The 62,410-nt window shown below is 36.1% G+C and overlaps 1 protein-coding gene and 2 long non-coding RNA genes across 3 annotated transcripts; all 3 read right to left on the bottom strand.

Annotated features, from left to right (window-relative positions):
- Positions 1 to 2,320: 2,320 nt before the first annotated feature.
- On the bottom strand, positions 2,321 to 36,477 carry LOC131030894 (uncharacterized). The gene is made up of 25 exons (XM_059212265.1): positions 36,410 to 36,477; positions 36,183 to 36,296; positions 35,919 to 36,065; positions 35,192 to 35,802; positions 34,740 to 34,861; positions 34,543 to 34,634; positions 34,192 to 34,255; positions 33,924 to 33,990; positions 33,443 to 33,591; positions 33,279 to 33,349; positions 32,944 to 33,117; positions 32,774 to 32,842; positions 32,375 to 32,455; positions 32,197 to 32,286; positions 31,923 to 31,998; positions 31,239 to 31,335; positions 31,051 to 31,117; positions 30,776 to 30,955; positions 30,425 to 30,547; positions 30,248 to 30,352; positions 3,553 to 3,737; positions 3,223 to 3,361; positions 3,084 to 3,143; positions 2,542 to 2,646; positions 2,321 to 2,434 (listed from the first exon to the last, which is right to left on the bottom strand). The coding sequence occupies exons 1-25, from the start codon at positions 36,464 to 36,466 to the stop codon at positions 2,321 to 2,323; spliced, it is 3,159 nt and encodes a 1,052-aa protein (XP_059068248.1). The 5' UTR covers positions 36,467 to 36,477.
- On the bottom strand, positions 4,626 to 5,532 carry LOC131030871 (uncharacterized). The gene is made up of 3 exons (XR_009102953.1): positions 5,498 to 5,532; positions 4,814 to 4,910; positions 4,626 to 4,692 (listed from the first exon to the last, which is right to left on the bottom strand). It is a non-coding gene; the product is annotated as an uncharacterized LOC131030871 (long non-coding RNA).
- LOC131030910 (uncharacterized) lies at positions 33,274 to 34,245 on the bottom strand. Its single transcript, XR_009102956.2, has 4 exons — positions 34,111 to 34,245; positions 33,924 to 33,990; positions 33,443 to 33,591; positions 33,274 to 33,349 (listed from the first exon to the last, which is right to left on the bottom strand). It is a non-coding gene; the product is annotated as an uncharacterized LOC131030910 (long non-coding RNA).
- Positions 36,478 to 62,410: the final 25,933 nt, after the last annotated feature.

Here is a 62,410-nt window from a genome sequence, read left to right as displayed (position 1 = left end):
CGATAGGATAAATGATTGAATGAGAGACTTCATTTATCGCTCATTCAATCATTTATCTTACCATAGATACCATGCATTAACATGAGAAAATGATGCCCCTATTACCCAAGTCAAAATGGGAGGTGTATTAAAAATAGCTCCATGGTTTGGGGTTTTTCCCAAACTTGATCAACCCTCTCTCTTTAGTCTAATTCAACTTGAGGTTGAAATTTGTATCAATTGGTTATGGACTCCCTATTCCAATTTATGTTTGTTTTGTTTGAGTTTCCAAATCAATTTCAATCTTGGAGAATATTTAATGCCATTGCCATTATTGTCTATCTCTAATATCATCATAGATAGGGCTAAGAAAGAGACATTAAGAATACATGGGTAGAAGATAATGAATCTCTTAGACATAGCTTGTCCTACTCATTATGAGATAATTACCTAGAACATAAAACCTAAGACCCACTCAAAAATAATTTTATCATTGATTTGTGATGATAAAATTCTAGGAGCATGCTCTACTAAAAAGAAGTGTCTTGTCATATCATATGCAAATGATGGTACTATGGTCTACCTATCTCAAGAGTTCAATATAAGAATTGATATATTAAAAGAAATGCATGGGCTTCTATTGTTATATTTTGCTTAAGGTATGGTTCTTTTGGTTCCCATTATTAAATTGGTCTAGGATATTAATACCACAAACTACAATCTTTGGAGAGGTAAAACCATAAATCATCTTGATTATGTTTGTCCAATTATAATGACTCAAATTTTTAGTGGGCTATGGAAAATTATCAATGTTTGTATAGGTTGTGTTGTTACTTGATATACCCTTTTTGGTGATTACATGTAGTATGAAATGCTTTTCTCATTTTCACAATTGACTTTGGAATGAGATAAGGATGAACCCATAATGTAGTATGGGATGCACTTGTTTTCTTTTTAATGTTCTCATCTTATTATAAGGGCTTAGGATTTAGTTAAATGGGTTATGAGATGACACTTACAACAAAGACAAATCTGTTTTTTGTCCAAAAGATCACTATGTGTGCATGTGGTGTATGCATGAACTAGTCACTATGTGTATGTGTGATCTATGTTCGAGCTTATCATTGCATGTGCACGTAATTCACATATGCAATGGACATTATTGGGATTTATACTCCTACTTGTTATTGACTTGGTATATACGAATGTCTATCTAGGATACATGACATCATAGTATTATATATGGATTGAATTGGAAGCATAAGCTCAATTAATGATTGTGATTTAAAAGACAAGATAATGATCTTATTCTAGTTTTTCTATTTTATCCCATGAACTACAAGCATCTAATTTTCATAAAATGGAACATAGATAAGATCACACAAATGTGCGCTTAAGAAATAGATATAGGTCTAATGGTTGATATTGATATGTGAACTTACCCTATTTAGTTCAGATTGTATGATTGTAGCACAAAGTTCTTTTTATAGCAATTATTTGCAATATCATATTTATTTGATCATAATGTAATCTTCACACAAATATTTATAGTCAATTGTAAAATGGCCCATGGTAAAAGAAAAAGGTTTAATTGTATCTCAAAAGTATTTGATTATAATGTACCACTTCAAAGTGTAATTATATTTCTCTATAAAATCTCAAAAGAATTTAAGTCTAATAAAAAGCAAGCTCACACATACAAATTATATTTTTTGTTCATTATTGTTAGAAGTACTCAACAAATGATTGCCAACAGGTGCAACTATTGCTTTGGAAAATATCTACTCACCCAAATTTAAAAACTCATTTCTACAAATATGATATATTTTGGTTTCTTTGAGTCAATATCTCTAATAGATATTTTAAATATACTGGCTTTCTATAAGTTACATGCAGAATATCCCATCACAAAATTTATATTCAATATTATATAACTAAAAGAAAAAAAAAATTATATATATCAAACTATGAAAACATAAAAATTAAAATAAAAAATTATTATATCAAGCTACACAAAATAATTTATTTTTTACATCCATAGATGAATAGATATGAAATTATGTCCAAAGCTATGCATATTGGTATATAAATATTGCACTTGGAATTCAATTTAAATACTCGAAAATAAGTAAATATATAATACATTTTATATTAACAGTGATACATTTTACAATGAGAGGCTCTGCCAATAATGTAACAGGCATGGAAAAAATTGTGTGATATGAGATTAAAATCTCAAGATTGTTACAAGTGATATTTCCACAACAAATTAAATGTGCTTCATATCCTCCCCCAACATACAGAGTTCTACATGTACAATGGATTGAAGGTTGTACATATTCTATATAAAATAATTCAGTTCACTCTTTTGTCTTGAGCCTCCTTCACCGTAAAGCTCATTCCATCGATGTAGCTCAGTCATACTTGTTGAGTCTGAAGAAACACTAGCACATACCTGCAAAAAACTGAGCCTGTAAGGATGTTTTTTTTATGATGGGGGCATGATTTCAATAATTAATCTGGTTTTTTCAACAAAAATCTCTCTCCTCTTTGAAACCTTACCTGTTTATGGGCATATCGCATGTCATCCATATTTAAAGGACGAACATCAGCACTTCCGCTCAAATATGGCAACTCCTTCCCCTCTGCTATTGCTAGTGATTTTTCATGATAAATTTTTCAATGGTGATAAAATAATAAAATATGTGAAAAAACAAAATAATGACATGGGATTCTAACCACTAAACTAACAGGAAAAAAATCGCATTTCATTATATAATCAAACACGCTAATTTGAATGCAACAATTCACCATATGCGTAATGCACTCTCCTCTAGACTAGATCAAATCAAAGGGAAATGTTGAACACAAAGAAAAGTTACGCTTTAGATAATCTAGCTGCTAAATTTTTAGATCTTAATTTTCTCAAACATTCTGTTTCTATATTGGCAGAATGATGATGGCATGAAGTTTGAACCCACTATCCTTGTTTACAATTTGTAACAATATAGATGATAACCTCACAAGTGTAATATGCAAAACAACAAACAAGCATAACCTCTATCCCTTAATAATAATTCATCCATCCAGCAAAAGATAAATACCTTCTTTTCTTTTTCCAAAACTTCCCGGATTGGGCAGAATGTAGCTGTAATACATAAGTTCTACAACACAACCCATTGACATTACAAGACCAGTAAAATTTGAACATATGCTTAAAAAAATAAGCTAAAACGAACTCACCTTAATGTCAGATGCAGAAAATCCCTCAGTCATATTGGCAATTGCATCGAAATCAAAATCTGGGGTCAACTCTTCTTTGGCAAGCATAACCTGCAAGATTTTAGCTCTGTTTGATGCATCTGGCAAGTTTACAAATAACCTGTCCAGTAATGTAAAATTTGAAATTACTATTAAGGTCCACAAATATTCAGAAAGGATAATAGGACTAAAAATATATATTGAAATTGAAAATGAAAATAACATTAGTTGCGAAAAAATATGTAGCATGAGTATTTCTACCAAAAGAATATGTTATACTATAAAGAATATTAGAGAAAATCAAATGCTCACCTCCTTGGCATTCTTCGAATGACAGCATCATCAAGACCAAAAGGCCTATTAGTGGCGGCAAGAACTAATACTCTCTCTTTTTCTTTAGTGTGCAATCCATCCCAGTTTGTCATAAACTCATTCTTCATACTACGCGAAGCCTCATGCTCTCCAGAATTGTCCCTTCTTCCCAACAGACTATCAACCTACCAGGGGATCTGTACTAAGAACTTCTAATGCAAACTGAAAATTTTGAATGGAAGAGTAGACAAAAAATAGTTTCAGCTCTCCTCATCAATAAAGATCACACATGGGGATATTTTACTTGCTAAGGAGAAAATAGCTCTAATTGACTTCTCATTCTCCCCAAACATCTACAACGATAAAGTAATGATCTACATCAACTAAAATTCAAAATACCCACAGTTAAAAATAAATCAACTGTTATTGATCATATTAAACTATACCATTGATGTAATGCTTGGCATCGAAATATTTAGAAAATTTGCGCCAACTTCAGTTGCAACAGCTTTAGCAAGCATTGTTTTTCCGGTTCCTGGAGGACCAAAGAGCAGGACACCTTTATAGGGCTACAACAAAACATGACATCAATTTTTGAATCGTGCTAAAAGTTATAGCATTAGTTAAGACTGACATCCCATAAGATGAGCAAAATTAGCTGTAATCTTGACACTTGATACATATTTTAAAAACGTAAGGATTCTTTCATCGAATTTAGTAAATAAATTTAGTTTTTAAAATTGTGTAATGTGGTTCATCACATTTTTTAACTTGATAGAAGGAGAATTGAAGCCAACCTTTGTTAGTTGTCCTTTACAAAAAAAGCTCAGGCCTTTCTAATGGAAGCATGACTAGCTCTTTATGTGTATCCTTCACATTTTCCAAAGCTCCAACATCCTCAAAGGTCACCCCAATTTCACTTGGTGGAATTACATTGTCAAGAAGCTTCTTTTCATTGTGAATCTCTGTAGCAACATTATGAAAAAGTACATTGCATTTTATATTACAATATTGTAAAGTATATCACTATTTTATAATAGAAGCATAGCATTGCACTCAAATTTAAACTTCACCTTATGTGTCTTCTTTGAGCTCTCATTCTTTTTATTTTCTTCCAGTATGCTCAACCCATGCCCAACACTAAAATAACATGATGATATCAAGAAACTTTGGTAATAATTCCTTACATTGTAATTTGTATTATCAATGAAAATTACCTTCCTCTATTCAATATTGGTGAGAACAAAGACAATAAGTTTACCTTTCACTAGAGATAATTAGTTTTCCATCCTTAGTAATGGGCTCAAATTCATTCATAAGATGGTGGCTCAAAGCCCATCCAACAATATTCTCTGCACCTGAAAAGACAAATTAATATTATTATTCATATGATTATGAATCTGTGAGTCACATTTGAATGTTGCAAAATTTAAGAAAGATAAAACATTTGCTTAGGTGTTTGAATGCGATTTGTATACTTTCCATGTTCAATAGTTGGTATGGGGTTCATCACTAAAAACTTAAGTTGTTAATTTGGAGTTTTTAAATTTTGAATCATATTTTGAAAAACTCATATTTAACTTTTTCATGATTTATGCAATATGTAAAATTTATGGGCTTTAGACCTACAGCCTGAATTGCATCTACAAACAGTACAAGTGCTTATGATTGTTAGTGAGAGATTAGCAAACATAGATTTGCAAACACCTGTGCAAGCACTACATCGAAAATATGCTTATGGAATTTGTATCATGGTAAGACTGACAAGAAGTCAAATGCTTCATCTATTCAATAAATAACTTTTACCATCACAGGAATAAAATTTATGACAACATGTAACTATGATCATAGATACCATATTAAATACGAAATAAACATTGATCAACGTATGTCATATGAATCAAAATAAGTAGAAAACCTTGAGAAACAAACATATCGAACTTACATTTGTTTGTAAGTTTTTGGTCCTTTATGCAAATTCACAATCCAGGTTATTAACAAACATTTGACTACACTGTTAATAATGAATGCCTCAACCTCAAATACCTTGTACATTGAAAAAGAAAGAGAAACGTACCTATTTGAAAAAGTAAAATAATCTACGCATACTTTCTATAAGATATTTCTAAAAGAAATCTAACAAAAATGTCAACCATGGCATCTAAAACAAAAGCTCACAGTTTTAATATGTTGTAGATTCTTCTTCACTTTAAGCATTTCAACATCTCGTTCTAACTGAAGTTTCCAATTAACAAGAAGGGCTTCATCTTGTATTTATTAAAGAAAACTATCAACCATAACTTTTAAAATATTTAAATAATATAACTGTCTAATATGTTTTAACACTTTTCAATACCTGAGGCATCTCCACCATCACTTTGTTTGGAAAAAGATCCGAAAGCTGCTTCTCTGGGTCCTCTTTAAATTTTCTCCCATACTGTAGCATTCAAAAATAAAATTACATACTCAATTATTAAATTAATTGAAGGCATATGTTTAATCAAACATGTCCTAAAGAAATTTGTTGCAACAAGTGAGTAATAAACAAAAAGAAACAGCCTAATCCTTTCAACGCGATTTTATGGAGAAATGAAATTAACTTTTAAAGACTGAAAGGTAAAATGTATTAATGACTGAAATTTAAAAACTCCCCAGTATAGGTTGTCCTTATTTTCATTTTTATGTAAAACACTTTTAAATTGGCAAATTAAAGCTCGTAGATCACTTGTCCTTATTTTCATTTGAAATTAGCACGGATCGATTGATTGGTGTTCATGGATATGAGAGAGACTTGGGTGAGGAATAATCATCAAATACAATAGCTTGAAGTTTTTCTTAATGGTTTAATCTATAGGATAAATGATTGAATGAGAGACTTCATTTATCGCTCATTCAATCATTTATCTTACCATAGCTACCATGCATTAACATGAGAAAATGATACCCCTATTACCCAAGTCAAAAGGGGAGGTGTATTAAAAATAGCTCGATGGTTTGGGGTTTTTCCCAAACTTGATCAACCCTCTCTCTTTAGTCTAGTTCAACTTGAGGTTGAAATTTGTATCAATTGGTTATGGACTCCCTATTCCAATTTATGTTTGTTGTGTTTGGGTTTCCAAATCAATTTCAATCTTGGAGAATATTTAAAGTCATTGCCATTATTGTCTATCTCTAATATCATCATAGATAGGGCTAAGAAAGAGACATTAAGAATACATGGGTAGAAGATAATGAATCTCTTAGACATAGCTTGTCCTACTCATTATGAGGTGATTACCTAAAACATAAAACCTAAGACCCACTCAAAAATAAATTTATCATTGATTTGTCATGATAAAATTCTAGGAGCATGCTCTACTAAAAAGAAGTGTCTTGTCATATCATATGCAAATGATGGTACTATGGTCTACCTATCTCAAGATTTCAATATAAGAATTGATATATTAAAATAAATGCACAGACTTCTATTGTTATATTTTGCTTAAGGCATGGTTCTTTTGGTTCCCATTATTAAATTGGTCTAGGATATTAATACCACAAACTACAATCTTTGGAGAGGTAAAACCATAAATCATCTTGATTATGTTTGTCCAATTATAATGACTCAAATTTTTAGTGGGCTATGGAAAATTATCAATGTTTGTATAGGTTGTGTTGTTACTTGATATACCCTTTTTGGTGATTACATGTAGTATGAAATGCTTTTCTCATTTTCACAATTGACTTTGGAATGAGATAAGGATGAACCCATAATGTAGTATGGGATGCACTCGTTTTCATTTTCATGTTCTCATCTTATTATAAGGGCTTAGGTTTTAGTTAAATGGGTTATGAGATGACACTTACAACAAAGACAAATCTATTTTTTGTCCAAAAGATCACTATGTGTGCATGTGGTGTATGCATGAGCTAGTCACTATGTGTATGTGTGATCTATGTTTGAGCTTATCATTGCATGTACACGTAATTCACATATGCAATGGACATTATTGGGATTTATACTCCTACCAGGGATAACTTTAAGAAACCACCCCCTGGGCAACTGTGTAAAATCTTGGCGAATCGGACATTATTTTTGGGGGGGATTTTTCATAATTTATGCTGAAATTTTTTTTTTAAATAGGGAAAATAATTATTTCTTATTGGCGATTTTTTTCTAGGGTACGAAAATTCCATAAATTTCTGGCGAATAATACCTTGTTCTATGCGAAAAATATTTATTGTGGGAGGCGAATATTTTCTGTTAAAAGGAACAAATATATAATTGTTTGAGCGAAAATTTTTACTCCGAAGGAAAATTATTTAAATGTATTGGTGATTTTTATCCACCGCTTGAAAATTATTCAATTTGTTTTAGCGAATATTTTGTTATTTATTGAAAAATATATAATTTATTGGTGATTTAATGAATTCATTGCCATTAATAGACAAGGTACATCACATCAAATCGGTACATCACATCACATAAATTCATAATACATTGAGTCCAAACTCTACATGGTGTATCAATAGCCGCGGCCTCTTTGACACGTGAAGGTTGACACATACCTAAAATCTATCAATGATTTTAAACCGTTTGATGATCGTAGATCAATGGCTGAAGTTTTATATTGGCCCAATTGTTTGAAGAGAACATAGCTCACCAGAAAGTGCCCGGAATGGAATTGGATTTAATAGATGCGTATCAAATGTCATTAATCACGAACGATAATTTTGTTCATTTAATAAATAGCTTTTCTGTAATTGCAATCCACTCTATCCCCATGAGTTCCAATGTGATACTTGCCAACTTGGTACTAGTTTATAGCTATTTCCTTTTTCGCAAAATAGTGCATTTATGGGAAAAATTTGCAGAGATAAGAAAGATTTTTAAATTTTAAAGCAATTAATACGGTTAAAGAAGTAATTATTACAATCAAGAGCTTCAACTATTTATATACGATCTCTGCTTCTTTCATCTTAAATTAGCCTTTGCCATTTGGTAGATAAATTGTCGGAGCTGTATTTAAATTCTTCCTCTAGTTTAGGTTTATAGGCTCAAGTTGTTTAATTTGCTAATCTATTTTCTCAAGATGGACACTCCCATCCGCTTGAGAAGCACTTCTGCAGAGGACCAGATGGCCTTTCTAGGCTCCGTTAGAGACCCAATCCTCCAATCAGTCTGCAAGGAGGTTGGGTCATTCACCAATGAGGCTTCGCGGATGGTGTTGGGCAGAGAGTTTCTGCGAAATGAAAATAGGTATCGTGTTAACACAGACATTACATCCCGTTTCTTAGTGTCTCTTCTAGACCTCAGAGGCGAAAAGGTGGATATGTTGATGCTGTTGAGGAAGGTTTTTAAGTAAGACTCCCTTGGAGATGACATTATTGTTGTCATCCTTGCCCTAGTAGGGGTGGGGATACCTTGGGCGAGTGAATTATCCAAGCTTCTCCTCCCTGACCAAACAGTGCTAGTGGCCAGGCAACCGTTTCTTCTAATCTTGAATGTGGAGCAGTTGACGCGTCACAGGAAATGAGCGCAGATTGGCAGGGACTTCCTCCAGAAATGGTTGCTCCTGGATGATTTTCCAAACTACAATCGGCTTGAAGAATTCTCTCAGCTTATGTTGTCTAAAGAATTCTACATGGAAGGAGGGTTGGCTTCTTAGTGCAAAGTTGTAAACCATCCACTACATGTGACCTAGCCCCGCCCCCTAGGCCTCTAGTAGTTTTTTTTTTCCTATGTCCTCGAAACCTAATAGGCTCAGTGGCTCACTCAATTTGGCTTTTAAGTTTTTGAGGGTCTCAAACTTGAGACGAAAAAATTGTAAATTTCCAAAGCATAAATATTAATGATAATTTTTCAAATTCTAGTTTGTTTCAGTTTGCCTCTTACAGTCTTATGGATATAAAAATGCTTTCTATAATTCTATTTCATTTTTATTAATTAATTTCTTTCAAATGCTTTTTGTATATGAGCTACGTTATTTCAATTATTTGTTAAACAATGGAAATAAATTTAATACTATGATCTTTTTTATGTAATGCTATAAAAAAAATCCAGTTCATTCCATTAATTATTTGTACATTGATTTTGGTTGATTATAATTTTATAAATATATAGTCATTCAAAATATTAAATTTCAAAATTTTCAAGATACAAAAGTTTATCGGTAAAAGTATTTTCATTCTATTAGTTTAAAAGTTCCAAGATACAAAATTTGCAGTCATTCATGCATAAACGCAGACAGAGAGAAAACCATATTGCCCACAGCTTATAGCATGCAGACAAAAAAACCAGTTCATTGTTGGATATCCATAACAAATGTTCCAGCAGTAATAAATCATTTGGAAGCAAATTAAAAAACATTGGCCGATACGATAGGCCACTCACTCACTATCCCCCTGGGTCGCCTCCTCCTAGTCCCTTCCCTCCTTGGAGGTCGATGCTTTCCCTTTTTCCACTTCAGCTTTCATTTTTGGAATGCAGTTCAGGCACTCGAAGTCAGGCTCACCCTCCAAGATTGCCAGTAGCTATATGGCCCTTCCTTCTTCAGCCCTATCTCTCAATTCCCTACCAACCTCCATCCTTGCCACCATATGCAAAGCCTTCAAGACTTCATCCACCTTGGTTAATTTCACAAAGAGTTTCATCGCTTCCCACCCCACTCGGGCACGTTCACGACACTGGTATTTGATTTTATCCTTTGGGCCAGGAATAAAAGCAAGCACCTCCTCCTACTCATCCCCTTCCTTAATTCGAATGCCAACTCCCGACACAACCCACTCCAAGATTGAATCCAGGTTAATCAAAAAATCACCATCAATCAATTTGACCAATGTGAGTTTTACCTTTTCCACCTCCGGTTCGAATTCACAGGCCCACGCCAGAATCAGAGAGTAAACATCCATGTTAGTTCGATACCGGTGATTGATATGTGATACCTCCTCTGCAAGCATCAGTCAAGCTATTGCCCACAACTTCTCCTCCTTAAACCTAAGCAGTCCTTGCATTCATTTATTAGATACTTTGCCCAAAAAGGGCACCAACTTCTTGTTTGTTCCAGTGTGAAATTGGCCTCCATGGTCACCTGCAATTTCAAAAGCACTTCATGAAAAAAATGTCTTACAAAAGCTATGAACTACAGATTTGTTTTTCCTCAAAGAAAAAACTTGCACACAGATCAAAAGGTAATAAATTTTGCCTTTGTCGTATAGGCTGGGTAATGAATGTGTACGATAAGGCATTAATGCCATGAGATCAATAAAAAGATTTCATGCCATCCTCCCCTTCCTCCGTTCGTGCGACCTGCCGCAGACAACTCCTTCTGCAACAATTAATCGCCACCTTGGCATTTGTACTTTCCAAATTTGCTCGCCTTAACAGGTTGACGATTACACATTTTTTTAAATTAATACACTAAATTTATGTTGAACTTATATATATATATATATATATATATATATATATATTTATATTTATATATTTTTTAAAATTATATATCGTAAACATATTTTGAATGTTTTTTTTTTTTCATTAAACTTTGACCTTTCAAATTGTATATCAAAATTTATATTTTTATTTAGTAATTTGTTTTATTCTAGAAACTAAGTTTCATGTTTTATACTATTTTTGAATTTCAAATTTTTACAAATAATATTGACATTATATTTAATAGTTATCTCAAACTATAGTCTATTGCACATCTTTAAAATTTAAATGTCTCTTATTATGGGACTGGTGACATTTGACAACACTCAAGTTCTCGACAGGTATCATCATCCGTCGGATGAGCAAAGATCAACAACTTAGGGTGGATTTCGGCCCAAATGTGGGCAGTGAACACATTGGTGAGAAATTCGCTCTGAATTGAACATTTTCAATTTATTTAAATATAATTAAGTCTATAGTCTATAGACTATAAATAACCTTTTCGGGCAGAAGTTTAAAATGATTAAATAGACTTAAAAAAAAAACCCAAAAAGTGAGTCGTGACACGAGTATGGTGACATGCCAGAAAAATGGCAGAAGTCATGCGACCCACTACATCTGTAAACAGGTACCATCGTTTGGTCGATGAACAAAGATCAAAAGCTTAGGGTGGATTTCGGCCCGAATGTGGAAAGTGAACACATTGGTGAGAAATTCGCTTGGAATTGAACATTTTAAATTTAGTTAAATATGATTAAGTCTATAGTCTATAGACTATAAATCTCTTTTTCCGGTGAAAGTTTAAAATGATTAAATAGACTTAAAAAATAGACCCGAAAAGTTACACGAGTATGGTGACGTGCCAAAAAAATGGCCGAAGTCGTGGGACCCACTACATCTGTAAACAGGTACCATCGTCTGTTGGATGAACAAAGATCAATGGCTTAGGGTGGATTTCGGCCCGAATGTCGAAAAAGAACACATTAGTGAGAACTTCACCCAGAATTGTTATTGAACATTTTTAATTTAATTAAATATAATTAAGTCTATAAAGCTCTTTTTCGAGCGGAAGTTTAAAATGATTAAACAAACTTAAAAAAACAGACCCAAAAAGTGACACGAGTATGGTGACATGCTCAAAAACTGGCAAAAGTCATGGGACCCACGACAACTGACAATAGGTACCATCATCCGTTGGATAAGAAAAGATCAACGACTTAGGGTGGATTTCGGCACGAATGTGGGAAGTGAACACATTTGTGAGAACTTTTTCCACAATTGAAATATTTTTAATTTAATTAAATATAATTAAGTCTATAAATCTCTTTTCGGGTGGAAGTTTAAAATTATTAAACAGACTTAAAAAACAGACCCATAAAGTCACAACATCGACGACAAGTACAGAATTTGAGAGCATCAATGAGGATGCAGAGTTTAGCAAATTGTGGGATATGGAGCATGGCAGGACTGAAGGTGATGATGATGAGCATGAGGTTGCCATTGAGCCCCCTCCAACAACTACTACAGTCCCAAAAATATCAGGTGGAGTCAGTGAGTCCATGAAAGAAAAATATAGCAAAGGGGCAAACCTTGTGGAAAAAATGGGTTTTGAAGGTGGTGGTCTAGGTGCCAGAGGAGATGGCATTTGGTATCTGTATATGGTGAAAATGGATAAAAATAATAACGATATTGAAAGGCTAAATGAATTCAACCACAAAACCCTAGCCTAACAACAACAAAGATCCACCATAACATATGAAGATTACCTAAGACAATGCAAATCAAATGAAATCACAAAGATTATACCATCACATGTCCAATAGGGTTTGGATCTCCATTCTTTCTATCTCCATTGATCTTGTTTGATATATTTGCTCTCAGATTTTATGTGCACAAGAGCTCAACAAAGAACGGAATATGGTTGCAAGTAGGATCATAGTGTAGTCAAGTGCATAAAATTCATTAGGGTTTGATAATGAAGAAAGTATCCTCTTATATAGAAGACACTATATGAAATGGAGTGATAAGATTGAGAGGTGTAAAAGGAGGTCGGCTATGATTAGAGGGTAGGTAAAAGAAATAATAAAATAATGAAAGGGGTAGGTAGTGTATGAATTAAGAGATGAATGACATGTGTCATGGGTAGAAAAGGCTAATGAATTAATTAAATAAATAAAGATTTATTTAATTAATAGAAGAAGTGGGATCAATTAAATAAATATAATATTTATTTAATTCAAGAAAAGGATAATTTAAATAAATAAATGTATTTATTTAAATGAGAAATAAGGCTAGAAGAGGATAAATGAATTAATTAAATAAATAAAGATTTATTTAATTAATAGAAGAATTAAGCTAAGATAATTAAATAAATAAAATATTTATTTAATTAGACTGGACAATTTTGGGTGTCTACATTTTGCCCCTCTTTGAGACAATGCGGCTTGTCGCGTTGTTTCAAAGAAGATAAGATGAACTGATACAGAGTTGCCCCAAGATGGGAATGATATGCCCCCTCAAGAGATTGGATGAAAATGTGTGAAAAGATCACAGACAATCTCTCGATAAGAAACAAAGGCTAGAATGGACTGACCGGATAGGATGGAGTGACAGAGTCAGGGGATAATGAAGACTGACTCGGGAAATGAGGGCTAGGACTAGGGCTAGGGTAGTCTATAAGATAGACCATGAGGGAAATACATCCTCATTGTCATCTACACATCCATGAGAGCAGAGTGTAGAGCGAAATAGAGCAGCAGCAGTCAGCAGCGATGGCCTTGGTTCACAAATTCGACCACATTCGTCGATTCCAGAGGCCAGCAGAGGCAGGAGAGCCGGTAAGTACCACAAAACCTCCTTGTACTTTGATGCATTTATTGTTGTCATTAATGCATACTAGGTAATGTAATAAATGCGTGTTTATATCAAGAAAGCACGTTGGTGTCCAAAAATGTGAATTTTTGTCTTCTAGGTCAAATCGCCAGTTCTGTGTTGAACATACGCTGTCGATTAGATAAGCTGCTGAGAGGATACACTCAAGAAGGTCCTCTAGGGAAGACTAGGATAACTCAAGGCAATTGTGATGAACAGTGAGTACCAAGATAGAGTACTAAAATATGAGCAGCACTTTGTGATGAACAGTGAGTGCAAATGTGAGTAGCACTTTGTGATGAATAGTGAGTGCAAATGTGAGCAGCACTTTGTGATGAACAGGGAGTGCCAAACACGTAGTACTTTGTGATGAATAGGGAGTACCACTAGGATAAATAGCAACACTTTGTGATGAACAGGGAGTTTCACTAGGATAGATAACCATATGCACTTAGATAAAAAGTAGCATTTTGTGATGAACATTGAATGTCACAATGACTGACATGATTGATTTGCTTGACTGTAGGAGTATTTGCCTATGTTGGAGTCACGGGAGAGATTCCCGTCGACGCAGAGATTGCGACCTGAGCTGACCGTCGAGGAGCAAGTTGCGATTGAGGGTATGGGTCTGAGACATATTTTGTATGTGCCTGAGTTTCGAGCGAACATGGGACTGCTGACTGCACTGGCAGAGAGGTGGCACTCCGAGACTTGTACATTTCATTTGCTAATGGGTGAGATGATAGTCAACCTTGAGGATGTATATAGGATCCTAAGGATACCGATCGATGGGGAGCTGATTCCATACGATCGAGATGGAGACAGGGAGGCCCTGAGACGAGTGTTCCAGGACCCAGGACTGGAGATGAGGGCTAGACATGTGGCTTGGGACACCATGACTACTACAAGATTGGCGCTGCCAGCAGTGATAGGAGGAGCGATCAGTGGGTTCTTGTGTCCTAATAGAGTGACATGAGGGTTGGCTGTGGGCTAGGGAGGTGCACTGGAGACACTAGTGACATAGCACACCAGATATGCTTGGGGACCGTATGTGCTAGCACACCTGTATTACGAGCTGCATCAGTTTGTGTACCACGGGTTTGTGGGATTGGGTTGCGGGGTCACATTGTTACAGGTGTGGGCATATGAGCATCTGCCAGTGACGAGACCGATACATTTCAGAGGCAGAGGTCACGGGCGCAATTTTGTACACTTGTATGATATGATCACTTCGCAGCCACGGATTGGCAGGTTAGAGCACTGGCAGCGGGTGATTGATGATATTGACATGGTCATATGGAGGCCATACCTGGGATGTGAGCAGTGGGAGGATGATACAGTAGAGCTGCCCTATGCCTTCCAGAGTAGGTACCTAATTGGGCGGACGCCCTATGTGCTGGAGAGGTAGCTAGTGGATAGGGTGGGCAGGTAGTTCGGCAGGATTCAGCGGATGCCACGGGGTTCAGGCATGTATGCACGGACCGTTAGGGATCAGGCGCAATTTGGGCCCCTATTATCATATGATCAGGCTGTGACACAGCTAGTAGAGATGATGCCCCTACCCTAGGACATGTGGCCAGAGATTGAGGATGTCGGCATGGATGCCAAGTACACAGCATACTGGGCCGAGCATCCATTCCCACGCCTGACGGACCCCAAAGAGCTACTAGATGGAGATGGTGGTGGGGATGGGGATGATGATGGATATGATGGGGGCAAAGGCTGATGAAGGAGGAGGGGGGAAGTTGGAGAGAGGAGGGTGGCACCACAGAGGGAGGGTGGAGAGGACAGGTAGGCTCGGGTGGTGAGAGGTCACGGTGGATTACCGCTACAGGTGCCAGCAGCACAGGGTCCCAGATAGGTGTAGGTACAGGCACAGGTACCAGTACAGGCACCAGTATAGGCACAGACACAGGGGTAGGCACCCGTATAGGGGGAGCCACAGGCAGAGCCACAGGGGGCTGAGGCAGAGGAGGATGAGCTAACGGAGCTAAGGGAGATATGCCAGGGATAGGCAGATGAGATCCAGGAGTTGGAGAGAGAGAGGGATAGGCTCAGGAGGCGACTCAGAGATACTGAGCGAGAGCGGGATCAGGCCATTTAGTGCTACACAGAGGTTGAGATAGTACTGAGGGCTGGGAGGCAGGCGGCAGAGGACACAGGGGCTGGATATGCCTATTTTCTGCGGGCAGGGGAGGAGATCGATTATTGGTGGGATCTCTATTATGGTGCGGTGCCAGCTGATCAATGGGCGAGGAGCTTCCATAGACCATCACGAATAGCGACAGCTATGGGAGGGAGCCGGAGGAGACAGGCATCTAGTGGTGGGGTTATGGGTCCTCCACCACCACCAGATAGAGGGGACAGGAGGGATGATGATGGGGCGGGTCCTTCGGGGGCTCAGATTCCATCGAGGCCAGGCGGCTCTGAGGGAGGGAGTTCATCATAGCCATAGAGGGCCCCCTATGTATCAGTATTGTACCATTCTTGTATGATGATGTAGACACCTTCGGGTGCTTTGTAGCCATATGATTTTGACATCATTGTATCATGACACTTTATATATATATATATAAGATGATTCATCTTTGCGGCAGCTATATGCATGTGTACCTATGTGATGAGATGTTTCATGATGTATGTTTCTATGTGATGCTTATGATATGGATGCAAATATGTACATGAGGAAATGCAATATTTTTTTTTGTTATTTTATGTTTTTAATATGTTATGCCAATGTGAATGTATGAAATGCAAATGAATATGATAATGCAAATGTAAATTGTGCTAATATGTGTTGTGTGTAGGATGTGATGCAGTTGTGATATCTATATGTATGTATGGAATGCTAACATGTGATAATGTAGGTGCAACTACATGAAATGCAAATGTTTTTGGTGTGTCATTATACTCAGTCATGTGATAGTAGGTGACACAGACTCAAGAAGGACGATGGAAGTCAATCAAGAAAGGGGGATGAAAGATAGAAGATATGAAAGTGAAAGAGCTTCTTGTGCATTATCATCATTGAGCTTTATTATGGCAAGTAGGTTATGACAATCGAGGCATATGTTTGACCCAAAAAGTCATTGTACCTATTTGCATGGAGATAAGATAGTCACAAACAAAGAATGCCCCAGTTCATACTAGACTCACAGTGTCCTCATATCCTTGGACAAGTCATAGCATTACTAAGAGACAATCCACAAACAACAAATAAAAATAGGTGACGATACCCCATCCTCGCCTTTCTAGTAAAAGAAATCCTGGAGATAGAATCTCTAGTCAGAGACATCCCGGAAAAGCTAAAAGACATGTCACCAAAAGATAAAATCAAAAGAAAACCAAGACTCGACACCAACATCCACTGTAGTCCTCAAGTTTAGTGTCTCTTGTCACTTGTATAAGTCTTATTTGATTGTGGTCACAATGTTTACTTTCACAAAAAGGATAGATAGCACTAAACCATATGTTGTTTGAGTCTATTGAAAGATTTGATTTGTTGAAGCCCATTGTTGTTGCTGTGTATCATCTGAAACTGACTGAATCCATGAAACTGATACTTTATTACGGAGAAGATAAAACTTTATTGTGGATCTGTGATGCAAATGTTGCTTTATTGCGGATTGTGCATAGACAGACTGAAGGAAGCTGGAAGAAACTGTACTCCTCGAAACATGTGATGTTCTCAGTTCCACACCCATCACTAGACATAGGATTTGCCTTAGCCATAGATAGGATTTGATTTATTATGAATGGAAAGGGAGATTTATTATGAATGGCTAACCAATCTTGGGTAGATCAATAACAAGCCATGATGGGAATGGGTAAGTTTATTGTGGATGAATAGGTTGTAAGTGTGTGCAAAGTGAAGTGATGAAAGTGAATCTTGAAGGAGGGAGGAGCAATGTCTCTACGCATGGCACCGGTGACCCACTTTTCACCATGGTACTTGCCCAAGGCGCCATCGAAGTGGTTTTCACCGTTGGATGAAATTATTTATTTTTACTTTTTTTGATTTTTCAATGTTTTTTTGTGTCACAAGGCGCCTGTTTGCCAAGTTTTCACCAAGTAACGATTTTTATGTTTTTATAAATTTTTTTTGTAATTTTGAAATTTTGAAATTTTTTTTTTGTATTTTTTGAATCAGGATACTCTGAAGAGCTATGTGTAAAACCTATGAAGGTGTATGTTGTTGATAGGATCCTCCAAAGGTTCACCTTCTGTAGTTGAGAGCTGATATGCACCAGATCCATATGTTGTTGTAATGATGTAAGGACCAAGCCAGTTTGGTTCGAATTTGCCCTTCTTCTCTCTCTCTTGCTGATTTTTGGGGTCTTCTCTAAGAACTAAGTCACCTACCTCAAATGTGCAAGGCTTGACCTTGTGATTGTAGCTGCGATGTTCCTTGAGTGAATGATGTGTATCTCGAGTGACTGTATTCCTTGATGAAGAAACTGAGATAGAATTACTAGTGTGTGGACTACATAGGCCCATATGCGTGTCACCTGAAGAAGTTTGGGCATCACTGATAGCAATGTCCTTCGAGGAAGCTCCATTAAAGGTCCATGATGTATCGCCAGAAGGGAAAGCATGTGTGGAACAAGTCGATGATTGATGAAGGCTTATGATTGTGAAAAGAAATGAAAGTAGGATAGCATGATGGAGACTTAGGATCAACAAGTATGCTTTTTGATTTAAAATTGTAGAACTTTTGCCCCCAGTTATTTTGATATTAGGGGAGATCAACTCTTGTTGTTTTTTCTTCATAGGATTTTTATCCTTGACTTTGATTTTTTGCAGAGTCCAATAGCTTTTGATTTTGATTTGGACTAAAGGACTTTTCTTTATTATTGACTTTTAGATTTTTCTTTTCAAAGCGTGATTTTTGATCCCTAGTGTGTAAGGGATTTTGTAATTCTTGTTGATCCAAGTCTGGAAGTGGAGTGGAAATGGAATGAGTGGATGATATGGTAAAGCTATGTGAGTTCTCAAGAGGGATGGCGATATGCTCAATAGATTCTTTGCTAGAACCACTCTTAAGACTATTGATATCATGAGATGCTTGCACCACTAGAGGAGATTTGCATTCAGACTTAGTAGCCACAACACTAGGTGGTTCACACCCAATTCCTTGGCATTGCAAATTGTTTGTACATTGTTCCTGTCGACTAAATACCTTAGGAGATAGTGGGAGTTGATCAACATGAGAGATATACTCACCACATCCCAGGTCTTTAAACTTGAACATTTCTTTGATCTCTGTTTGTTTTGATGTAGAAGCTTTCAAGGATTCTGGATCCACATATGTCGAAGATGGAACAACTTCTCGATTGACTGGGATTGTTATTTCTGACCGAGGTTACAAATTGCTACAATATATGAATGGATTTGGGTCAGCTTTGACAGTCACTTCAACTCCATTGTGTGGAAACTTGATACATCGATGATATGTAGATGGTACTGTGCTCATCTCATGAATTCAAGGACATCCCAAGAGTATATTGTATGTGAGATCCAGGTCTAGGACTTGACAAACCACATCCTTTTTAACTGGCCCAACTCTGAGAGGTAAGGTTATTGTGCCCTTGGATGAACGCTCTTCATCATGATATGCCTTGATAGTGATTTGATTTGTAGAATTCACAGCTTTATCAAAATATCCCAATTGTTTAATAGTCCTCAATATACAAATGTTTAGACCAGCTCCTCCATCTATCAAGACTCATTTTATTTGATGTTTGTGTATGAAGGCTTCAATGTGTAAAGGTGCATTATGTGGCTAACTTACGGAGGCGTCATCGGCTTCTATGAATGTAAGGGAGTGTGGAATGGAAAGGTATCCCACCATGGCTTGAAACTGGTCCACGTTCAGATAAGTAGGAATGGCGGTGTCTCTCAAGATTTTGTCAAGAATGGATTTATGTGCGGGGGATATGCGTAGGATCTCAAGAATGGAGATGAGCGTGGGTGTCTTCCCTAACTGTTCTACAAGATCATACTCAGGTTTGGTTGATGAGGAAGCGGTGTTCTTGGCTGGAGAACCTTGCAAAGTGATTTTACCTCGACGGGTTGTAACATGACATTCAGAGGTAGGTTCGGAAGAAGATCCAATGCCTTTTAGAACGATCTTGGGTCTTTGGGTAGAGTTCTTAGGGGTTTTGTCCTTGATGATAATGGTAGAGACGTAATTGTCCATCGAGATGTGATTGATGGTTGAATCATAGTTATAAGATGCTCTGGTATAGTTGGTTTGGTCATCTATGGCTTTAGATTTTCCCTTGTCATGCTTTGGGAATGGTTCCTTAAACATTTCATGTTCTTGATTGGATGAGTGTCCTTCAATCTCAATGTGACCCCTATCAATGAGATCTTGTATGATGTTCTTCAGTCGATGACAATTTCCTGTTTTATGACCCTTGCTCTTATGAAATTCACAATATTCATCATCATTCCACCAATTTGGTTTAACCTTCGGTTCATATGGAGGAAAATCTGGAACTGTGATTACCTTGTTTGCCACTAGCTTTTTGAAAACTGACTCAAGTGGTTCTCCCAATGGAGTGTACTTCCTTCGTGATTTAGAAGTTGTTTGAGTATTCACCTGATTGTTTGTAGAGCTTGATCTAGAAAAAATGAATTTGGGTCGCACTATGTTGGCATCAACAACACCATCATTGACTGTGTTCTTGTTTCTATTCCAAAATCTCGTCTTGTCTTTTCCCTTAAAGTCATCCTTGTTTTCCTTGAATATCTTAATGACTCCTTGTTCAATTAGGACCTTTTCTGTCGCTAAGCCTTTTTCAATGACATCTTTGAAGGTGGACAAACAAGCTTTTCTTAAATCATAGCCAATGTCTTTGTTAACATTTTGGGTGAACATCTCTACCATTTGTTATTGTGGAATTTCACAAGAGCATCTGCTAGCTAGATTCCTCCATCTTTGTAAAAATGATGCAAAAGACTCTCCCTCTTTTTGCTTGGTGTTGCACAAAGTAGTGACTGATATGTCTGTCTCTATTTTGTAGAAGAAATGTTGAATAAATGCCTCTGCTAGATCACCCCATGACTTAATACCAGGTGGGAGTTGGGAGAACCATTCCATAGCTTGATCACCTAGGCTTTGTGGCAATAATCTCATCAAATATGTCTCTTCTGCTACTATCTCAATGCAAGCTATGAAAAACTATCTTATGTGTGCCTTAGGATCCCCTTTTCCTCTATACTTATCAAACTTAGGTGTCACAAAGTGTGTAGGAAAAGGAGGCATTGGAATGCTCTTGTCAAATGGATAAGGACATATGTCTCTCATTGTGTATGTTGGCTTCGGTGTATTTATGTCCTCCATTTTCTTTTGTAAGTCGCTGATTTGTTGCTCCAAATTGTTCTTAGGTGGAGATTGACTTCTTGGACCATACCCCATGCTTGAGGCACCAATAGGAGGAGGAGCATGTTGCATATATGGATGATATTGATCATACACATCTTCATATGGAGGAGGTCTATAATGATGCTGCGTATATGGACCACTTGGTATAGATTCATGTTGAGGAATGCCATATCTATTTTGTCCCTATATACCATACTCTACAGGCATGTCATGTTCTAATGTGTTGCCCCCAAATTTGACACAGGGTTTCCTTGTGTCCAAATTTTGAGCATGCCTTTGAATATCCAAATTCTTTGGTGGTTGATTCTTAGCATTGATATGTGATTGAGCATATTTCTCTGCATAAGACTTCCATAATGGTCTACGAAGGTGAGTATCATATGCTTGACCATGTGTAAGTGGGACCTCTGGTTTTTGAAACAAAGATGATTGTGATTCAGGTACCATATGTGGTCCTCTATTTCCTCCACTATTAGGCCTCCTTTGATCCATGTTGGAGTGAGTTTGTTGCAAAGGTATATGTTCCATTATTTGAGACATGTCAAAATCATGAGGTATCTTGGCTCCACTTTGTGCCATCATTTCTAAGAAGTATTGTCTGTCCCTTCTCATTATTTCCTCAACCAATCGATTGAAATGGGGATTCATAATGGATTCTTCCACATCTGCTAAATGGACGAAAAAGTTGTCCATTGTCATTATGTGTAGCATTGTTGTGTGTAGTGTCCATGTTCTCAACATTTGGAATGTTTCTATAGGCATCCATGTCAGGGAATGTAGTATGATCGGAATTGAAAAAGATATTATTGTCATACTCATAAGAACTCATGTTTGTGGACTTTGGAGCCTCTTTAGTTTCTCTCCTAGATTTTTTAAGACAGGTTTCAACCATGAACTAGGTATTGACTGAGATGTGTGAGACTAGATGAAAAATGGAAAAAGTATGGAAGACCAAGAAATGGATGGAATGTAAATGAATCTAAGGTGTACTTGCAATGTCCAAAGTGTAAGACCAAGTATGTATGTAGTAGAGTAGGTGTGACTTCCAAAGAGAGGATAGTTTCTCTTGATGAGGTAAGTTGACCTTGACTCTAAGTAAGACCAAATGAGACCCAAAGGTGAGAGACCTTGATGAGGGACCACTTAGCAAAGTGTTGTTGTTTGTAGTGTGTTGATAAAGTATGATGAGGACAAGCAAGTGACCTTTTAACTCAAGTTTAGACAAATGTGAATGTAATGTAAGGTGTGAAGCAATGATGGAATTTATGAGACCCAAAGACAGGTTGAATGCTAAATGAAACCTTAGAGAAATGACCTAGGAAGCTCAAGAATTCTGAAACTGATTGCTCTTGTTTGCTGGACTGTAAAATTTTTCCAATTCTGAACGCGGACGCACCTGTATACTTCACAGATGAGACTTCCTGACATAGACGTGGTTTTGTTTAACACAGACGCGCTTCTGATATTTTTGTAAAATGCACTGTTGATTCTGGAAACACAGATGCGTTTCTCCCCTTCACAGACGCGGTTACACAACATAGACGCTATTATGTCAGACACAGACGCGTTTCTGCAAAATTTGTGCAATTTTTACCAATCTGTGAAGTCATTTTTGTTGTGACCAAATCTGACTGTTTGACTGTTTTTCATGACAACAGGACATAGTGTTGATGAAGACCCAATGTTTGCAAGTGTCTAGACTCAAAATGACTCCAAGAAAAGTGTGTTGTTTGATGTAAAATTGTTTTGCATACACTTGAAGACACAAAAGACACAATGTTTTTTTGTTTGGTCTTGAATGTTTGAATGTTTAAAATAAGTCAAGCACAATTCTTATGGCTGGCCAAGACAATAGTTGTTGATCCCACATGGGGTTTTACCCCCAAGGCTATGCTATTCAGAGCGGATACTTAGATGCTTGACCTCACTGGCTCCACCCTCAGCACTCACTTCTCGGGTCAGCCAAGCATCAGTCCCCACGAAAACTCCCCGTGGTGAACTTTATATCTCTACTAAGAACCGTATGTGTGTGGGCCGCTACCAGAGGTCCGACCTCCTGCCCCAACAACTAGAAGGATTTGGGCTTCTAAAACACAAAGGTGCTAGTAAGGGCATCCACTCATGTGGCCATACATGCGGCACTTTCAGCTTTGTAAATACAGAAGGCTCCCAGCCGGTAGGGGTTACGCCCTACAACTGATCAAATAAATTTGATCAAACGGGTTTTTGGGGAGACATAGTGTCGGTATGAACTAATCAGCACACGTTATCCATAGTTTTCACCATGAATACAGTTGTTTATAGTGGTTCAGAAGAGGTGGGTTTTCCTCGCTACCACTTGGGTCGTTCTCTTCTCACTAGTAGTCCTAATGACCACACGGGAAGACAGGCCCTCTAAATATTAAACAAAAAGAGCCTATTGCTCAAGAGACCAAAGACAATGATTCAATTTTAGTGCACCAATTGAAGTGTTTGGTATTCTATGAAAACAAAGCACACAATAAAAAATCCAAAAAACCCTTGCCAAGGACCTGCAACAAAGAGTTGTTAGTAGTTTGGATTGTTTCAAATGATCACCCCTTCCTACAAGCACACAAGTTAGGTAAATTTTAGATCCAAAAGACTTTGTGAAAATAGGGGCCTTCAACCAAATGATTTTGCTTTCAAGACAAGCTACGCCAGTTTCATTAGATCTGAAAATGTTAGCTCGAAATAAACTAGATCTGAAACCCTAAATGCAAAAACCCAAAACTAAATCAATAACTCAAAATTTGAAATCGGTGCACATAGACGCGATTACCCTCGGCACAGACGCGACTTTGTGATGCAGACGTGGTTCTGTGACACACAGACGTGGCTCCAGAACGCAGACGCGACCTCTGGACACAGACGCGGATAAAAACACCGCAGACGCAACTGAGGAACTCAAACATGATTTCTGGAACCTGCAAAAATAAAATATTGCCGATAACACAGATACGATTCCAAATGTCATAGACGCGCCAAAAAATCAAAAACGCGATCCGAAAGTACGTAGACATGAGAATATCAAAATGCTGTCGAAAACGTCAGATCTGCAACTTCAAAATACAAAATCTGCAACAAGGATGTTAAATGCAAAAAGGGACAAGGGTCCCACCGGGCATGCCAAAATGTATATAGTGAAAATAGATAAAAATAATAACGATATTGAAAGGCTAAATGAATTCAACCAAAAAACCCTAGCCTAACAACAACAAAGATCCACCATAACATATGAAGATTACCTAAGACAATGCAAATCAAATGAAATCACAAAGAATATACCATCACATGTCCAATAGGGTTTGGATCTCCATTCTTCCTATCTCCATTGATCTTGTTTGATATATTTGCTCTCAGATTTTATGTGCACAAGAGCTCAACAAAGAACAGAATGTGGTTGCAAGTAGGATCATAGTGTAGTCAAGTGCATAAAATTCATTAGGGTTTGATAATGAAGAAAGTGTCCTCTTATATAGAAGACACTATATGAAATGGAGGGATAAGATTGAGAGGTGTAAAAGGAGGTCGGCTATGATTAGAGGGTAGGTAAAAGAAATAATAAAATAATGAAAGGGGTAGGTAGTGTATGAATTAAGAGATGAATGACATGTTTCATGGGTAGAAAAGGCTAATGAATTAATTAAATAAATAAAAATTTATTTAATTAATAGAAGAAGTGGGATCAATTAAATAAATATAATATTTATTTAATTCGGGAAAAGGATAATTTAAATAAATAAATGTATTTATTTATATGAGAAGTAAGGCTAGAAGAGGATAAATGAATTAATTAAATAAATAAAGATTTATTTAATTAATAGAAGAATTAAGCTAAGATAATTAAATAAATAAAATATTTATTTAATTAGACTGGACAATTTTGGGTGTCTACAGTATCCATTTCAGGTACAACTTCCATCACAGTCAAAATCAAAAGGTCCTTATAAACCATTCATTGGACTTGATTCTTCAGATTCATCACGGATAGGTACTACTCATTACCCTCAAGGTCCACCTTCATTTGTTTCAGGTTCAAATCCACAACCACCACCACATCATGGTATTCCCATTGGTGGTGAATCAAGTGCCACTGCCACTTGCGGAGAATCTGGGGATAGTATTCCTATTATTGTTCAGTCAAGTGCCGCTATGATTGGTGGGGTTGGCATGGGGTCTACTACTGATACTAGTTGTCTTGGTGTTGGACAAGGGCAACAATAAAATATCTCTCGCAAGAGGCCACTAGAGGTAGATACTCAATCTCATACTATTGAGAATCCTATATCAAGTGCCACTGATACTACAAATCAATCATTTGTAGCTTCAGATCACACACCTCAAAAGACTATGAAAAATACACATGAAAGTGTCAGTGGGAGTGGGACAGCATCAGGAACTATTGTTGGTAATCCTGGTCAAGCATTAGTTAAAACCATAGGAATAAGTGGAACTAGAGCCTATGGTATTCCTAAATTTGTATTGCAATATGTAGTGAGCCATTGATAATCTTTGATCAGAAGATGAGTGATCTTTTGCGATGGGTGTTGGTTTCATGTAGAGCTCTTGGATTCTACCTTTAAGTTGTATTGATAGTTTGACATCTTTGGTTCTGTTGACAAAGGATGCCCAATTGTATGTTCTTGGTTTCATGATTGTGGTTTGACTTTTCCCTTTGAGAGCTCCTAGTGTTGAGTTTTGTGATCATGTCAGGGCTAAGGAGGATATTCAGTCCGGAGATGGTTATCATGATACTTAAAGAGCTTGGTTTCTTGGTTTACTGGGAGCTTTGGTAGTGATATGGATTCATCATTTGATGATGGATAGGTATCTTCATGTGATTTGGAGATGGTGACATCTTGGTCTGCCATGAGGGACTCTTGAGTATTTAGTGAGTTGTTGGTTAAGCTATGTATTTCAAAGCATATGATCTTCCTTTGAGGACATGTTAGATCATTATGTCATTCTTATGTTCTTGATTACATGATTAGAACTTTGATAATGGTCTTGTTCTTTCTCTTTGGTTTTGCATATTAATCATTTGCTTGGAGCTTCATGATTTTGTAGGGTTGCATTTTAAATTAGCACGGATCGATTGATTGGTATTCATGGATATAAGAGCGACTTGGGTGAGGAATAATCATCAAATAGAATAGCCTGAATTTTTTCTTAATGGTTCAATCGATAGGATAAATGATTGAATGAGAGACTTCATTTATCTCTCATTCAATCATTTATCTTACCATAGCTACCATGCACTAACATTTGAAAATGATGCCCCTATTACCCAAGTCAAAAGGGGAGGTGTATTAAAAATAGCTCAATGGTTTGGGGTTGCTCCCAAACTTGATCAACCCTCTCTCTTTAGTCTACTTCAACTTGAGGTTGAAATTTGTATCAATTGGTGCTTAACTCCCTATTCCAATTTATGTTTGTTGTGTTTGAGTTTCCAAATCAATTTCAATCTTGGAGAATATTTAAAGCCACTGCCATTATTTTCTATCTCTAATATCATCATAGATAGGGATAAGAAAGAGACATTAAGAATACATGGGTAGAAGATAATGAATCTCTTAGACATAGCTTGTCCTACTCATTATGAGGTAATTACCTAGAACATAAAACCTAAGACCCACTCAAAAATAAATTTATCATTGATTTGTGATGATAAAATTCTACGAGCATGCTCTACTAAAAAGAAGTGTCTTGTCATATCATATGCAAATGATGGTACTATGGTCTACCTATCTCAAGAGTTCAATATAAGAATTGATATATCAAAAGAAATGCATGGGCTTCTATTCTTATATTTTGCTTAAGGTATGGTTCTTTTGGTTCCCATTATTAAATTGGTCTAGGATATTAATACCACAAACTACAATCTTTGGAGAGGTAAAACCATAAATCATCTTGATTATGTTTCTCCAATTATAATGACTCAAATTTTTAGTGGGCTATGGAAAATTATCAATGTTTGTATAGGTTGTGTTGTTACTTGATATACCCTTTTTGGTGATTACATGTAGTATGAAATGCTTTTCTCATTTTCACAATTGACTTTGGAATGAGATAAGGATGAACCCATAATGTAGTATGGGATGCACTTGTTTTCTTTTTAATGTTCTCATCTTATTATAAGGGCTTAGGATTTAGTTAAATGGGTTATGAGATGACACTTACAACAAAGACAAATCTGTTTTTTGTCCAAAAGATCACTATGTGTGCATGTGGTGTATGCATGAGCTAGTCACTATGTGTATGTGTGATCTATGTTTGAGCTTATCATTGCATGTGCACGTAATTCACATATGCAATGGACATTATTGGGATTTATACTCCTACTTGTTATTGACTTGGTATATACTAATGTCTATCTAGGATACATGACATCATAGTATTATATATGGATTGAATTGGAAGCATAAGCTCAATTAATGATTGTGATTTAAAAGACAAGATAATGATCTTATTCTAGTTTTTCTATTTTATCCCATGAACTACAAGCATCTAATTTTCATAAAATGGAACATAGATAAGATCACACAAATGTGCGCTTAAGAAATAGATATAGGTCTAATGGTTGATATTGATATGTGAACTTACCCTATTTAGTTCAGATTGTATGAGTGTAGCACAAAGTTCTTTTTATTGTAATTATTTGCAATATCATAGTTATTTGATCATAATGTAATCTTCACACAAATATTTATAGTCAATTGTAAAATGGCCCATGGTAAAAGAAAAAGGTTTAATTGTATCTCAAAAGTATTTGATTATAATGTACCACTTCAAAGTGTAATTATATTTCTCAATAAAATCTCAAAAGAATTTAAATCTAATAAAAAGCAAGGTCACACATACAAATTATATTTTTTGTTCATTATTGTTAGAAGTACTCAACAAATGATTGCCAACAAGTGCAACTATTGCTTTGGAAAATATCTACTCACCCAAATTTAAAAACTCATTTCTACAAATATGATATATGTTGGTTTCTTTGAGTCAATATCTCTAATAGATATTTTAAATATACTGGCATTCTATAAGTTACATGCAGAATATCCCATCACAAAATTTATATTCAATATTATATAACTAAAAGAAAAAAAAATTATATATATCAAACTATGAAAACATAAAAATTAAAATAAAAAATTATTATATCAAGCTACACAAAATAATTTATTTTTTACATCCATAGATGAATAGATATGAAATTATGTCCAAAGCTATGCATATTGGTATATAAATATTGCACTTGGAATTCAATTTAAATACTCAAAAATAAGTAAATATATAACACATTTTATATTAACAGTGATACATTTTACAATGAGAGGCTCTACCAATAATGTAACAGGCATGTAAAAAATTGTGTGATATGAGATTAAAATCTCAGGATTGTTACAAGTGATAATGCCACAACAAATTAAATGTGCTTCATATCCTCCCCCAACATACAGAGGTCTACATGTACAATGGATTGAAGGTTGTACATATTCTATATAAAATAATTCAGTTCATTCTTTTGTCTTGAGCCTCCTTCACCATAAAGCTCATTCCATCGATGTAGCTCAGTCATACTTGTTGAGTCTGAAGAAACACTAGCACATACCTGCAAAAAACTGAGCCTGTAAGGATGTTTTTTTTATGATGGGGGCATGGCTTCAATAATTAAACTGGTTTTTTCAGCAAAAATCTCTCTCCTCTTTGAAACCTTACCTGTTTATGGGCGTATCGCATGTCATCCATATTTAAAGGACGAACATCAGCACTTCCACTCAAATATGGCAACTCCTTCCCCTCTGCTATTGCTAGTGATTTTTCATGATAAATTTTTCAATGGTGATAAAATAATAAAATATGTGAAAAAACAAAATAATGACATGGGATTCTAACCACTAAACTAACAGGAAAAAAATCGCATTTCATTATATAATCAAACACGCTAATTTGAACGCAACAATTCACCATATGCGTAATGCACTCTCCTCTAGACCAGATCAAATCAAAGGGAAATGTTGAACACAAAGAAAAGTTACGCTTTAGATAATCTAGCTGCTAAATTTTTAGATCTTAATTTTCTCAAACATTTTGTTTCTATATTGGCAGAATGATGATGGCATGAAGTTTGAACCCACTATCCTTGTTTACAATTTGTAACAATATAGATGATAACCTCTCAAGTGTCATATGCAAAACAACCAGCAAGCATAACCTCTATCCCTTAATAATAATTCATCCATCCAGCAAAAGATAAATACCTTATTTTCTTTTTCCAAAACTTCCCGGATTGGGCAGAATGTAGCTGTAATACATAAGTTCTACAACACAACCCATTGACATTAGAAGACCAGTAAAATTTGAACATATGCTTAAAAAAATAAGCTAAAACGAACCCACCTTAATGTCAGATCCAGAAAATCCCTCAGTCATATTGGCAATTGCATCGAAATCAAAATCTGGGGTCAACTCTTCTTTGGCAAGCATAACCTGCAAGATTTTAGCTCTGTTTGATGCATCTGGCAAGTTTACAAATAACCTGTCCAGTAATGTAAAATTTGAAATTACTATTAAGGTCCACAAATATTTAGAAAGGATAATAGGACTAAAAATATATATTGAAATTGAAAATGAAAATAACATTAGTTGCGAAAAAATATGTAGCATGAGTATTTCTACCAAAAGAATATGTTATACTATAAAGAATATTAGAGAAAATCAAATGCTCACCTCCTTGGCATTCTTCGAATGACAGCGTCATCAAGATCAAAAGGCCTATTAGTGGCGGCAAGAACTAATACTCTCTCTTTTTCTTTAGTGAGCAATCCATCCCAGTTTGTCATAAACTCATTCTTCATACTACGTGAAGCCTCATGCTCTCTAGAACTGTCCCTTCTTCCCAACAGACTATCAACCTACCAGGGGATCCGTACTAAGAACTTCTAATGCAAACTGAAAATTTTTAATGGAAGAGTAGACAAAAAATAGTTTCAGCTCACCTCATCAATAAAGATCACACATGGGGAAATTTTACTTGCTAAGGAGAAAATAGCTCTGATTGACTTCTCATTTTCCCCAAACATCAGCAACGATAAAGTAATGATCTACATCAACTAAAATTCAAAATACCCACAGTTAAAAATAAATCAACTGTTATTGATCATATTAAACTATACCATTGATGTAATGCTTGACATCGAAATATTTAGAAAATTTGCGCCAGCTTCAGTTGCAACAGCTTTAGCAAGCATTGTTTTTCCGGTTCCTGGAGGACCAAAGAGCAGGACACCTTTACAGGGCTGCAACAAAACATGATATCAATTTTTGAATCATGCTAAAAGTTATAGCATTAGTTAAGAATGACATCCCATAAGATGAGCAAAATTAGCTGTAATCTCGACACTTGATACATATTTTTAAAACGTAAGGATTCTTTCATCGAATTTAGTAAATAAATTTAGTTTTTAAAATTGTGTAATGTGGTTCATCACATTTTTTAACTTGATAGAAGGAGAATTGAAGCCAACCTTTGTTAGTTGTCCTTTACAAAAAAGCTCAGGCTTTTGTAATGGAAGCGTGACTAGCTCTTTAAGTGTATCCTTCACATTTTCCAAAGCTCCAACATCCTCAAAGGTCACCCCAATTTCACTTGGTGGAATTACATTGTCAAGAAGCTTCTTTTCATGGCGGTTCTCTGTAGCAACATTCTGAAAAAGTACATTGCATTTTATATTACAATATTGTAAAGTATATCACTATTTTATAATAGAAGCATAGCATTGCACTCAAATTTAAACTTCACCTTATGTGTCTTCTTTGAGCTCTCATTCTTTTTATTTTCTTCCAGTATGCTCAACCCATGCCCAACACTAAAATAACATGATGATATCAAGAAACTTTGGTAATAATTCCTTACATTGTAATTTGTATTATCAATGAAAATTACCTTCCTCTGTTCAATATTGGTGAGAACAAACACAATAAGTTTACCTTTCACTAGAGATAATTAGTTTTCCATCCTTAGTAATGGGCTCAAATTCATTCATAAGATGGTGGCTCAAAGCCCATCCAACAATATTCTCTGCACCTGAAAAGACAAATTAATATTATTATTCATATGATTATGAATCTGTGAGTCACATTTGAATGTTGCAAAATTTAAGAAAGATAAAACATTTGCTTAGGTGTTTGAATGCGATTTGTATACTTTCCATGTTCAATAGTTGGTATGGGGTTCATCACTAAAAACTTAAGTTGTTATTTTGGAGTTTTTAAATTTTGAATCATATTTTGAAAAACTCATATTTAACTTTTTCATGATTTATGCAATATGTAAAATTTATGGGCTTTAGACCTGCAGCCTGAATTGCATCTACAAATAGTACAAGTGCTTATGATTGTTAGTGAGAGATTAGCAAACATAGATTTGCAAACACTTCTGCAAGCACTACATCGAAAATATGCTTATGGAATTTGTATCATGGTAAGATTGACAAGATGTCAAATGCTTCATATATTCGATAAATAACTTTTACCATCACAGGAATAAAATTTATGACAACATGTAACTATGATCATAGATACCATATTAAATACGAAATAAACATTGATCAACGTATGACATATGAATCAAAATAAGTAGAAAACCTTAAGAAACAAATATATCGAACTTACATTTGTTTGTAAGTTTTTGGTCCTTTATGCAAATTGTGTCTATCCCATCACAATCCAGGTTATTAAGAGAAAGCACCTACAAAAGCAACAATAAAACATTAAAGAAAATGTACTTAATAATGAATGCCTCAACCTCAAATACCTTATACATTGAAAAAGAAAGATAAACGTATCTATTTGAAAAAGTAAAATAATCTACGCATACTTTCTATAAGATATTTCTAAAAGAAATCTAACAAAAATGTCAACCATGGGATCTAAAACAAAAGCTCACAGTTTTAATATGTTGTAGATTCTTCTTCACTTTAAGCATTTCAACATCTCGTTCTAACTGAAGTTTCCAATTAACAAGAAGGGCTTCATCCTATATTTATTAAAGAAAACTATCAACCATAACTTTTAAAATATTTAAATAATATAAGTGTCTAATATGTTTTAACACTTTTCAATACCTGAGGCATCTCCACCATCACTTTGTTTGGAAAAAGATCCGAAAGCTGCTTCTCTGGGTCCTCTTTAAATTTTCTCCCATACTGTAGCATTCAAAAATAAAATTACATACTCAATTATTAAATTAATTGAAGGCATATGTTTAATCAAACATGTCCTAAAGAAATTTGCTGCAACAAGTGAGTAATAAACAAAAAGAAGCAGCCTAATCCTTTCAAAGCGATTTTATGGAGAAATGAAATTAAATTTTAAAGACTGAAAGGTAAAATGTATTAATGACTGAAATTTAAAAACTCCCCAGTATAGGTTGTCCTTATTTTCATTTTTATGTAAAACATTTTTAAATTGGCAAATTAAAGCTCGTAGATCACTTGTTCACCAATTGATCCAAATATACTTACTGGTAATTCAAAAACGTGGTCTTCAATTTCATTAATTTCAATGAAGGGTAGTAGATCCCGGGGAGCTGCCTGTTGCATAAAAACCACTAGAACTCAATGTACATCAAAATAAGAATAAAAAACAAGCAACCATGTCTAAACAAGTTAAGTATATGTAAGAACTATATTACCTTTTCCTTTCTTTCATCAACCTTTATGTATGATCCAATAACGATAATACTTTCGGGCATTTTTTTAAGTTTTCTTTGTAAGGCAGTGTAGATGCATGGGTTGTCTACGAATGATGTCTCGACATCTTTCATGAAAAGTATAAGAGGACTATTTTTACTCTCACTAGTTACAACCTGGAAAAGAGTTACAGATCACTTACGAAAATTTAAATGGGATAATTCTAGAATTGAATTTCAACGAATATAATAGAAATTTAGACTACCTCGAAAAATGAAATTTAAATAGGATAATTCAAGAATTGAATTTCAATGAATATAATAGAAATTTAGACTACCTCGAAAAGTGCATTTAGGAGTAGCTTGTCCATGTTTTCTTCAATAGTGTGATCTAAGAGAAGGTCGCTTGCTGCCAAAAGGGCAAAAACCACATTCAATGAGCACACATTTAAAATACGTCCTTATTTGGAACTTAATATCACATTTGATGCCAAAGTATTACCGCTACAGAAAAACCCGTGATCTTGTTCACAAAGACCCCCGAGGTCAACACCCCCTTGAATTGCCTTATCAAAACGTACTCCAAATTTAGATGAACCATTGTCGTCCAAAGACAAATGTACTTCCCCTCGATCACCATGAGATGGACCCCTGAAAACATTGAGAAACGAGATGTAGGCTAAGTAGAGTGATTACTACCAAAAATTCACAGGTGATGGTCCCATAAATTGTTAGAAACTAGCACATGCCAAACACAGAGAAAATCAATTTCTAAACTTCATGCCAATCTCTTCGATAAGACAGATCAGAGTTGAACATAATGAGTATAGCACCAGCTTTAACATAATGAGTATAGCACCAGCTTTAACTTAACCAATAGAAAGTATTCATAATGAGCATGCCAAATAATGCTATCATGATATAACTGCACTTATGGATTAGAATATTGACAATTGGAGTGTAGAAATATTTGTAAAACATACCTCAAAGGAACTTTGGATGGCAGATTATCTGACTTTTGGGATTTAATAATGAATTTCACTCGATCACCTGAAAAAAAATGTAGTCAAGAAAAACCCAAAAATATCCTTTGGTACTCAAAAAGGCATGCTTATAAAATGTTTTAGTTGTAATAACTGAGTTGAACTTTTGATCAAGCCTAGAAACTACCTCTCTTGATGGAATATTCGTTTGAAGTGTGCAAGTTTTATGCAGTGCCTTGGAGATGCCATGCTTTGACTTGAAACCTACCCAATTTTGACCGTAAACTAGGACATATGTCTCCTCTTTGTTCTCCATCCTTCATCGATGGGGCCTGTCATGTTAATACAGAGAACATCACTACAAAATGCAAACATATCCAAGAGTGGAAATACAAAAAATGAATATTGCATTTAAGGATCGAACTGCAGAGTTAAGAAGAATCATATTCCCCTCGAAAAAGAGAATAGCACATCTGGATGAATTTTGGCCCATCATAAAATGGATCGGCCCAATGAAGCCTTTATGCTCATATATCAATTTGAAATAAAGCTTCCACATCAAAAGCAATATTCCAATGAGATCATAAAATGTTGCAGAGTTTGATATACTATAACTTACCGTGAGTATTGAACTACTATCAAATATAAGTAATTTTGCATCAAAGTGATTTGCTAGTGCCTTCACCAACGTTTCTTGATATATCTCAGACCCTATGTAAGTGACAAAACATAGATTGAATCAGATTAAAAACATTGTTAATCACAATCATATTCCACGCAACCATTCAGGCTTGTACAGAAGAAGGGGTAACAAACCTTGCGGACCAGACATCAATATTTTGGAGCTCACATTAGGAAGCTTCCTTGTAAATTGTGCAAATTCATTCCGTTTCAAATGTGCAAACGTTGATGCAATCAGAAGACTTTTTGTCTTCTTACTGTAAACAAAAGAAGAAATCTTACTCAATCTTCCAATGAAACTAGCAAATAAAGACTAAAATGACAGAGAACTAGTCTCAATCCACATGTCGTTTTACATTTATATGAATAAGACGACGAAGAACTTGTATGATTACCTCTAATACATCAAAACCAATATATGCAAGTTTGAAAGAAAGGACAATACTTTATAAAGCATTTCAATAAACTTTCATAACAGCATAAGTCGAACATAAAAATCTAAAGTACTGATTATAAAGCTAACAATATAAACCACGGCAGTCAAAATGGAAGTTAAAATAGGTCTTACAAAAGTTTCAATTTCATACCTCAGGTAATAAGGAAAATCATCAAATGATACACGAGTCTCTCTTCCATCAACTATTCCTTTTCTTAACTGTTCCTTCAAAGTTTGGCATTTAGTATGTGCTTCAGATGGGTCAATACCTCTTACAGATTCCTTTCTCTCTTCACAAACTTGTATTGGTGATTTACGATCGATTTCATTGTGAATGTAACCGTTCTCATGACGTTCTCTTGAACGTTTCAACACAGTAAGCATGGGCGAAACCCCAGTCTCAAGTTCAATCACTTCAGTATCTGAGGCAGACTCATCTGACATATTACAAGCAGTCTGTGACTCGTATGCATTGATTCCTTGGTCACATTCTTCACTGTCATTGCAACAAGGATGACGAATTTTGTGATTGGGTAACACTTGTCCAAAGGGAAAGGGTAAGGGAAAGGGTAAGGGTGGCAAAGAACCCGCAAGAGGTCCTTGCAAGGGGCCAAACATAGCTGCTAAAGCTTCAGATATTCCTGCTTCCGCACCTGCAATGTTCTCTTCTGCATCACCTGTTACCACCTGATCTACCGTCTTTCCTACTGGAGTAGGCAATACAGGGGCTGAGATATCTTCATTTCTGAGGAGCTGAAAAATCTGCATTGAAAAACCATTAAGGAAAATATTTGTTGACTGGAAATATACGAGAACATGATGCTTGAACTAGAGAAAATTTTATGGCCAACTGTCAATAAACAGATCCTAGAGGATACATAAGTGTGCTGACTCAGAGAAGAGCTGAAAACAAGTTCATCTCCTCCTCCAATGCTCACGACATCCTTGTTTTTAAGACACTTTCCATTGAGCACGACAAATCCAGAGCTCCCTAAAACAAGCACTTCAGCACCATTCTGCTGCACCTGAAAATAGACAGACAGTTCAGCTTTAAAACAGGTATTAAACAATCAGATTCAAAACCCACAAGAAGCAACAGGAAATTCCCCTCCTAGGAAACCTAAATGAGAAAAAACTACCACCTTATGCTTCAACATGCACAAAACTCCACTAATTGAGGAATCATCAATGCACAAATTGCAACTTTTGCTTCGTCCAATCATGAAACTTTGGTCACACAGGTCCACATCCGGATTCTGAAATCATTGATCAACATTTAAAAATCTTCAATACACATTAAATACAAAACTAATATATAGATAGAAAAAGGTTAACAAAACTCCTTTCAAAGAAAATAGTTAACAATTACCTGAGAATCCTGTGATAAGAGCCTGGCCCAAGGACCCTTCACTGTTACTTCTTTCATCTTCTCTGAATCTAAGGCCGTTTCAATTTTACAACAATAACAGCCATATTAATATAAATGAATACAAACTTATAGCAGAAATGGTTACTTGCGTACTAAAACCTACACAGTTTAAAATAATTTCACATTACAAAAATCCAACGAGTTAGAATGAAAATTAATAACAATTACAAGAAGCGAAAATAAAATAATAGTTTGTAGTTCACTTCTAAATGAATCAACAAAAAGGCCATCATGACGATGATCCAAGACTCTAGGTTTTGTGCACATTGTCTGTGAATTGATGACTACTATATAGCAGTTTGCATTGTTTTTGCACAGCGAATTGCCATTTTAGTTATGATGGGAAAATTTACGCCGCCATTTAATTAGGATGGGAAAAATTCTCTCAACTTTGCTATCGAAATAAGTTCAATATTTTAAAAAAATATCTATTACCCTGGGTTCGAATCCTTGCCAGTCTATTTTGACAATATATTAAACATCATAATTCAAAGATAGATAAATTAATTGATTTGGTTGTATTAAGTTTACGAAATTAAAATGCTAATTTTAGAAAATGTTAAATTTAAAATTTTGAAGCTAAACCCAACTGAAAGCAAGCGATTCCATTGTTAAAACAGAAGAACTTAGATGTTCAAGCCTTATTGTGTCACATAATACACACAATTATAATGTTAAATCAATAAGTAATGACATATTTCAAATACATTGTTGCAATTTAATGGCTTCCGCCTCGTGTAAACAGGGCCCTGTAAACAGCGATGGTAAAAGCGATCATTTTTATCAACATACAAACCAGATAATAGGAAAAAATTAGGGCAAAAATATAGGGCTACTCAGCAGACGTGAAAATCTAAAGGTAAACTTAAAAAGCAACCTGCAAGTTATATGCTATAAATTCATCTACTGAACAAATCAATCATGCCGGTAATGGACTACATAAAATGGTCCAAAACATGGAATTTTTTGAACTGTTTTCTGCACAATTTATCTGTGGTAGATCTCAATTCGAATTCTGTAAAATTAACCGATGACTAAAATTTGGAACTTACTTGTGTTTGAAGCGAAATGCACCTCAGATGAAAACAATTAGCGACCACCGTTCTGTTGATACTCTTGACCACTGGTGACTGTTATTTTGACAGAATAATTCCAGGCGCAGATGGAAATTTAATTCAAAGCAATAAACGTATTGTCCAAGTTCTTTAAGATGAATGCATATAAATAAATAAATAAATCGTTTGGCTGGTTTTCTGTTTTTATTGATGTTTTATAAGCCTAATTAAGTTTAATTTCTCTCCTTGTATATAAGTCGACACTTCTCTATCTATTAATTTAAGAATTCGTACAACAATATTAATGACTGGGTTGGGTAGATTTAAAAAATACTTGGTTTTTATTATTCAATTTTTCTTGAATTTCAGATATTAATGAAATTTTTAAAATGTTTTTAATTTTAAATTTTTTACGCAAATTGCTAATGTTAGAGAGGATGAATTTTAAAAATAAACAAGTTAATTATATGAATTTTATCGCTCTAGGGGAAGCGTGCCACATATTCTAAACGGTATATCGGATTTTGATGATTAATTTTTGGTTGTCTCTGCATGCGAATTAACTGCTTATAGCCATTGATTTGGCTTCTGGGTAGTAACGATGCATGTTGTGGAATACCTATTCAAAGATGAAAGATGCCCCAATAACCGTGCACTCAAAATCACCAATACTTATGTAGAAATGCCCCAATAGTTGTGTGCTATGGGTACCAATAAAAATGCACAAATGGGCTAATTATGGCTCAAAAAAGCTAAAAAATGAGCAGCTATTGTTACATGTGTAATTTATTGAGTTTTTTAAAGTTAGTAATTGGGGGGTTGGGTGTGTAAGGAGTGAACGGACGGTAATTGGTGCTCTTCCCCTAAGGTTATTTAAGATAAGTGTAAATTTTAATGATTAATTTTTAAATTAAATTAATTGAGTTGATGGAGACAAATTGAGTTCAAGTTAACAAGAAATAATGAAATGATTAAGATGGATTAGGAATGACTTGGAATTGGCATAATAATGACTTTGAGTGTTAACATGTCATAGAGACATAGAAACTAAAATTTGGAATTGAATTGTGATTTGAGGTATGTGATGGTTAGAGATTGTGAGATCTCGGATGTTAGGATGAGATTGTGCATATGATATGGAATAAATAGAACAATTGTGTCTTGGGTGGCACAATTTTGTGTGATTTGAAATTTCAATTTCAAAACTTGTTTAGCAATTGATTTAGGGTGAGTCCATAATAGTGAGGCTCACTTGTGGGACATCACATTTTTGAACTCAAATGAAGGTGAAAAGTAAAAACATCTTCATTCAAAGGTACATCAAAAAGTACCTTCGTTTGAAGGTTTAAAACATTAAAAAAAACCTTCAAGTGAAGGTAATATTAAAAAATAGATAAAAAGGGACATTCAAATAGAGGTGAATATCGTTATTTTTCATTTCTGGAAATTATCTTCGTTCAAAGGTTTTTTTTAATTTTATAAATTGTGGACATGGTGAATGTTCGAATGAAGATCCTTGAATATCATCGAACAAGGGCCCTAAAAATAACCTTTCCCTAAAAGTAACCTTTCCACTTTATACCTCTAATTTTTCTCAGATTTTCCTCAATTTTTTTCATCCTTGGTTTGGAAAAAAAAAAAGAATGAATATGAAAAGATAATGATTTTTAGAATCATAGCACCCGAAGTAAGCTTTCGAACAAGTATATTATTGAATATATTTAAATTGATTACTGTGTATAACTCTGCATCACCTTCAATCGGACTTTACATAGTTACATAATGTGTTCTATCCTCCTTGTTTCAAGATGTTGGTTCTAAATTTGTATTGCAATATGTAGTGAGCCATTGATAATCTTTGATCAGAAGATGAGTGATCTTTTGCGATGGGTGTTGGTCTCATGTAGAGCTCTTTGATTCTACCTTTATATTGTATTGATAGTTTGACATCTTTGGTTCTGTCGACAAAGGATGCGCAATTGTATGTTCTTGGTTTCAAGATCGTGGTTTGACTTTTCCCTTTGAGAGCTCCTAGTGTTCAGAATTGTGATCATGACAGGGCTAAGGAGGATCTTCAGTCTGGAGATGGTTATCATGATGCTTAAAGAGCTTGGTTGTGTGGTTTACTGGGAGCTTTGGTAGTGATATGGATTCATCATTTGATGATGGATAGGTATCTTCATGTGATTTCGAGATGGTGACATCTTGGTCTGCCATGAGGGACTTGAGTATTTAGTGAGTTGTTGGTTAAGATATGTAATTTAAAGCATATGATCTTCCTTTGAGGAGATGTTAGATCATTATGCCATGCTTATGTTCTTGATTACATGATTAGAACTTTGATAATGGTCTTGTTCTTTCTCTTTGGTTTTGCATATTAATCGTTTGCTTGGAGCTTCATGATTTTGTAGGGTTGCATTTGAAATTAGCACGGATCGATTGATTGGTGTTCATGGATATGAGAGAGACTTGGGTGAGGAATAATCATCAAATAGAATAGCTCGAAGTTTTTCTTAATGGTTTAATCTATAGGATAAATGATTGAATGAGAGACTTAATTTATCGCTCATTCAATCATTTATCTTACCATAGCTACCATGCATTAACATGAGAAAATGATGCCCCTATTACCCAAGTCAAAAGGGGAGGTGTATTAAAAATAGCTCCATGGTTTGGGGTTTTTCCCAAACTTGATCAACCCTCTCTCTTTAGTCTAATTCAACTTGAGGTTGAAATTTGTATCAATTGGTTATGGACTCCCTATTCCACTTTATGTTTGTTGTGTTTGAGTTTCCAAATCAATTTCAATCTTGGAGAATATTTAAAGTCATTGCCATTATTGTCTATCTCTAATATCATCATAGATAGGGCTAAGAAAGAGACATTAAGAATACATGGGTAGAAGATAATGAATCTCTTAGACATAGCTTGTCCTACTCATTATGAGGTGATTACCTAAAACATAAAACCTAAGACCCACTCAAAAATAAATTTATCATTGATTTGTGATGATAAAATTCTACGAGCATGCTCTACTAAAAAGAAGTGTCTCTTCATATCATATGCAAATGATGGTACTATGGTCTACCTATCTCAAGAGTTCAATATAAGAATTGATATATTAAAAGAAATGCATGGGCTTCTATTGTTATATTTTGCTTAAGGCATGGTTCTTTTGGTTCCCATTATTAAATTGGTCTAGGATATTAATACCACAAACTACAATCTTTGGAGAGGTAAAACCATAAATCATCTTGATTATGTTTGTCCAATTATAATGACTCAAATTTTTAGTGGGCTATGGAAAATTATCAATGTTTGTATAGGTTGTGTTGTTACTTGATATACCCTTTTTGGTGATTACATGTAGTATGAAATGCTTTTCTCATTTTCACAATTGACTTTGGAATGAGATAAGGATGAACCCATAATGTAGTATGGGATGCACTCGTTTTCATTTTCATGTTCTCATCTTATTATAAGGGCTTAGGTTTTAGTTAAATGGGTTATGAGATGACACTTACAACAAAGACAAATCTGTTTTTTGGCCAAAAGATCACTACGTGTGCATATGGTATATGCATGAGCTAGTCACTATGTGTATGTGTGATCTATGTTTGAGCTTATCATTGCATGTACACATAATTCACATATGCAATGGACATTATTGGGATTTATACTCCTACCAGGGATAACTTTAAGAAACCACCCCCTGGGCAACTGTGTAAAATCTTGGCGAATCGGACATTATTTTCGGGGGGGATTTTTCATAATTTATGCTGAATTTTTTTTTTTAAATAGGGAAAATAATTATTTCTTATTGGCGATTTTTTTCTAGGGTACGAAAATTCCATAAATTTCTGGCGAATAATACCTTGTTCTATGGGAAAAATATTTATTGTGGGAAGCGAATATTTTTTGTTAAATGGAACAAATATATAATTGTATGAGCGAAAATGTTTACTCTGAAGGAAAATTATTTAAATGTATTGGCGATTTTTATCCACCGCTTGAAAATTATTTAAATGTATTGGCGATTTTTATCCACCGCTTGAAAATTATTGAATTTGTTTTGGCGAATATTTTGTTATTTATGAAAAAATATATAATTTATTGGCGATTTAATGAATTCATTGCCATTAATAGACAAGGTACATCACATCAGATCAGTACATCACATCACATAAATTCATAATACATTGAGTCCAGACTCTGCACGATGTATCAATAACCGCGGCCTCTTTGACACATGAAGGTTGACACATACCTAAAATCTATCAATGATTTTAAACCGTTCGATGATCGTAGATCAATGGCTGAATTTTTATTTCGGCCCAATTTTCTGAAGAGAACATAGCTCACCAGAAAGTGCCCGGAATGGAATTGGATTTAATAGATGCGTATCAAATGTCATTAATCACGAATGATAATTTTGTTCGTTTAATAAATAGCTTTTCCATAATTGCAATCCACTCTGTCCCCACAAGTTCCAATGTGATACTTGCCAACTTGGTACTGGTTTATAGCTTTTTCCTTTTTCGCACAATAGTGCATTTATGGGAAAGATTTGCAGAGATAAGAAAGATTTTAAAATTTTAAATCAATTAATACGGTTAAAGAAGTAATTATTACAATCAAGAGCTTCAACTATTTATATAAGATCTCTGCTTCTTTCATCTTCAAGTAGCCTTTGCCATTTATAAATCGTCGGAGCTGTATTTAAATTCTTTCTCTAGTTTAGGTTTATAGGCTCAGGTTGTTTAATTTGCTAATCTATTTTCTCAAGATGGACACTCCCATCCGCTTGAGAAGCACTTCTGCAGAGGACCAGATGGCCTTTCTAGGCTCCGTTAGAGACCCAATCCTCCAATCAGTCTGCAAGGAGGTTGGGTCATTCACCAATGAGGCTTCGCGGATGGTGCTGGGCAGAGAGTTTCTGTGAAATGAAAATAGGTATCGTGTTAACACAGACATTACATCCCGTTTCTTAGTGTCTCTTCTAGACCTCAGAGGAGACAAGGTGGATATGTTGATGCTGTTGAGGAAGGTTTTTAAGTAAGACTCCATTGGAGACGACATTACTATTGTCGTCCTTGCGCAAGTAGGGGTGGGGATACCTTGGGCGAGTGAATTATCCAAGCTTCTCCTCCCTGACCAAACAGTGCTAGTGGCCAGGCAACCGTTTCTTCTAAACCTGAATGTGGAGCAGTTGACGCGTCACAGGAAATGGGCGCGGATTGGCAGGGACTTCCTCCAGAAATGGTTGCTCCTGAACGATTTTCCAAACTACAATCGGCTTGAAGAATTCTCTTAGCTTATGTTATCTGAAGAATTCTACATGGAAGGAGGGTCGGCTTCTTAGTGCAAAGTTGTAAACCATCCACTACATGTGACCTAGCCCCACCCCCTGGGCCCCTAGTAGTTTTTTTTTTCCTATGTCCTCAAAACCTAACAGGCTCAGTGGCTCACTCAGTTTGGCTTTTAAGTTTTTGAGGGTCTCAGACTTGAGACGAAAAAATTGTAAATTTCCAAAGCATAAATATTAATGATAATTTTTCAAATTCTAGTTTGTTTCAGTTTGCCTCTTACAGTCTTATTTATATAAAAATGCTTTCTATAATTCTATTTCATTTTTATTAATTAATTTCTTTCAAATGCTTTTTGTATATGAGCTACGTTATTTCAATTATTTGTTAAACAATGGAAATAAATTTAATACTATGATCTTTTTTATGTAATGCTATAAAAAAAATCCAGTTCGTTCCATTAATTATTTGTACATTGATTTTGGTTGATTATAATTTTATAAATATATAGTCATTCAAAATATAAAATTTCAAAATTTTCAAGATACAAAAGTTTATCGGTAAAGGTATTTTCATTCTATTAATTTAAAAGTTTCAAGATAAAAAATTTGAAGTCATTCATGCATAAACGAAGACAGAGAGAAAACCATATTGCCCACAACTTATAGCATCCAGATAAAAAAACCAGTTCATTGTTGGATATCCATAATAAATGTTCCAGCAGTAATAAATAATTTGGAAGCAAATTAAAAAAGACTGGCCGATACGATAGGCCACTCACTCACTATCCCCCTGGGTCGCCTCCTCCCAGTCCCTTCCATCCTTGGAGGTCGATGCTTTCCCTTTTTCCACTTCAGCTTTCATTTTTGGAATGCAGTTTAGGCACCCGAAGTCAGGTTCGCCCTCCAAGATTGCCAGTAGCTGTATGGCGCTTCCTTCTTCAGCCCTATCTCTTAATTCTCTACCAACCTCCATCCTTGCCACCACATGCAAAGCCTTCAAGACTTCATCCACCTTGGTTAATTTCACAAAGAGTTTCATCGCTTCCCACCCCACTCAGGCACGTTCACGACACTGGTATTTGATTTCATCCTTTGGGCCACGAATAAAAGGAAGCAACTCCTCCTACTCGTCCCCTTCCTTAATTCGAATGCCAACTCCCAACACCACCCACTCCAAGATTGAATCCAGGTTAACCAAAAAATCCCCATCAATCAATTTGAAGAATGTGAGTTTTACCTTTTCCACCTCCGGTTCGAATTCACAGGCCCATGCCAGAATCAGAGAGTAAACATCCATGTTAGTTCGATACCGGTGATTGATATGTGATACCTCCTCTGCAAGCATCAGTCAAGCTGTCGCCCACAACTTCTCCTCCTTAAACCTAAACAGTCCTTGCATTCGTTTATCAGATACTTTTCCCAAAAAGGGCACCAACTTCTTGTCTGTTCTAGTGTGAAATTGGCCTCCATGGTCACCTGCAATTTCAAAAGCACTTCGTGCAAAAAATGTCTTACAGAAGCTACGAACTACAGATTTGTTTTGCCTCAAAGAAAAAACTTGCACACAGATCAAAAGGTAATAAATTTTGCCTTTGTCGTATAGGCTGGGTAATGAATGTGTACGATAAGGCATTAATGCCATGAGATCAATAAAAAGATTTCATGCCATCCTCCCCTTCCTCCGTTCATGCGACCTGCCGCAAACAACTCCTTCTGCAACAATTAATCGCCACCTTGGCATTTGTACTTTCCAAATTTGCTCGCCTTAACAGGTTGACGACTACACATTTTTTCAAACTAATACACTAAATTTATGTTGAACTTATATATATATATTTATATATTTTTTAAAATTATATATCGTAAACATATTTTGAATGTTTTCTTTTTTTCATTAAACTTTGACCTTTCAAATTGTATATCAAAATTTATATTTTTATTTAGTTATTTGTTTTATTCTAGAAACTAAGTTTCATGTTTTATACTATTTTTGAATTTCAAATTTTTACAAATAATATTAACATTATATTTAATAGTTATCTCAAACCATAGTCTATTGCACATCTTTAAAATTTAAATGTCTCTTATTATGGGACCGGCGACATCTGACAACACTCAAGTTCTCGACAGGTATCATCATCCATCGGATGAGCAAAGATCAACGGCTTAGGGTGGATTTCAGCCCAAATGTGGGTAGTGAACACATTGGTGAGAAATTCACTCAGAATTGAACGTTTTCAATTTAATTAAATATAATTAAGTCTATAGTCTTTAGACTATAAATCTATTTTTCGGGCGGAAGTTTAAAATGATTAAATAGACTTAAAAAAAAGACCCGAAAAGTGAGTCGTGAAACGAGTATAGTGACATGCCAGAAAAATGGCAGAAGTCGTGGGACCCACTACATCTGTAAATAGGTACCATCGTTTGTTGGATGAACAAAGATCAACGGCTTAGGGTGGATTTCGGCCCGAATGTGGAAAGTGAACACATTGGTGAGAAATTCGCTCGAAATTGAACATTTTATATTTAGTTAAATATAATTAAGTCCATAGACTATAAATCTCTTTTTCTGGCGAAAGTTTAAAATGATTAAATAGACTTAAAAAACAGACCTGAAAAGTGACACGAGTATGGTGACGCGCTAAAAAAATGGCCGAAGTCGTGGGACCCACTACATCGGTAAACAGGTACCATCGTTTGTTGGATGAACAAAGATCAATGGCTTAGGGTGGCTTTCGGCACGAATGTGGAAAAAGAACACATTAGTGAGAACTTCACCCGGAATTTTTATTGAACATTTTAAATTTAATTAAATATAATTAAGTCTATAAAGCTCTTTTTCGAGCGGAAGTTTAAAATAATTAAACAGACTTAAAAGAACAGACTCGAAAAGTGACACGAGTATGGTGACGTGCTCGAAAACTGGCAAAAGTCATGGGACCCACGACAACTGACAACAGGTACCATCGTCCGTTGGATGACCAAAGATCAACGACTTAGGGTGGATTTCGGCCTGAATGTGGGAAGTGAACACATTTGTGAGAACTTTGTCCAGAATTGAAACATTTTAAATTTAATTAAATATAATTAAGTCTATAAATCTCTTTTCGGGCAGAAGTTTAAAATTATTAAACAGACTTAAAAAACAGACCCGTAAAGTCACAACATCGACGACAAGTGCAGAATTTGAGAGCATCAACGAGGATGCAGAGTTTAGCAAATTGTGGGATATGGAGCATGGCGGGACTGAAGGTGATGATGATGAGCATGAGGTTGCCATTGAGCCCCCTCCAACAACTACTACAGTCTCGAAAATATCAGGTGGAGTCAGTGAGTCCATGAAAGAAAAATATAGCAAAGGGGCAAACCTTGTTAAAAAAATGGGTTTTGAAGGTGGTGGTCTAGATGCCAGAGGAGATGGCATTTGGTATCCATTTCAGGTACAACTTCCATCACAGTCAAAATCAAAAGGTCCTTATAAACCATTCATTGGACTTGATTCTTCAGATTCATCACAGAAAGGTACTACTCATTACCCTCAGGGTCCACCTTCATTTGTTTCAGGTTCAAATCCACAACCACCACCACATCATGGTATTCCCATTGGTGGTAAATCAAGTGCCACTGCCACTTGCAAGGAATCTGGGGATAGTATTCCTATTATTGTTCAGTCAAGTGCCGCTATGATTGGTGGGGTTGGCATGGGGTCTACCACTGATACTAGTTGTCTTGGTGTTGGACAAGGGCAACAATAAAATATCTCTCGCAAGAGGCCACTAGAGGTAGATACTCAATCTCATACTATTGAGAATCCTATATCAAGTGCCACTGATACTACAAATCAATCATTTGTAGTTTCAGATGACACACCTCAAAAGACTATGAAAAATACACATGAAAGTGTCAGTGGGAGTGGGACAGCATCAGGAACTATTGTTGGTAATCATGGTCAAGCATTAGTTAAAACCATAGGAATAAGTGGAACTAGAGCCTATGGTATTCCTATGTCACCTTTCAAACATTCAATTGCTTCAGCAAGCCCAGATTTTCAATTTCGTGATTACTATGAAAAATATGAACACACAACAAAAGCAAATAAAGAAAAAAAAAAAAAAAGCATTTCATAGGAACTCCTTGTCTGAAGTTATAAACAAATAGCCTGCAAGGAACAGGGCATTTCCAACATATGACCCATAGAAAGATATGATGGAGTTCATGGTTGTTATGCCCCCAAACACATCTAAAGATAAAAATCCACCACACAGTCAGATAGATCCCTCTCAATTTCAAGTTAGCACCCTCCAAATGGATTTTTCCAAAGTACATAATGTGGACAAAACTAGTGTGTCAAAAAGGACTAATGAAGTGGTCTACACTTCACTGCTAAAGGTGGAGAGAGAAAAAACTAAACTGGAGAAACAAATAGAAAAGTTACAGGATGACTTGGAAAATGAAAAATCAAGGAGGAAAGCAGCAGATAGCAAGTGCAATGATTTACAGAAATGGATTAAAAATTCAGGCTCTGAAATAGAAATTGCAGAGCAGGAGAAGAAGGATGCAGAATTGAAGGACCTGACTGAAAAACTAGCTAAAAGCAGTAAAAAAAATTGTTGAGGAAAAAGCCAGTTTTCAAAAATTGTACAAAAGTTACGAGTCTGCTGCTGCAGAAGTGAGAAAGTTACAGGACCTATTGGATCATGGGAAGGAAAAAGAAAAATATTTGCAAGAGGAAGTAGAGGAAGAAAGAAAAAAATGTGCACAAATGAAAGAAGACCTGCACAATGCAAATGATAAAATAAAAACTTTGGAGGATAGATTGAAAGATAATATGAAAAATACAATGAAGTATATACAAGAAAACATTTGGCGGCGAATAATGTTGAGTAGTGAGAAGTTGTGTGAATGGTTTCAATTGACTGAAAGTATGAGACAATTTTTTATAAAAATCAAAGGGCACTATGAGAAGAGCACACATGTTTATTCAAAAGAGGAAATGGCAAAAAAGATTTTGAAAGTAGTCTCCAGTTCCAGTGACAACTACTTGGCATCCAAGGGAATTAAGAGCCGCATTGATGCCACAGTTAAGACATCATCTATCATTCAAAAATGCCAGAAGCTAAGGGAAACATCAAAAGTTATGGATAGTTGTGGAAAAAAGATAGTGAAGCTGCAAGAAATGAAAAATAATTTGATTAAACTTGGTTTGCCTAAGCCTGTTGACACATCAAATAAATTCATTGGAGAAGAAGCTTACAAAAAAATCATGGAGATAAAAATGAAGTCTGATTTAGACTTGCTTCCAAAGGACACAACTCCCAAAAGCTTTCTGGAATTCATCCAACCATTTACAACTCTAAATACAGTATTGGATGAAGCAGTGATGTCAAGTAAATCTTATAAATATGGAATGCTGATGAAGTTGGAGTTGACTTTCCATAGTTTACAGAATATTGACCTTCCATCAGACGAAGAGTGGAGCACCCTACAAAAACTAGCACAGAATTCTTAAGAATCATAGTATGTATTGTACAATTTGCTTCTTTTATTCTTAATTTCAAGGTTTTATGTTTTTTCTGTTTGCTATTTTTCTAATCCAGCCTATGAATCTATGATGCACTGGCTAATGCTATTTTGCTAATCTAGCCTATGAATCTATTTTATGAATAGGGAAAAAACAGCACTCGGTATTGCTATTTTGCTAATCCAGCCTATGAATCTATGATGCACAGTGCAAAACTTCAGCCAATAAATTTTTATTCTCAAATTCTCCCTTGCTTTAACATTTATGTATTTCTCTATTTCTGATTAGTAGGTTTTAGGCACTACTATTATCTATGTTTAATTTGTCATGGCGTGAATTAATATTTAATTTTGAACTCTGTTTTTTGAACAGGAGACATCAAACATGTAGCAGATGTTAAATTGCTAATACGACCTGTGATGGCCATATAAATATGTGTTGAGTTTGTGATTTTGATGTTCAACGTTCACATGTTGCAAACTTGCAATTTGACCTGAAGCTGTTGTTGCTCCCTTGTTTCTATAAAAGGGAATTCAAGGTCATTTGCAATTTTGCAAAGGGTTCTACTTCTGAAACTTTGTATTCACTTTTGCATGCACATTGGAGAATCACACAGGAGTTGTTGTTCCTCTCTTGTTTTTATAAAAGGGAATTCAAGGTCACTTGCAAAGGGTTCTGAAAAAATTGGTTAAACCAAGCCCCCCTGACTACTTCGCCCTACACACCGAACTTGGTAATTGGTGCTCTTCCCCTAAGGTTATTTTAGATAAGTGTAAATTTTAATGATTAATTTTTAAATTAAATTAATTGAGTTGATGGAGACAAATTGAGTTCAAGTTAACAAGAAATAATGAAATGATTAAGATGGATTAGGAATGACTTGGAATTGGCATAATAATGACTTTGAGTGTTAAGATGTCATAGAGACATGGAAACTGAAATTTGGAATTGAATTGTGATTTGAGGTATGTGATGGTTAGAGATTGTGAGATCTCAGATGTTAGGATGAGATTGTGCCTATGATATGGAATAAATAGAACAATTGTGTCTTGGGTGGCACAATTTTGTGTAATTTGAAATTTCAATTTCAAAACTTGTTTAGCAATTGATTTAGGGTGAATCCATAATAGTGAGGCTCACTTGTGGGACATCACATTTTTTAGCTCAAATGAAGGTGAAAAGTAAAAACATCTTCATTCAAAGGTACATCAGAAAGTACCTTCGTTTGAAGGTTTAAAACATTAAAAAAAACCTTCAAGTGAAGGTAATATTAAAAAATGGATTAAAAGGGAACTTCAAATAGAGGTGAATATCGTTATTTTTCATATTTGGAAATTATCTTCGTTCAAATGTTTTTTTTTAATTTTTTTAATTGTGGACATGGTGAATATTCAAATGAAGGTCCTTGAATATCATCGAGCAAGGGCCCTAAAAATAACCTTGCCCTAAAAGTAACCTTTCCACTTTATACCTCTAATTTTTCTCAGATTTTCCTCAGCTTTTTTCATCCTTGGTTTGGAAAAAAATAGAATGAATATGAAAAGATAATGATTTGTAGAATCATAGCACCCGAAGTAAGCTTTCCAACAAGCATAATATTGAATATATTTAAATTGATTACTATGTATAACTCTGCATCACTTTCAATGGGACTTTACATACTTACATAATGTGTTCTATCCTCCTTGTTTCAAGATGTTGGTTCTAAATTTGTATTGCAATATGTAGTGAGCCATTGATAATCTTTGATCAGAAGATGAGTGATCTTTTGCAATGGGTGTTGGTTTCATGTAGAGCTCTTGGATTCTACCTTTAAGTTGTAGTGATAGTTTGACATCTTTGGTTATGTCGACAAAGGATGCGCAATTGTATGTTCTTGGTTTCAAGATCGTGGTTTGACTTTTCCCTTTGAGAGCTCCTAGTGTTGAGTTTTGTGATCATGTCAGGGCTAAGGAGGATCTTCAGTCAGGAGATTTTTATCATGATGCTTAAAGAGCTTGGTTTTGTGGTTTACTGGGAGCTTTGGTAGTGATATGGATTCATCATTTGATGATGGATAGGTATCTTCATGTGATTTGGAGATGGTGACATCTTAGTCTGCCATGAGGGACTCTTGAGTATTTAGTGAGTTGTTGGTTAAGATATGTATTTCAAAGCATATGATCTTCCTTTGAGGACATGTTAGATCATTATGTCATGCTTATGTTCTTGATTACATGATTAGAACTTTGATAATGGTCTTGTTCTTTCTCTTTGGTTTTGCATATTAATCATTTGCTTGGAGCTTCATGATTTTGTAGGGTTGCATTTGAAATTAGCACGGATCAATTGATTGGTATTCATGGATATGAGAGAGACTTGGGTGAGGCTATGAAATCTCTTTTTTTTTTGGGATTGTATATTGAGATGGTTACCCTTTTATGATGATTTCAACAAAATGACGAAGGATCCCACACCTAGTCATGGATGTGAATCTATTATGTAATTGAAGAGAAGTGTCATTTGTCGTAAGTGTTTATTGCTTGATGTTGTGTACATATGACAATCTTTTTCCCCACTCCTGGACTACTTGGTAGGTGAATTATTTGAGGGGTATTGCCCACCAAGTTATCAAATTTATTATTTATTGTGTATATTGTCTTCTCATGTGAATTAGTCTTGAATATTATAGTTTTGAGGACTTTTTGAGAAGATGCATGGTTTTATAGATTTTCATGTTTCTCCTTATTGCTATTCTTGAGCTATGGATATAGTGTTGAAGACTTATTTGGAGAGGTGTAGGAAATGGTTGGTGTCTTTGGACATGTTCCATTTTTTTGGGAGAATTATTGGTTTGTTTGATGTACCTTTCGTATGAGAGGTTTACATCTATTACTACCATGTTTCATTTGATTTGAATGTTAGATGTTTTTTATATTAAAAGCAGCCAAAAATGAGGGGGTTGAGCGATAGGAACAATTAGAAGGCCAGTGGTAGAAGCACTATCCGTAGATAATCAGCATAGTAGCGGCCTTTTGCCTCTATCAGAAACAAAAATCATTCTACGAGAGTTTATCAGAGATAAAGTATTACTAATCAGATTTTTAGCCATTTGCCACACAAGACAATAAACAAAGAAATATAAACAAAATCATAAACTAGCCCTATCCGCCCAACGGCTACTAGATATAGACAAAAAACTAGAAATCCTCCACATGTAGAAAATTATTTCTTTTTCCCATGGCTCTTCTTCAGGAGTAGCTTTCTAGCCCATTCCTTAGTGAGGAATTTGAACAGGGCTTTGTAGTCCTCGTCCTCCTTGCCTTTCCCTTTGGTCATGCTTTCCTGCATGAGGCACAGAGTAGTAATCGAGCATCGCATAACAGTCAGAGCAAATTTGGAAACATCATGCATCTTGGACTCCATTGCCTCCAATTTGCTGGTGATCACCTGCACATTGTCAGAGAGGGCCTCCATTTTTTTCTCCAGCTCCGCCAGGTTGGTTTCCTCCTCCTCTTTCACGCTGCTGGCCTCCTCCACAACCATCATTTTTTCCAGCCTGAAGGTCAAGGAGGGGAAATTTGATGGCTCTGGACTCTTGGATCAAGTGGGACTTTCTGAAACCTGGGTGGAGCTCACAAAATGAGGGGTCAGATTATGTTGGGTCAGGGGCATTTTATCAGTCGGAATGGAATTGTCAGTGTCATGCGAGGAGGAGGGGTCTCTCAGAGATTTTTCTGAGGGTTTAGAGACCAGTCTACTAGAACGACGTGGGGTATTGGCTTCTTCAATAAATTCCATATCAGAGTCAATCTCTTGGATTTTGACTTTCTTGGGAGTTCTGACCTCCTCCAAGGAGTGTTTTTTGGTTTTCTTGCTGTAGGAGCCAATTTCTGGGAACCAAGGAGGGCTAGCATCATTAATAGCAGGAGGGTGGGTCGAAGGGCTGACGTTCTGGACAGAGCTGGAATGGGGCGGGCAGAGGGCAAGGTGAAAGTTATACAGGCAGAGAATGAGGCCCTGGTGCAGGATGGAAAAATCTTTCCCTTTTTTCTTAGCTTCGTCTATATCCTTAACATTAGCATCCATAGAATGCGGCAAAAAGAACGGAATGGAAATGTAGTCTTTATTCCTCAAGTGGTTTAGGAAAGGGAGATGGTAGTAGTAGAATATGCCATACCTTCCCTCCAGCATAAAATACTTCATCACAATATAGAAGACCTCATCCCACGGGTGAGGGAGCTCCTCCCTGTTGAAGTCGCCCGCCCTCTTGACAGGGTTTTTTCCCTAGCGGAAGAATTGGTTAAGGCTAGTGGAATCCACAATACGACTCTATTTTTTCCATTTCACCCGTCACCTGGGCTATAACCTCTTCATTGATTTCGAACAAGATTCCCCCCATGGTCACCCTTTTGTCTTCCCAAGAAGTCACAAATTGTCTGGATAGTCTTTCATCATTTCCCTTCATACTCTCCATGAATTTGTCAATTCCGCCTTTCAAGCAGACAAACCACACCGTCGGTTTAGCTTTGAACTCATCCACTTTATTGGGTTCCAGTCTAAACCTATCCCCCCCCAATTCTTGAATCCTCTAGCTTAACAAATTGAAAGTGACTTTAAGAAAAAATGCAAAGCCAAGGCAGGCTTAAGGCGGAGTTGATAAAATAATTGTGTCAAACTTGGACTAAGAGGATGTAATAATCAAAGTGATTATTATCTCTTATGTCCAAGTAGATATCAAAAATAGAAAATCTACTTGGAACGTGTGAACCATCACTCGAGCCAATGTGATTTGACATTTCCCTATCGTAGCCTTTATCATTGCTAGTTGGCTCTGTCCGGGTAATAATTAGGGAGTAATCATTCACGATATTTGTACTGTCATCATAAATCCATCCTTTGTGGTAGCGGTGACTCAACCTTCCTTTGATACGTGGCCATTTGGGATAGTCATGGGCGGGATTCCCGCGCCAACTTAAAATTTGAATGAAGGTTTCCTTCATCTTTGGGTGGATAAAATGGTCCCTTCCTAGGTATAGGCCCTTTCCTTTTCCAAGATTACCTTAGTGGTGACCGGCAGCAGACTGGGGTCCCTCCAACATCGTAAGCCATTTTGCAGCCTTCCCACCACCACCATGGAATCGGCAGCTTCGTTTCCTTCTCTAAAGATGTGGCAGATGGTGAAGTCCTCCAGATTGACCAGGAGACACCTGACATCCCTCATAATGGATCCCACTCTCCAACCCATCGATGAGTTCCCTTTTACTGAGTCCACAATGATCTGAGAGTCTCTTTCAATTTCCAGCTATTTAATTCCTATGGAGTTGGCCAATTTCAGACCCCAAAGGAGGGTCATTCCTTCAGTATGAGTGACTGTATTGTTCTTTAGGTTGCTTGCATAGGTTGCAACAGTGTTCCCCAAATGATCACAGATGATTCCACCCCTTGCTTGATAATTGCTTTGGGCTGAAACATCAAAATTCAGCTTAAACCAGTGCAACTTAGGGTTGACCATCTGGTCGTCCTTCTTTTGTTTTTGGCACTGTTGTTGAAGCTTTCAAAACTAGGGGGAGCTTCCAATTTTCAGCAATTTTTCTCTCTATCCTATTAGGAGGATAAGGGGGTTTTTCTATTTTTTCACCTCTAAGTTTTAAGAGATCAGCTTAAAGAAAATGTGAGCCACAGCGTCTGGGGGGTCTCAATGTCTCTGAAAAATTTTGTTGTTTCTTTCTCTCCATAAGGCCTAGAAGATGTGCAACGGTATTTGTTTCCATAACTAAATGATGAGGGGGTGATGGGAGGGGGGGGGTCCAATCAAAGGCAAATTTTTTAATGTCCTTCTCGAAGACCCAATAGAGACTGCATTTCTGAAGAGTGATAGTCCAAAGATGTTCAGCAAAGGGGCAGAGGACAAAAAGGTGGTCAATAGTTTCCTCATTAGCTTTACACAGGCTGCATCTGTTGGGGAGATGGAACCCCCTCTTTTTCAAGTTATCCAAAGTGAGGGTTTTACCATGCATGAGGGACCACCGGAAGAAATTGATTTTAGGGATTAACTGAGGGTTCCAAATTTTCTTCCAGAACTCAACATCCACAGGGGGTTTTAGGAGTTGATTGTAAGTAGATTTAACCGAGAAAGAGCCTGATTGGGTCTCTTTCCAGATGAAGTTGTCTTCATGAGAGGCCAGGGGGATTCTAGTTTCCAACAAAATGAACTGCAGGTCCTAAGCAAGGGGGACCAGGTTAGCTCTGTTGCTGAAGAGGTGGACAATGTCCTTCTAGCATTTTCTTCCTGGTTCCAAATAATCTGCAATATAATCCCCCAGGAGACCTTTTAGGTGGTGCATAATTTGATGGAACCGGGTGTTGGCCAAGGGCATGTCCTTCGTCTAGAAGTCGTCCCAGAATCTCACTTTCCTACCATCTCCCAGTTGTCATTTCAGACCTTCTCTAACCATCAATCTTCTCTTCCAAATGTTGTTTCATAACTTAGATCCTTGGGGAAGGTCGGTTGTACTCAAATTGTAATAGAAGTGCTCCCGGTCCAGGTACTTTGCTTTGATGATGTTACACGAGTCTGCCTCACCTTTAGCCAGGGTCCATCCATTCTTAGCAATTAGCGCCTTATTGAGGGTGTTTATCTTTCTTATACCTAAAGCTCCCATTGATTTGGGTAAGCACACACTATCCCAACTGACCAAAGCAAGGCATTTTTTCTCTTCCAGGCCTGTCCATAAGAAGGTTCTTTGGATTTTCTCAAGTTTTTCCCCCATGGCCCCTGATATTTTAAACATGGAAAGGAAGTACACCGGAATTCCCTGTAGGGAAGCTGCAAGGAGTTGGAGCTTCCCCGCACTACTAAGGAATTTCCCTTTCCATCCAGCAAGTTTTTTCTGCATCCATTCCAGTATAGTGTTCCAGAAGGTGGGAGTGACTTCCTTGACCGTGAGGGAGAGACCCAAGTAGGTTCTTGGAAGAGTCACCATCTTGCATCTAAGGATAGAGAGGATTATGAGTTGGAGGTCATTAGGAGTGTTGAAGAAGAAGAGATTACTCTTCTCATAGTTGATGCATTGTCCCGATGCCTTGGCGTAGTCAGCAAGTAAGATCTTTCACCCTTTAGCCTCCATGACAGAAGACTTACCAAATAGGAAGGTGTCATCCACAAACTATTGAATATTAGAGGAGGGAGCGTCAAAGCCACTTTGAACCCTTGGAGCCTACCATTGGTGACCAGATCGGTCACATTCATGCTTAAGACTTTAGCTATCATGATAAAAAGATAAGGGGATAGAGGGTCACTGCCAGATGCCTTTTTCCACTTTGAAACAGCCCCTAGGAGTCCCATTAATCAAAACCGAGAACTGGACCGTGGTAACACATTCCCGAATCATATTCACCACCTTTTGGTTGAAGCCCAGTTTTAATTGTGATTTGAAAAGAAAACCCCAATTAACCTTGTCATAAGCTTGAATGAATGTTAGATGTTGATATCCTTTTAGTATGGGAATGGTGAAGGAGATCTTACATTACATATATTCGTACATGTTAGTGTGGAACAAGAATATGGTTTGGTTTTTAGGTTCTCCCTTTGGTCAATTCTTATTCCTAAATGTTTTTATTCATATGGTTGAGTGTGAAGAACCTGGGAGAACTATGGAGACTCGAGACCTAAGAGAGGTGTTGTAACATATTTGATTGCAAGATTTATATATCATTGTTCATTTCCTTGACACTATGTAATTGAGGAATTAATTAATCCTCAATGAGGAAGTACTATATAGATAGACTTGGTATGCATTAATTTATTTTTATGTTTGACATAACTCATGTAGTGAGAGTTTTTGGATATATAGATGGTTATGTAGATTATATATTAGAAACCCATGTTCTTAAAGAAGTATTTCTCAGATGTGGATTGTCTATATCTATGAGATTGTTTTAATGTTAATGCAAACTTTGTTAGTTGGCCTTGTCTGTGGTCATTTGTGCAATGGTATGTTGCATTGAGATAGGAGGATGGATATAGAAAGAATTGATTGTATTGAACACACCATGAGACTGAGAGGGGGGGGGGTGAATTAGTCTAGACTTCATAATTGCTTGATCTCTAATCTTCAAGATTTAAACCATAACCATACAATCTTAGCAGTAATGAATCATGAAAGCATAAAGTACAAGAAACACATGAACACCAAATTTACACAGAAAACCTAAGAAGAGAAAAACCATAGTGAGAATCAGACTCACAATATGAATATAAATTGTTATAATATTGCCTCCAAAAATTAGTGCTCCTGAGAGGACTTGCAAAATTAAGGTGCACAACCTTAGGGTGAGATACAAATGACTTGCAAAGTTGAAACACCCTGTCTCAAAGCAAAATACAAAAAGCTACTAAGAGACTCAGTATATTTTGGTAGAGAAAGGAATATCTAAATTAAGAGAAACGAGATCACTTGATCATGAAATTATCCTCGATTGTGAAATCATCCATATAGATTTCCATACAGTTATGAGAAATATTAGAGAATGACTGCCCTTTGAAATGTTGCAAGGGCATTGCACAAGCCAAAAGGAAGAACTAAATAAGCATATGTACCCCAAGGGCAGGTGAAGGTAGTTTTCTCTTGATCTTCAGGAGCAATTCTGATCTAGTTATATCCACTAAACCCATCCAAAAAGGAGAAATATTGCTTCCCTGCAAGATTGTTTAATGCCTAATCAATAAAAGGTAATGGGAAGTGATTCTTCTTAGTGGTTGCATTCAATTCTCTGAAGTCAACATATACTCTCCACTTTCCTCCTTTATTTGGTACAATAACCAAAGGAGATACCCACTGCTATTAGAGATAGGATAGATGAATCCTGCATCCAACAATTTCTGGAATTCTTGTTCAACAATTTCTCTTACTGTAGGGTTCACTCTCCTCTGAGGTTCCTGAATTGGTCTTTTATCCTTATTGATTTAAATTCTATGAATATAGAGCATAGGATCCAATCCCTTCATGTTATGATAACCCCAAGCAAATGCATGTTGGTGGGTTTTTAGAACTTGGGTTGTCAAAGATTCATATTGTGACCTTGTCAGTTTATTATTGATATTTAGGAATATTCTTAGAGAAACCTCTATTTATTGAATCATATCTATCATAGATGTTAGACTAATAGTTGGGGTCTTGACTTCATATGGTAGCAAGGTCTATAACAGTTGTGACTGGTTTTGAAACTTATGAGTAGAGGATGATGGTAAAAACATTTGCAAGTCTGTTTCAGCTCCCAACTCATAATTATTCTAAATAATTTGGGATAAAAGTTCATCCTCATCTTGCAGTTGGAGGATAAAACTTCTACCAATCATCATCAATGATTGAAGAGAATTAACCTCTTCAACATCATCACCCAAATCAGGCCAAACTGGAGTATCATTTTCTTCATTAGGCTTAGCTGGCGGAAAAAATATTAGCTTCTTAGTGGTATTACCATTTGAAATGGTCATATCCCTAGATCTAAAACCTTTATAAGCATCTGCAGTAGCCAGCCATGACCTCCCCAATATAACTGGATATCCCCCCAGAGTAGATTTAGGTGATAGAATCATAAAATCTATTGAATACTCCCAAGAATCCAAGGTGACAACAAGGTCTTCAACAACTCCATCTGGTGTAACTGTTGAACTATCAACCAATTGCAACATAGTGGGTGTATGTCTTAAGTTTGTGATGCTTAAATTCAACATTAGGCTTTTGGTCATTACGTTTATAGCAGCCCCCAAATCTATAAGAGCATTTTTAACCAAGACTTCATTAATGGTTACTACTTCTACTACTAGACTGCCAAGGATACTTAGGAATCACAACCTTTCCTGACATAATATCTGCTAATTGGTCCATTACATGAACAGATTGGGGGTCTTTTCTTTTCTTGCTTTGTTTCTTTAGGCACATTTCCCTTATCACTTTACTGTAAATAGGTACGTCCTTGATGGTCTGAAATAAGGGTATTTTGACATAAACATGTTTGAGATTCAATCTAGAAAATTAAAAGTTGGTACTTCTTCAGGCTCTTTTACTGCTAACCTCTGAGGAAATGGGAGTTCCTTCTCAATTGTTTGTGTTGGCTTAGGTTGTCTTACTGGATTTGACTTGATGACTTGAGGGTAAACATTTTCTATTTGATCCTCCTGTTCTGAGGAAATTTCAGTGATAATAGGAGAATGAGGGGTCCTCAAGTCTTTTCCTGAGTGTAATTGCATGTTACTAATATTCACAACATAGGCAGGGTATTGGATACGATCAGGTATAAAATGCCTATTGTTGCGGTTTACTGTTAGGATTTGGTGCAGGTTGTGCTAGTAATTGAGTGGGTCTAGGAGTACTTGCATTTGGGATAGCTTGTGGCAATAGGGATTGTTGAGGTGGAGGGATAGGTGGTTGCATGTAGCTAGTAGATTGATTTAGCCATTTTTGTCCTTCTCTCCATTGAGAGAATGACTGTTAGTTCCCCTGAGGAGGTTGCCAATTACCTTGAGGTGGTTGTGTGTTCATATTCTGGTAACTTGGCCATGAAGGTTGTTGGTTTCCCCAATAATTTTTCTCGTAATTTGACCAATTGGGAGGATTTTGAGATTGCTAACTATTATTATTAACATTGGGATTTGCATAAGGAAAATTAAAAGAAAGAGGATCTTGAGGCGTACCTTTCTTGGGTGCCCATAGTCTCCTTTGTGCCACAAAGAAGACTTGTCCTTCCTCATCCTCTATTGGTCAAAATTCTAGATACTCACGCTTTCTCTCAATGCTTGAAATGTTTTTATATCTGCAATCCTTCTTCTTCCTGCAATGAGGATAATATTCTGCTAGCATAGCTTCTGCGTCAGCATGCTTCTTGTTGGCTTGAAGTGTGTCCAATTGTGTTGCCAGATTGTTGATGATATCTTCCTTGAAATCTTTCAGCAGATGAGTTATATCCATCCTGGAAACTGTTGAAGGTGCTTTTGTTGTTGTAGAGCTAGTCCGATAGTGTCTTCCCTTGTTTGCAGAAGCCATGGAATATTTCTAACAAATGCTTCTGATTTCATCCTATTCAGATTGAGTAATGTCTCCTCCTCCCATGAGATCAAGTGCTTCAATATAGTCCTCATTGATTCCCCTTAGAAAAATTAATTTTAGGGATTCGTTACTTAAGGTATTGTTCTTGGACTTTTTGACACTGAACAAGAACCTTTCAAGATAATCCTCTAGGCTCTCATCCTCCTTTTATGTCGTTCTAAAGATGTCATCACCATGTCGATCAATTCCTCTATAATAGTATTTATATTTCTTCAAGAATTTTGTCTTCATTTCATCTCAAGTAGTTATTGTATCCCTACCTAAGCTCATAAACTACCTAAGAGCAGATTCTTCAATGTAGCACGGAATAACTTGAGTTTATGGACATCAATGATATAATCATAACTTTTGTAGAGAATATCAAATTCAAACAAAAAGGTCTCTGGATCTTCTATGACCAAGCCATAGAACTTGGGAAGAGAGAATTATGGGATATTTTTAAGGTTCACATTATCATGTTGATCAAGAATAGGGAATGCAAAGGTAGGATTATGGGGTGGTACATTATTGTTGGCAATTGACACTCAATTGGCTGGTTTCACTATGTTGTCATTGATGGAAACATGGTATCTTGTTCTGGCTTCATGTTTTGGTTCAGTTGTGTACCGGCACGCACTTCATGGACACTATACCAGTACCGGCACCAACAGCTAGAATGATTTCTTTAGGTACCGGCAATGCAGGCCGACATGATTTAGATTATGGTTATCGGTATTGAAGGCCGACATCTCTTGGATTTGGCAGCAGCAATTACTTTTGCTATTCATGTATTTATGTTATCTAGCCGACATGTAATTTGATATTGTAAATATCTTTGTAAGTCGACATAAGGCATGATAAGTTGTATAGGGTATATAGGTCAGTTGGATTAGATCATTTTTTATATAGGAGATTATAGATATGTGGATATGATATGATGCTAAATATATCAGAGAGATCATGTATGTGAGGATATTTATATAAGAGTTATTCCGGTAAAGGGTTTAGGGTTTTAGAGTGGAACAGACAGAGCTTAAACTAAAACTGTATTTTGGCATAAAATATGCTATCTTAGCAGTTCAACACTTCTCTGGATTGTAGTCTGGATTTATATATAGTCACTGAGGCTCCTTTTTTGATTGAGCAGCGTGCTCTAGGCTGTAAGCCTTCCTGCAAGTGCAATCCCCTTATATTTTGTAATATCTCTTCATATGGCCAATGCATTGATATTGTGGGTCACAAATCCCACTGTGGTTTTTCCTCTTTGAGGTTTTCCATGTATAATTTTGTGTGTTATAGTTCTCATTTATGTGATTGGCTTATTGGTTTCTTTACTTCTTTCAATTATGTATGTACTGGTATACCAGTTGTGTATGCATGTTTTAATAAGGTTAAAATTGGACTTCCCGATATAACACTGATTCACACCCCCCCCCCCCCCCACTCTCAGTTTTATTAGATTCCAACAATTAGTATCAAAGCTTTGTACCTCGGAGGAAGTTTAACGGATTGAGGAAGATCCTGAATCCAGAATCCATGGACATGGGTTTGGAGAAGCAACTTGAGATGGAACTTGAAGATTATGATGCTAAAAGGTTGAAGAACTTAAAGCTACAAGATGAATTCAAATCTACTAAGGAATTCATTCCTTTCCTATAAGAGAGGCTATCATTTGTTCAAGCTAGGAGGAAGGAACTTTTGCAAAGTCAGGATGATGAAGAAAAAGATGCACTTAAGGAACAATATCAGAAGTTGAGTCGGGAGAATATGGTTATGAGAAATGAATTGCAAGCTATAACTATGAGAATATCTAAGGAGATTGAGGACCAGAAGAAAAAGGAAGAAAATCTTGTTGTATCCCTGAAGAACAAATTTGAAGAATGTGGGAGGTTGGTTCATGAGAATGATATGTTGAGATCTAATTTAGTACAATCCTAGAGTAATGGATAAGAGCTTGAGAGACAAATGATAATTTTGAGAGAAGATATAACTATTGCAAGTGAGTACAAAGAGAAATTCAAGATTAGTTCAACACAGCTAGATGAGTTGTAGAAGAGACAAAGGCAGATTGGAGATTTCAATGAGATTGGATTTGAGAAAGGACAGAGTTTCGGTACTACTAATGAAGATCAAAACCATAAGGCACCGATAAGGCAATTTAATGCTTATAAATTTAATGGTAGATGTTTTGTTTGCAATAGATTTGGTGACATGGCTAGGCAATGTAAAAACAGAGCAAATCAGAACCTTGATTCTGCTCCTGGTAAATGTTCTAAATGTAATAAGTATGGTCATAAGATAGAAGATTGCAGAATGAATGTTAAATACTATGCATGTGGAAAATTTGGACATATGGCTAATCAGTGCAGGTCAAGCAATTTCACTAGTTTTAGCAAAGCAATTCAAAGGAACAATGTTACATGTTATGCATGTAATGAGGTAGGACATATTGCTAAATTTTGTAGAAGCAGAAATCCACCGGTTGGTAATGGAGTATCAAATGAGAAAGGGAAAGAAAAGGTTAGTGAAATCCAGTAAGATCATATTCAGAGATGGGTCAGGAAGACTGAAGAACAATCAGCAGATGAGAATGCACCAGTTACTTATCCAGCAAAGGAAGTTGCTCCTGCACCGGCAGGAAGCTCATCCAGTAAATAAGGTAGATGCCTTAGGGGTAGGAAAAATCATGAAGATACTGCATATACCTCGGGAAGAGGTTTTGTAAGATGTTCCAAACATTGGAGATGCTTATCTGGCATGGATATGTTCTGTTCGAGATCCATTATCTTTCACTAGCAGTCATTGATGTCAATGAGAGATTAGGGTTTTTCTTGGAGGATAAAAGGTTGAATTCACTTCATTATTGATCACCTTGCATTCGAGTGATTTTAGAGTGATTAAGAGTGACTAAGAGCGATCAAAGGCATTTCAGAGCAATCAGATTTCTTCTTGAGCGATTTCACCAGCGACTGGAAGAGTCTGTTA

Source organism: Cryptomeria japonica, chromosome 10 (assembly GCF_030272615.1).
Source record: "Cryptomeria japonica chromosome 10, Sugi_1.0, whole genome shotgun sequence".
In the NCBI taxonomy this organism is placed as follows: domain Eukaryota; kingdom Viridiplantae; phylum Streptophyta; class Pinopsida; order Cupressales; family Cupressaceae; genus Cryptomeria; species Cryptomeria japonica.
Note: the sequence above shows the minus strand (reverse complement) of the source record. Positions and strands in the feature narration are given on the sequence as shown.

Excerpts from the sequence above, each read along its gene's own strand:
- LOC131030894 (XM_059212265.1), bottom strand. The coding sequence starts at position 36,466 with ATGAAAGAAGTAACAGTGAAGGGTCCTTGGGCCAGGCTCTTATCACAG. Across the intron at positions 33,991-34,191 it reads TAGTTTACGGTCAAAATTGG|GTGATCGAGTGAAATTCATT; the intron begins GTAGGTTTCAAG and ends ATTTTTTTTCAG. Across the intron at positions 33,118-33,278 it reads TCCTAAATGCACTTTTCGAG|GTTGTAACTAGTGAGAGTAA; the intron begins GTAGTCTAAATT and ends ACTCTTTTCCAG.